At 32.9% G+C, this 72089-nt stretch overlaps 1 protein-coding gene across 1 annotated transcript; it reads right to left on the reverse strand.

Annotated features, from left to right (window-relative positions):
• Positions 1-12839: 12839 nt before the first annotated feature.
• On the reverse strand, positions 12840-41452 carry LOC124887138. Its single transcript, XM_047396332.1, has 5 exons — positions 41418-41452; positions 17669-17777; positions 14030-14141; positions 13602-13825; positions 12840-13274 (listed from the first exon to the last, which is right to left on the reverse strand). The coding sequence occupies exons 1-5, from the start codon at positions 41450-41452 to the stop codon at positions 12840-12842; spliced, it is 915 nt and encodes a 304-aa protein (XP_047252288.1).
• Between the last annotated feature and the right edge of the window lie 30637 nt (positions 41453-72089).

The following is a 72089-nucleotide window of genomic DNA, read 5'->3' on the forward strand; positions in this document are numbered from 1 at the left end:
CATTTTATGAAAAAACGTGTAACGACCTATGGTTTATATTTCTAAGACATCATTGATTCTCTTTTGATATTATGAATAAAAGAGAGACTTGAATTAAGTCTTTACACACACAAAGAGCACATATAACAATCCGGAGTAAGAAAATAAGAATAAAAGTTTAGCATCTCTAAAAGTGAAATATCGTTCAACAATAATACTATGCATGAATCAAAAATATCCAAATAACTCTATTTAGCCACAAAAGTCTGAATTTTCTCATTATTTTGACAAGACAACACGCGAACAAAAGAGGAATAAACATCTTGGGTGGAAAATAAAGCAAGCACTTCATCTCTTATATGAGGATTTTGAAATTCATTAAAATAATTAGCAAGCAAATGATAAATTCTTGACTTAACTAATTACTATTTTTATTAAGGCGAAACAAATAATAATAACTATTTTTCCAACATAAAAGAAACAATTTTACATGCTAAAACAAACATATCCGCCAACAATGAATTTAAATGAGGCATGAGTTCGTCTTTTGAGCACAAATCAAAACTTTATACATAACAATCAAAGAATAAAGTCAAAAAACAAAACAATCAATATTAACTATTCTTTTAAACATAAAGAAAATAACTTTACATTCTAAAAACAAACATATCCACCAACAATGAATTTAATAAAGCATAAGTACATCTTTTAAGCAAATATTAAAACTTTATCTATAATAATCAAAGAATAAAGTCAAAAAAAGGCACGTACAACTATTGCTAGCTCATTTTTATATCATGGATATGAAAATGATTAAAATATAGATACCACAACGTCCTATAGCCTTCAAGGCCATCTACAGCAAACAATCCTAACAAATAAAATTATAACTACGAACTACAAAGAAGAGAAAGATAAAGAAGAAAACAATAATAAAACTAAAAAAAAAAGTGTGTTTATCTTTTTGGGGGCAGCAAAAAGAGACTATAAGCTTCGTCGGAATCAACCACCACCGAAAAATGTCGCCGACAACTTGTAAATATTGATTATCCAACCAACTCTATGAAACAAAAATTTTACTAAATAAAAATAACTATTTTTCTCAAAGGATTTTTTCACCTTTCTAGCCTCTGTTTTTTTTAACTTTTCAACACCTCTTCCTACCAAAGTAGTAGTAGTATTTATAGGACAAAATGGAGTTTTATTTCATTTCCTCCACCAATGTGGGAGAAAAGTATTTATAGGAAAGGATGAAGATTTATTTCTGGTCATCCACCAATGTGGGAGAAAAGCCATTTAGGGGTGTTTTTGGATTTTAAAATTAAAGATAAGGAAAGGTGGAAGATACTGTGGGGGGGGGGGGGTGGGAAAATTGTACAATGTAATACAATTTTTGAATTTCAAATTGGGAAAGGACAAAGTTGGGGGAAAATAGTATAATTTAGTACAATTTGAAATTATTTTTTGGTGGAAATTGGGTAGAAGTTCTGAGAGTTTTTGGGAATTTTGGGATTATTTAAAATATAATCCCAATTGGAATTTAAAATTTAGACATATTCATTTAATTTTGACCAAATGAAAAATCAATAGATGGATTGCATTGCAATTATGGTCAATTTTATTTCAATTATGGCCAAATCTAATAGATTGGCTAAATTAAATCGAAATTCGATACGAATTAATACTTCTTTTAATCCCAAGATTTTTTATTTAATAAAATCAAATACATATTTATCCAAATAAATTATTTTAATAATAAATTAGATTAAAATCAAGATTTTAAGCATTATATTTATTTTTAAAATAATCCTTAATTAAAATCCAATATTCCATAGAATAAATATTTAAGTAATCAAATTATATAATCTCACATAACTGAACACGATAATATATAATCACTACTTAAAATGACAAATTTACGTACAAAAAATATTTTAAATTTTTTTTTATTCGGATGAAATAAATATTTCAATTTTATTAAAAACCGAAGAAACTCAAGATTAAATTTAGTCGTGGAGGCCAAAATTAGGTGTCAACAAGAATAAGTTCCGATCCTTCACTTTCCACCTAGGGCACCCTCTAGTGTTAGTAATTGGTTTTGATAAGGTATGATTAGCACAATTTGAACATTTCTTTGCTAAACTATGGAGTTCATCTATACAAGGCCTACTCGATAATTATGAAGGCCTAAATCAAAACACAACGAGAGGCCCAAGATTTTATTAAAAAGGGAAAATTACATATGTTAACATAATTAAGTACTTAATTACAAAAAATAGCAACACCTTTTCCTAATTACATTCTATAACATATGTAGCATTATTTTAAGTAGTCCCAATTTTTTTCCCGCCTAAATTTTTTACTGTGCTAAAATCCCCCTTTTCACTCCTCCTTCTTTATCTTTCCTTAATTTAAATTTTTTTTTCCTATTTTTTCGCCATTAACCATCACTCTCTCCTCAATTTTATTGCCTTTTACACGATTTTTGCATGATCTGTGATAAGATTTTGCCTCCCATATTTCAGGTAATTATTAATCGCATTTTGCATGTGAGCGTTTTATTCTTTTCTCCTACTTTAATCCATCAAAAATTTAATTTTTAAGGGTTTTGTGTTTTAATGGATGAACACATTGCAAAAACACCTACAAACAGTGGTATAAGAAATATGAAATTAGTGTCTAATGCACGATATTTTAGTCTTGGGTTAACTCATATTTCTTATACCACTGTTCTTATACCACGATGAGGATGCTGAGAAATTTACAATTCTGTATTTCCTGCATTTATTCGTATTGTCTAACATTGACGCTGTTGTTATACCCCATCTTCATTTCAATTTGGTAGATAGTGGTAGATATAAGGATTTTCCATGGGGGTTTTTTATCTTTTGAAGATCTGGCCAGAATTTTGAACAACCAGTTGAAAGCTGGGGGCAAATTTTATTTGATTCAGGGAATGCCACTGGCTATTCAAGTATGGCTATATGAGTGTTGTTCAAATGTCCCTCCAAAGATTGCATTGAAGGTTGAGAATCAGATTCCCTGATTATTAATTTAGAAGACGATTGCACCTCGTCCATGCTATAAGTTTTTTTATGAATGCTATGTTCAAGGACAATGGCAAGGTTTGTTGTGAATAAATATATACGTATTGATATGTATTGTATTGTATACATATATTCTTTTTCATTTACAATTGTTTAACATATTCTTTAACATATTATTTAACATATTCGTAGGTTGTATTTAAGAACATAGAGCCAACTGAAATAAAATTGGCAAAGCTTGAAATACCACAGAAGGATGTAACTGAAGATGAACGTTCAGTTGAATCTTACAATGACTTCCAGGATCCACCACCAAAAAAGATCAACGAACATTCAAAGAAGAAATAGAAGGTGGATTCATCAACCCCAGTAGCGAAGAAACCTTCAGGGAAAAAGCAAGTCAATATTGTTGACGAGCATACCCAAACGAGGTCTCCACCTCCTCATGCTGCAAAGGCTGTTGTAATGAAGACACCATTATTCAAGTCAATTCCAACACGGCAAGCTTCTTCTTCAAAAATGAAGAAAGGAAAGCAAACAGCTAGGGTTATTTTTCCTCAGGTACAGTCAAAGCAGATAGTCATGTAGAGGAAGTAGCCGTGTCAAAGTGTTAGAGTCATGTTGAGAAAGAAGCATTTATTTCTAAGAAAGTTTTTGATGCATTCCGCGAAGAGGTAATTTTTTTTTGTCAAATGTTTATTTTACATTTAAAAATTTATGTTTACTGAATTTGTATAAATACAGTTTCGTCAAGAGTTTAAAGGTGTTCGTGAAGAGTTTACTCGAATTCTTCAATTAGTGAAGAAAAAGTTCAAAAAAATGGTCAAAGCAATTGAACATAGCAAGGTAAAAGTTTTATTATTATATAATATCCACAGTATTAAAAAAATACATATGCAGAGTATGTGAAAAAATACATAAGCAATATATTGCTAAAAATACATATGCAGTTTATACAAAAAAATACATATGCTTTGATTTTCAAAAATACATATGAAATGTAATACAAAATACATATGCAGTGTATCAAGAAATGTATTCTGCTAAATACATATGCAGAGTATGTAAAAAAATACATATGCAGTATATTGCTAAAAATACATATGCAGTTTATACAAAAAATACATATGCTTTGTTTTCAAAAATACATATGAAATGTAATACAAAATACATATGCAGTGTGTCAAAAATGTATTTTTCAACACTATGTATTTTAGTGGGTTGGTATATACATATTAAGTGAAATCAAATAATAATAGTTTATTCAAATTATATTTGTAGCAACAACATAAAGATACAGAGGTTGAAGCACAACAAATGGATTATGCTGGTGTCGAAACATCACCACAACAATTCAGTCCTACTGTTGATCAGAATTTGGATGAGAATCAGGATGGTACAAAGGTAAAAAAAATAACTAAAATATGATTATTCTTTTGAGTGCACAAATGTAATTATTTTTTTTAACAGTTATATGTTATTTTATATATAGACCTATATAAACATATACAACTGGATTTTTGTTTGAAGTTGTTTTAATTTTTTTTTTTTGCTTGTTTGCAAGGGTTGCACTGATTTTCATTCAGATAAAACAAACATTGAAATTGATTCTCAACATTTAATCCCTGGTGAGCTTCTCCAAAGTATAAATTTGGATTATAATCTTTCTGAGAAGATTGTTCATCATGAAGATAGAATATGTATATGAATTGAACTTTAGTTTATGAGATGTAAAAATCATAACAATCCATAAGACAATTATATATTTTCTTTCATTTCTATTGCAGATCACTGATGACAAATTGGATGATACAAATTTGTCTGATTCTTAGTTTGCAATCCCAGATGAGTTGTTACCAAGTCTTAATACATACCAAAGAGAAAGCATCATGAGACTTATGAAGAAGAACAAAGCGATGAACATTTTAATGATAAAAAGTCTGAATCTGTTGTTCAAGATCATGGTCAAGTATGTATTATGAACATATCTGAGGTTATGTGGGTATTTTGGACATAAAAAAATAAACTATTTTCCATTTTTGAAGGAAAACAAAGAAAACGTTGGATCGAGCTCTAAACTAGATATGCACGGAGAGGTTGATCTTGGTATGGAGGAGCAGATTATGACAACTCCTAAAATACAAGAATTAACCACTGATGAACAAAGGGATGAAGTAGTTTGGCCTGATTCATAAGACACAATCCCTGATGACTTTCTTCCTAGTTTGAATGTATACAGTAGTAAAAGCATCATTGTTCATCCCTCTTCTAATCGTGAACTTCAAACTCCTATTCCAAAGTTAAGGATTTCGCGACCATCCAAATTCAATGAGTCACCTTACACGATGAAATTTGGTTCAGCTGTCGGTAAGTATAGTTAGTTATATATTTATTTTACAATGTAACATATTATGCAAATACTTTTTAATAATTACCTTTTTGTATTACGTAACTATATAGAGAGCTCGGAAGGGCACATACGTATATTCCCACAGAAACATCCATTTGCTTATTATCTAAATTATGGGATTGTGGATACGAAGATTGTCAACAAGTTCATGGATTGGATTTCTGAAGACCTTCTCAAAGTTCATGCTAAAAGGTATTTCTATTGAACTGTTTTAAGTTTTTTCTTTTAAAATTACATTATGTTCTCATGATTTAACATATACTGATTAACAAAAAAAACAGAAAGGAAAATGCGGATCATTACAAAAGGGGGAAATCAACCATTCCAATGATGCATTTCGGAATTGAGACTGTTGAAGATAAAAATTGGTTCTACACAATGGGGTTCCCTGATCAGTCATGGACAGACTCGGTTAGTATATTTTTTTTGACAATATTTTTTTTACATTTATAGCAGTAATTAAAATACATATTATGGTACTTGAAAATACATATGCAAGTGCACATATGTATTTTTACTATGCATTTTTTTATTATATAAGAAAGGATGTGTTACACTTTAAATTACATATGTATTTTTATATTACATACACATGCTAAATTTAGCATACAAATAGTTTGAATGATCTAAAATTTGTGTTGCTACTTACTGCAGCATATTGATGTTTGCTTCTACTACTTGAGGAAGAAGTCGAAGTATGACCCCAACAGGTCTTACAAATTCAGCACAGTAGATTGCAACTTTATGAACATAATTAGGTCTGCTCATGATGTTTATTCTACGGATGATGCAAACCTTACAACGAGAGGACAGGTGGCACATCTTAATGAATGCATAAATGAGTTTCGTATGCATGCCCACTACAAGAAATACAGTTTTTTGTGATGACTTTCAGTGGCGACACAAACAGTTGCCACAAAAGCTAGCATTTCTGTGGCGACATATAAGGGTTGCCACAAAAGGTATAAGATTTAGAGGCGACCATCAAAGTCATCACTAATAGTGACATATTTAGTGGCGACTATGCATAGGTTGCCACAAAAGGGATAAGATTTAGGGGCGACCATTAAAGTCGCCCCTAATAGTGACATATTTAGTGGCGACTATAAAGTCGCCACTAATAGTGACATAGGTCGCCACAAAAGGTATAAGATAGTGACATATTTAGTGGCGACTATGCGTAGGTCGCCACAAAAGGTATAAGATTTAGGGGCGACCGTTAAAGTAGCCACTAATAGTTACTATATAGTGGCGACTATGCGTAGGTCGCTACAAAAGGTTTAAGATTTAGGGGCGACCATTAAAGTCGCCACTGTTAAGACTCTCAGCTCGAGATATTTTACAACATTAGTAACAAATAAAAATTATTTAAACGAAATAAATATAGAATAATTAATGATATAAATTAAAAGGCTGAAAAGTTCAAAATGTAAACCAAATCAAAAGCTCAACTTTTCATTTCACATTTTTTCTTAAAAAAATAAATTAAGTTATTTGTAAATATATTTTGGATATATATTTTATATATAGACAATCCACATTCATGATTTAAAAATGTACAAATTATTTTGATAGTTTTTAGTATCATTTTTTAAAATTTATTAATTCAAATACGATATTTTACATAATTTTATTAATATTTATTAATTTTTTTTCTCGTAAATGTTCACACTCACAATTTACAAATATATTGTCTATTATTATTATATTTACTATAATTGTTATTGTTCTTGTTATTATTATCGATAATTTTTATAATAATTTTGACGTAACATTAATTTATTTTAATAGGATGTCTCATTATTATTATGATTATTATATTTATTAAACTAGCAGCCACTTTTATACAATTTTTCTTTCTTGTGTTTAATTTTTGTATAGAAGTATTATGTTATTTATTATTTACCTAAATTTTGATGAATACAATTAATGGGTATCTAGTAAAAAATATTTTCTTTGTCCTTCTTTATTAAAATTATAAAATGGAAAAAAAGGTCAATAACATACAAGAAGAAAATAAAAAGTGTAGTTACAATATGCAGCAACAAACTCATATAATCTTTCCATTTCATCTACATCCAGAATAAAAAAAAGGATGGATAAATAGAGATTTGAGAGAGAAATTGAGAAAGGGAGAGGTACAGAGAGAACAGTGAGAGGGGAGAGATCGGAGATGAAGAGAGAGAGGGGTCGGAGATCGACGAGTCTTCGCCTGAATCTCACCAAATAAAGGGTCATCCGCTGCTGAGAAACACCACCAACCCCTTTCCCTACATTTTTCGATCGAACCATCGCCATAAATGTCCCTTCCCCAAAACCCAATCGAAACCAGCTTCAATGCACTCCAAATCCCTTAAAAAAAATAGCCAATATTCAACAAGAACAGTTACCTCGTTCCTTTTTCGGCGACTATTCATAAAAAATCCATCGACAAATAACACGGGATGGGTTCTGGTCTTTTCAGTTTGTGATTCTTAGTTCCATTTTGGCGAGGCAATGCAAAGGGCATTAGATCGAAGTTGGATTTGTTCGTTTGATTGACGTTTGTTTGAGATTCCGGTGGCGACATCAAACAAGTTGGATTTAAAATAAATTGAGGTCCATTTCTTATCTCTCTCTCAATTAATTTTAATTGTTTGATATTTTGGTGTGTTAAATTCATATTGTGTGGATTTTATTTTCATTGATTTTAAGATAGTATCACGATAGGTTAAAGTTGGTAGGCAAACGATAGGCCGGGTAGGCAAACGTTAATTCTTGCTAATTCAGCTCGCTTATACAGATTCTGTTGCATAAGGCCTGCAACCAGATCAAATTATCTTCACATATGTTGCAATGAAACAAAAGCCTAGCATTCCCTGGACACTGATGGTATCTTGGGTTTGAATGAATTATAATGTATACATTTTTCTGTCTGACCTGCAGAAAGCTATGCCCGTGCTTACATTTCCCGAGCTTAGGAGTTGTGTCCGTTTGTAGTCCTTTATGTGATTTGGGTGTTGTTTAGTTCATTTTTGCATTTGGGGTTTGCTTAGTTTTGGCATATTAAGGCCTAACCACACCATCAAAGTTTTGTTGTTTCTATATTTTTCACTAAGTATTGTTGAAGTTGTGAACTTTATTTGATTTGGGTGTTGTTGAGGTTTACTTAGTTTTAGCATGTTAATGCTTAATCACACCATCAAAGTATTTTTGTTTCTATATTTTCAGCATTAATTTGTGAACTTAATGGGATTTGGATGTTGTTTTAGTGTTGTTTTGTTCATTTTGTCATATGGGTTTTGCTTAGTTTTGGATTTGAACTTTATGTGATTTGTTAGGTGTTGTTTTAATGATATCTAGTTCATTTTGGCATGTCGGATTTTGTTATTTTTGGCTGTGCACTGATTCAGTAACTGACCAGAAAAAAAGATAGCATATTAAGGTCTAATCACACCATTAAAGTCTTCTTATTTCTATATTTTTTCAGCAGGTATTCTTGAAAGTTGTGAACTTTTTGTGATTTGGATGTTGTTTTAATGTTGTTTTGTTCATTTTGGCAGTGGGTTTTACTTAGTTGGCTACATTACTAATTTCATTGAAAAATGGATTTCGCCTTGGTTCTTCATTGAACAATAGCTTACGTAGAGAAGGCTTAGCTACAAGGCTAATTCTTAGCTCTTCACTTCTGCTCTACTGCTACTGGTTTAGTCTGGAATGAGCAAACCAGAACTTCATTTTTGGTTGCGGTTGAAGGGGTGTGGAGGGGCTTCTTATCCTTTGATAAATATATAATTTCCGTTTGCACAGATTGTAAAAGTAAAGCAGATTCATAGCTAGTTTAAGAAATTTTCCATATTTCTGCAATCAATTTGCATAGAATAATAATATATACACAAATTTTGGTAGTCTTGTCAAGTTTATTGCCCTACTGAGTTTTATCTCGTTTCAATGTAAATAACTCAATACCAAAGAAGATGGATCATATGTTAATAAAGTGGCAAAAGAGATTTGTGTAAGTACTCTGTTGAGCAATTTTTATCGTTTTAACATTGCGTTGTTGAATCTATAGTCTAGTGAAGCCGTATGGGACTCTTTCGATTCACTATTATTGTTCCCTAGTTGTTATCTCATTTTCTAGTTCAAAACACAAACTCAAAGTCTAGTGAAGCCTTGTGAGGCCTATTTCCATTCACTAGCATTGTGACGTTGTCTTTCATCTAATTTTCTTATTCAAACACATAAACTCAAAGTCTAGTGAAGCCGTGTGATGCCTATTTCAATTCACTAGAACTTTGTTGTTCATCTTGTTGTTATTGTGTTGGTTGGAATATGTTGATACACACAGTCCTGTATCAATACGGCATTACAATATCCATGTTGTAACGCTCTGTGAAGTGTATTTATATATATTCTGGTTAGATGATAGGTTTTTGATAGGCCTATTTACAAAGGAAACTTTGGCAAAAAATTTTGAAAATTTTGAGAGTTAATAGAATTTTAGGACCACATAATGGATAAAATGAAGTGGAAGTTAAGTAAATGATCTCATGAGTGTATTAGATAATTCTTAAGTAAATTCTTAAGAAAAAATGTGTTAGGAATTGATATGCCTAGCATAAATAAGTTTGGTTGTGTTAGCTAAATTGAGATCTTTCTTTTTTACTGACCAGATCTTTTTGTTAGTTTCATTGTCCTTTCAGCCTATTTTGGGTTAACTAAGAGTAGTTAAAAAAGAAGTTCATTTCCTGGAAAACAGAAAAGGGCAGAATTTTTATTGAGTCAAAGTTACTAAGCTTTCTTAATGTAATTCATCATTTGAGGAATTAAAAGTCTTATCATTTTGGAAGAGCCAGTCTGATAAGTATGTTTTTATCTCCATTTGTAAGATGAGTATTGAGGGAGATTACCACAGGGGGTAAACTAGTTTTTGCATTCTGGAATCTTTAATGTATTCCGTAGTATTTTAATACAAAGATATTGTTGTCATCTCTTTTACAAAACAACATTAAGATTTCTCAAATCATTTCTTGCATTTTAACAAGTTAGAATCGATACTTCGCTTTATTTTTTATTTCAGGGACAGGTAATTTCATGATGGAAATTGTTAGCCATAAGAAGTTTGAAGATATTTTGTGATTTTCTTTCTCATATTTATATCACATTGATTTGTTACCCATTAAAAACTATATAATTCTCTTCCGGAGAAATATATTTTAGTATCATCTTTGTAACTTTAAGTACTGTAGTTGAATTATTGACAACGAAGTAGACAATATATAATTTATAATTTTTTGGGGAAAAAAGTGAGTATTAGTAGCGACTCATAGTTGCCACAAAAAAGTGAGTATTAGTGGCGATCCATAGTTGTCACAAAAAAGTGAGTATTAGTGGCGACCCGTAGTCGCCACAAACAGGGAGTATTAGTGGCGACCCATAGTCGCTGCAAAAAGTCATTTTAAAAAAAAAAAAAAGAATTCAACCTTCTGTGGCGACAAAAGATCGCCACTAAATCATTGTTTTATGGCGTATTTGCTTGCTTTTTTGTGGCAACTTTTGTCGTGACAGAATGTATGTTTTGTGGCGACTAACATATATCATCACAAAATACTTTTAGTTACGGAAGTAATTGCTACGATCCTAATGTCGCTGCTAAATATATTTAGTGGCGACTTTTGGTTCTTTTGCGACAACTTTTGTCGCCACTAAAAACCAGATTTCCTGTAGTGGTTGTTGTGCCATGGCATACAGTGGAAGACATTTATATTCCAGTAAATATAAAGGAAAAACATCATTGAGTGCTAGCAATTTTATCTTTCTCAAAGAGGTGCATATTCCTATATGATTTATATGAATCACTGGTCATTATCTGGCTGTTCTTGATGTCATTGAGAAATTAGTTGTGATTACCTCATTATGTGTCCAACATTGTGATTTCTATGTTAAGAAAGAAATTGATGTTGAAAACCATCCAAGATACAAAGACAAAGACTCCTCAGCTATGTTTGATGTGTTATTTCAAGAGAGTTTGCCTCAACAACTGAGCGGAAGCTTGTAAGTTATTTAATTTACATATAACAAAATTGTATATTTGTAAAATATATATTAAAGCACATATATGTTCTTTTTTATTGTTTTTGTAGGGATTGTGGTATCTATATAGTTACATATACGGACTGTCTTTCTTATGGTCACAAAGTTCTTGTGAATGAGTTCGACCCCAATGCACTCCGTACAAGATATGTTGCACTTTTGTGGGAATATGGGACCAGAAAGCAAGATGCAAATGCTCATAGTGATGTCGAAGCACCTTTGAGGCCTGCAAGGCAAAGTAGAATAACTAGTGTAACTGAAGTTTTTGATGTATGATGGATGATGGATTCATTACTTTATATAGTTTAGACGCTGGTTTATGGATGTAGGTACTGATTATACAAACTAATTTTAATGTTTTGAAGTGGTTCTAATTGTAGGTTATAATAATACTTATTTTAACTGAATGAAATTAATTCAGTTTTGAAGTTTAATCTGAGTCTTTTATGGTGTTCTTCATTTTACTGTGTGATTTAGTTAAAAAATACATATGTATTGTTCATATTATGCTAAAAATACATATATAGGAAATTTTATGCCTAAAAAATACATATGTATTGTTTTTAGCTGACAAAAATACATATGCAATGTTATGCCTAAGCATTCCAAAAATATATCTGAAATTTTTAGTTTAAAAATGCCAATGTTATGTTAGAAATACATATGCAATGTTAGAAAATATATATGCAGTGTTCTTATTTTGCTAAAAAATATGTAAGCATTATAAATAAAATTTAGCCTAAAACTACATATGCAGTGTTAATAGTAAGATTTTCTAAAATACATATTGTTCATAACTAATATGTATTTTGATATGTGTCCATTTAATATGATTATAAATGAAAACTCGAATTAAATATAAATTTGAAACTTTTAATACAGTTCTGTAATTTATGGTGAGATTTTATTTTACAAAAATACATATGCAGTGTTAATATTTTTTATTAAAATACATATGTATTATACATTTAAATGTATTTTTAGCATATAAATACATATGCAGCGCTAAGATTTTCGAATTCAAATATAGATTTACAGAATATGTCATATGTGGCTAAATCAATGGACAATTACGAACTAAATAAGTGTTTGGTTAATCAAAGTTACCAACTTTAAACTAAAAAGTATATTCAATGTTAAAAGTACATATGAACTGCAGATTCAAAATACATATGCAATGTTCAGATCTTGCAACATATACATATGCAGAATTCAGATTTTACTATGTTCACTTGTCAAATGATGATTAAATGTATTAACTAAAAAAAATAGTTCAAGTTTATAAAAAATGAAAATAAAGTTTTAAGCAATAATACGGAAGGAGAAATGTATCATTTTCGATATTTCCTACAAGAACGCCTATTGTGAACCTTAGCCCCACAAACATCACATGAGTTGATGTTCTTCTTTCTAAACATATCCCGACCTGATTTTCCACAATCCTTCTTTGCAGGTCTTCCTAGAGGTCTTTCGTATTTTGGAGGCAGTACAATTTCACCAAGTACGCTCTCTGGAATTAGCCAGTCATCTTTGTGTGGCAACGGGTAGATGGGAATATCATATGTCTTCGAAACAGTTTTTGGTTTAAACAAATCACAACAGTATGGCCCCTTCTCAAAATTCTTCTTCTCCAACACCGCACAAGCATGTGCACATGGTATCTGATCTAGTTGAAATGCATTCATGAGATTTTTTTCCTTGAGGCAAACAATGAAGTATTTTTGTTTGTCGTGTACCGTATACACATATTCTATGGCTGGTACAACCTGATATAAAAATAAAAAGTTTAATGAAATGCTACAAAAAGATGAAATTCATATTACATGATATATTGTAAGCACACTAGCATTTTTGCAGAAAAATATATATGCAGAGTAAAAATACATATGCAGAGTACATTTTTATAGAGCATCCAAATATATATGAAGTGTTAATTATTTTCAATTAAAAAATACATATGCAGAATACATAATTTTTTTACTGAACTTTTTAGTTTATTTTTATATGTTTCCATTCATTTAGAACTTAATGGAAGTTATTCTATTAATTATGTTTTTCAGAAGTATAAATTCCAAAAGTGTCAAAGGTCATACCGTCATATGAGTACACAAAGCCTCGTTCTCTTTGAGTATGTCATTAAACTTTTCAATGAGTGGTGTGAAGGTATATGAAGCCTGTTGCCTATTTTTGCAGTTCCATTTTGCAAATAATAATCGAACCTCCTCAAGAAAGTCATAAATTGGCAGTTCTCTAGCTGATACAAGTACTCCATTTATTGACTCCACAATGTTTGAAATCAAAGTCCAGCCTCGGTAAACTGTTGCATAGGACCTAGCTCACTTTTCGTAACCAGCCAATTCCAAATAAATCTCCACCCTAATATCAATTGCCTCAACTTTTTCCATTAACATGTGGAATTCTGACATTGAATATGATTTGGCCATTGTATAAAAGATCTCTGACAATGCATCATGTGACTTTCTGTAAAGTTTTTTAACATTCCCCCATAGATTCCATATACATGCATAATGTGGAACATCGTTGTACACATCGCTAACAGCCTTTATGATGCTTGGATTCGTATCAGAAACAACACACATGTTTTGTCTTTCCCTGTACGCTTCCTTTAAATTCTGAAAGAACCACGTCTATAATGCATCATTTTCAGAATCAATCACACCCTATGCCAGAGGGAATATATGACCTGTATATATAGAACAGTTATGCGCAGTAAAATAAAAATACATATAGGAACTGCATATGTATTTATTAAATATACAGGTAATTAAAATTGTATATTTTATCAAATAAATAGTATCGATTACATATAATAAAATTTAGACACATATAACTATAAAACATAATCAATTTTACATGTTTTCATTCATGAAACTTTGAAAATATAGGTAATTTTATACATATATGTATATATCTAGTGGAGATATGTATTTTTCAAGTGATACGTGGAAATAAAAATAAATACAACAAGTTATACAATAAAATTATTATAAAATCATACTAACCTACTCCATCCATTGTACATTCTATTACAAATTCTCCAGCATACATTTCTCTCAGATGACTAGCATCAACAACTACGACTGGCCTACAATGATCGAATCCCTTAATGAATGCATTTAGAGTGATAAATACATACAAGAACTCATTCTCGTCTGTCTTTTTCATTCTTATATATGACTCTGGATAGGTAGTATTCAGTACATATAAGTATGATGGCAGTTTTCCATAAGATGCTGATGGCTTACCCCTCAACTCTTCTAACGCTCTTCCTTTCGCCCTTCAACATAAAGTGTATGTCATATCCATACCAAAATCTTTCTTCATGATATTTTTAATTTTTGTTGCACTGTATTTTCTTTTGTGGTTCTTGAATTTTTGTTTAACCATACCACCTATCAACATACTAGTAGCATGCACCTTTGAATAGATCTTGTCTTTCACTGGGCATGTATGTTGAGGTCTGAATGCTCTTATTCTAAACATTCCAGTTTCTCCCATTCCTGATGCACACATTAAAAACTCACAGTTTTTTGATTTTCAAAACAACGTATACCTGCATCCAACATAATTTACTATTTTCAAAATACATATCCAAACTAATATTAAACAAGAACAGAGTGATATACAATGTACGTACGTTTTTCTTACTTGACCTTTTACTTTGCGTTTGAAACTTCTCCCTAATTGAGTAGTCCTTCATGACTGAATTCAACAAAAAATTTCTCAAGTAAACCTGGTCTTCCTCAACATGATTGTGATGTGGATCTGAGATAATTAACTCAACAGTAACCATTTCAAATACATCTAATGCTTGTGTATCTTCACAAACCACCAAAACTTCTTCATTTGTTATATTTATCAGTGTTTGAATGTTGTCACAGTTGGTTATTCTTTCATCAACACATACAGATGAACTTGACACGTTGCTCCCTATAACTTTCTCCAAAATGCTTACATATAAAGGAAGACAATTCATGTCTTGTATCTGCTTTTTCTAAACTATAAACACCTTTAAACCCATATCATTATGTATTTCTATCTGCCCTGCATTAGCTGTAATTTGATATTCCACTAGAATATGTTTCCTCATTAAATCCACACTTAAGTGAGATGCCAATTCATCGTGCAGCTTAATGAATGTTGCTGATGTGCTCAACAGTATAGCATCAGTGACATATTCTTCGTGGTTTTTTCATACGTCCACCGACCAGAGTGCTTCACAAGCACTAATATGCTTCCCATTTCTACTTGATTTACAAAAAAATAAACAAATATAAATACTTTGTCAAATTGTAGCTTATTAAAACAAATATTTTTCATCTTTAACTGCAAACAAATTTACACAGCCAACATCTCCATTCAAAAAATAAATTTAAACAAAATTTGTTCAACGTAAAATACAAACACAAAAAAAGTTTTAAACCAAATACAGAAACTACTGAATCGAACCAAAGAAAAATTTGTATAAAATATATTTTTAGCAAAAACAGTTATACTCTCAAATTCTGACAAGCAAACCAAAATTACATATGCAGTGTTAACATTAAGCAGTTCAAAAATACATATGCAGTGTTAACATTTAAGCATATCAAAAAATACATATAGAGCATACCTAATTTGTATTTTGATATGTGTGAATAGAATTTTATCACATTCAGCAGCTCAATTCAATCATCCATTGATCAAGAATTTTCAAAAAATAATTGAATCAAATTCAACTCGAAATTTGTTTAAATTATTTTCATAATTAGGGAGCTTCACAATTTGATCAATTGTTAAATCGATCAAAATAACAACAACAGGTGCTAAAATAAATAGTCGAACAATGAAATCTAAATAACTGAAACAACTTCTAAACTGAAATTTTGCAACAAAAAAGTTCAGTTCTGAAGATTTTTGTTATATATGTTGAATTTCCTCCTGCTTTGATTATAAATCGAAACTAAATAGGAGCATCAGTAATGGATGAAACAAAAAATCCAACCGAAAAAACTTAATGATTCATATCTTAAACAACAGTAATGGATGAATTTACAACTGGTAGTTGAATTCGAACAATTTGAACTGAAGAATCTATAATAGAATTTGATTCAAAGAAACTAATGCTTCGTTTTGAAACTGATGTTAAATTCGAAGAAGATAATGTAGAATTTCATATGAACAATAGCAATGGTTAAACATAAAAATATGGTTTAATTAGACGAAATTGCTTATAAAAACGAAAAGCAGATTTTGATTTTATTTGTGTTTTTCTCAGATGAACTCGTTAATGGAGAAAACTGAAATTTGAAATTTGATCAATGTTGTTAAGTTAAAACGGAAATCACGTGATTGAAGTTGTTTTAACGGAAAAGGAATCTACAAAATTAATTAATTGGTAATTATACCATATTTATCTCAACCAATTTCAGTTATTTAAGGGAGGTAAAATTAATTTTATATATATTTTTATAGCAACAGTTTTTAAAAATACATAATACAAGTTGCTACAAAATATAATTATGAAACTGTTCCTATAAATTAATAATTAGGGCCTCAAGTATGTCATTTCTGAATTTTATCCTATTAAAAAATCATATTTTGTATAGAATATCACTTGAAGTCTATTTTCTAGCTTTTCATATACAAAATTTAAGATACTGTCTATTATGTTAATTTGTATGATAATTTTCACTTTTTGACTTTGACAAGTATAATAAGTCATAATAATTTATAATCTAAAATAATTTTTAAAAGTATAAAAAATTACTATAAAAAAAAACAATTAATTCTTGAAATCTAAATGTGTCACTTAAATTGAGACGTATGTCTACTCCTTCTGTTCTTAGATAAGTGGTGTTTTATCCTTTTCATTTTGTTTCAAATTAAGTGATATTTTAGAATTTTAAGAAGGAATTATCTTATGTTTTCAGAGTTATCCTTTTTTTAATACATAGAGTTTTACACCAGTAAAGAATTACTTTTTTATTTAAGGCATTTAATTAGGAGTAAGTTAGTAAAGATACTTTTTATTTTTAAAAAAATAAGTAATTTTTACAAAGTTTACTCAAACTAAAAACACCACACACACGCTACCTACACACACACACACACATATATATATATACACACACACATATACACATACATACATACATACATATGCCAGGAAATTTTGGGCAGCAGTGGCTTTAGAAGCTTTACGCTTTAGCCGACCTTGCATATATAAGTTCCTTGTAGGCTTGGCTCGATTAGTCATGTCGATACATCTGCAAAACAACAAATAGCTAGGAATCTCGAAATAAAAAAGAAACAAAGAACTTCTCTTCATCAACCAAAGATAAGAAATGGAAAAGGAATAATAGTAGGGTAAGAATATGCAAAGTCTGAAATATTAGGTCCTGGTGTCACAATAATATGTCTTAGAGTGCCCATTTTGATATGAGTTTTGCTTCCGACATTACCATTGTTTTGCTTGCTATATTTTTATCTTGTTAAATAGAATATTAATTTCAACTAAACATTTTTGCCTTCCTACTTGTGTATTATTATTTCACGATCCTTGATGACTTCTCTATTGAGGAACATTTAGGAATATTAGATATTCAAACTAAATAATTGTCAAGTTAGATGAAATTATTCGTGTTTGAAGCTTATTCACATGTATAGTCCTTGATTTTTCTTTCTCCCTTCCCTCGCTATTTTGTATCTATTGAATGTTGTTGCAGGTCTTGGAGTTGTGGAACCCATTCATCCAGAGCAACATAACTTAGCCACATAGTGTACATGAGGGCATAATTTCTTCATTAGCGAATTCGCGTGTGAAAGAAAATATAGCTTCAGTGAGTCATGACCACCGGATGAAGATTTAATGATGATGTATATTTGTGGATCAAGTTATAAGAATAGACATTCTTTCATCTTTCTCTTTTCAAAAAAATATATTTGCATACACCTTTTTGCTGACAAGATTGTATTTGGGATCAAGCAAGGGGACAATATTATTGGTGCATCACCAATGTAATGAGTTATTTGAAAGGTTATATCATTTACAAACTTTGATCATTATTTCAAACTCTCTTTTCTCTAGTTCGTCATTTCGATCCTGATATTTAAAAAGTTAATTAGACTTCTTATTATTTTAATACATATCAAACTATAAAATTGAATAACTATAATGAATTTAAATTCTTTAATAGGAAAGTTTGTAAAAAAAATGAAGGAAAATATTTTCGGAAAGTGTTTTCCTATTTTTCATGTTCATTTGGTTGAAATTTTAGAAAAATATTTTCTTTAGGAAAACAAATCCTTGGAAATAAGGAAAATGATTTCCTTAATGAAAGTACGGAAAACAAGTGTCAATATTTCCCACCATTCGCAAAATCACCCACCCCATCAAATCCCACACTGAGTTTACCCCCACCTCACCATTAACCTTCTTGCCCTCCGTCTTCCCTACCAAAATATGCTTCACTCTACCCTTAGTCATTCTCATTATTTTTTGTTAGATATATACAAATGTTTTTAGAATAATATTTATTATTGGGATTCTAAATATAATAAAATAAGTAAGAAACAACTTGATTTCCTCGAAAATAGTTTTCAATGAAAAATATTTTCCTCCATATTGAACACAACTGAATGTATACTATAGTAACTACATTAAAAGAACTTAGTAATATAGTTAGAAAATACTCAAAAAAAAAAAGAAGAAGAAAGGGAGTGACACCACTATTTCAAAGGAGGCCTTTCTTCCTCTTTTGAAGTTACAAATTAAAACATTACATAATGTCCATAGCACACCGTTCATCTTAGCACTTAGCAAGGAAGGAGTTGGAGAACCGGAAGGGATCCATACAGACCTATAAAAAATAACACTACATAAATGCGGGAAAATAATTAGGAGTGACAAAAAAATTTCAAAACTAAGAAAAAGTGACACAAGTTTTAGTTATTGAGTTGAGGTGACAATTTTAAGATTAGTGTAAGTGGAAATAATTTTAAAACTCCCAAGTTTGTATTATTTACTCAAAATTAAGTCCTACCTTTCTCTCAACCCTTCTTATGCCACTGCTGGCACCATCACCACCACCACCATTACTACCACCAGCACCACCTACTCCTCCACCATAACTAACACAACAACCACCACCTCCTCCTCCACCTCCTTCAACAATAGTTTAAGTGTTGCCACAACTATGATAGTTGTTGTAGAAACCATCAACCAGAGGCGAACCTACCTTGGCAGTAGAGGGTGCACGTGCTTCTGCTAGCCTCAAGAAAAAATCTGTATATATAGTTTGTATATCTGTATATATATCAGGGTTTTATGTTAAATATATGTTGTGCACTCCCGAAAATAATTAACTTGATTGGCAAGATGGTTGAACACGCCAATTAAAGGCCTTTTTTATTGCGTGATGAGTCGGGTTCGAAGCCCAACAACCATATTTTTTTATTGTTTCTTTTTCAAATACACTATCTGTTTGTTGTATTCTATTTTGAATTTTAAGTGCAAACACATACACACACACACACACACACACATATATATATATATATCAATTGATTAAAAAAATTTCCCACTTAGTAATCATTTATTTTACACTTTTTCTTTTTTCTTTTGTGTATTGTGGACATTGTTAATGTATTTTTCATTTATTCAAAATACAAGCTCCCCTCGAACTTCAAAATGTAGATATTCTCCCCACCTCGTACTGTAAATGTTTATTTCTTTTATCTTTTGATCATTGACTTATTTTTTATTTAAAAAATTAGTAATTTAAAATTTGAGATAAGTTAAAATCAAACATTTTCTGTACAACCATATAGCAAACAAATCTCTTGAATTTCATATTTTCAAAAACTTTTTATTATTATTTAAAAATAAAAGTGCATTGAATTCAAGTATGATGGATAACACACTTTTTTCATATTAAATCTAATTAATGATATTCAATAATATTAAAAGTTTGCTTATAAAATATTAGAATTAATAAGTTTTCAAAGAACTGCATATCGAACTTTGACACTATTAATTACTATGTTAAATATAAAGGTGCAGCCGTCAAGTTCAAATCTTGGGTTCGCCTTTGCCATCAACTATCGTAGTTGCAACATAACAACTATTGTAGGTTCCATATTTTTTGCAGAATTTGTTTCAATGACTTAAAAAAATAAAATGTTTCTTTCCAAAATTCTCCATGTTTATCTTGACGAAATGAGCAGAATATCTATTCTAATGCCAAAAATATTCACGATATCACTTTCATCTTTGGTAAACTTACCAATAGTTATAGTCATAGTGATCCTCCTACTCAACTACTTCAATTATTTTCAAGCACCTCATATATTTTTTGGGGTGTTCGAAGATCATTTTTTTATGATTTCTCTTGATCTCATAATCAAAGCAAAACAGTCTATAAAAAAGGGAACGTCGTGGAAAGGATAAATCAGATGTAAAAGGATATAGCCCTCTTATGGTGGATCCATCTTAGACAACTATTTATGACCAATTGGTCTTCCAAGGAGGTTCTAGTGAAGATGTAGCAACTCTCGTAGTGATTTTTTAGGTTTTCCTATGTTTTGAATATTTCTCCCCTTCTCGTTGTTGTCTTATGGCACTTGTGAGTTGCGGGAGTGGAGGATATGGTCCCCAAAGTGTTCAAAAGAGTTTTATAGTTTTTGATTTTTAAAAGCTTTTAAGTTGTTATAATTGACGTAAGTCAATATTTGATATCCAAGAATTGGTTGAGATTCTTATCAGTTCCATCATGCCCGAATTATATTTTACAAGTGTTTACACTGTTGGGCTGTGTTTGGGAGATCTCAGATGAGTTTTGGGTATTTGTTCAGAGTTTGGAGTTTTATATTATTGAGTTTTATTAGTGTCACCTAAAATTAATGAGTTGTGTTGATATGTTTATGATACCATGAGATCTGTATTGAAATTTCAGAATCAAAGAAAAAATAATCGATGCATTTGAAGCACGTATGGGGGAGATATGACCATTTTAGTACGGATAATAGTTGCTGGTTTTCTAGTGTGGAGGTTCTTCTCCGTGAATGTGATGGACACACCACGAATGTGAAGAAGGACCCTTTTTTGAATGGGCAATGCAAAAATTTATTCTTCAAATGCAGTTAGGGTCCCACGAATGCAAAGAATAAATATTTACCTAGATAATGCTTATCTAAATTTAGTTTTATCAAATAAGTCAGTCATAATTAATAAATTAATCAAATAAATCTAAATATATACTACTTCCGTAACTTTAAATAGCTTAGGCTCTGATACCATTTGTAGGGGGTGCGGATTAGGCGCGGTAAGTTTACTAGATAATAAATACGTATGTATTTATTTTTATATAATGTATTTTGAGAATATTATTGATTGGAATAATTTTCATTTTTATCTTCTTGACTTAAGATGTTTTATTAATTCATATTCTAGATTAGATATTATCGTAATTAAATTATCTAGTGTTTTAGGATCCTCGTTAGTATTATGTAACATTTTGTATTCTAGGTATAAACTATATAGTTGGGTTTCGATTTCTTTTAATGATTTATTCTTTTCGTAAGATGTATCGATTAATTTATGTAATTGTTAAATTCTTTGTAGCAATATTCATTAATTGTTTTTCTTCGTTCTTGTATTTTTTATTTTCATATATTTTATTAATATATTCAATTTTACTGATATTCATATTTTAGGGGTGATTAAATGGTAGTTGATTAAATGCTTTGCTATAATATTCTTTAGTTTTTTCTCTTAGTTTTTTTAAATCTTCTATATTATTTTTAAGATATTTTAAATATTCTATATCTTTTGTTTTAAAGTATTTAATTAAATTTGTTTTTATAAGGTTTTCTGTTAATCTTATTTCTTCTATTTCTTGTTTCCAATATTTTAGATATTCGTAGTTTATCATTTTATTCTAAAGTAAATGTATAATAATCTATTCTATTTGTACTATATTTAATATCTTGTTTGAGGTTATTTATGCTACTAACTATTTCTTCTTGTTCTCTTTTTAATGAATTTTTTAAATTATCTAAACTTTTATCTTTGCTTTTTTCTAGATTTTTTAAGGTTTCGTCTATCCATTTTAATTTTTCTATTAGATTTTCCATTATTTCTCTAATTTGTTTTCTATAATTAATTTCTTTATGTAGGTCTTCTTGGTTTGCTCTAATTTTCTTAATATATCCTGACATTTTTAGTCTGTATAATATCCATCTGAATCTAAATAATATTGTTGTTCATAATATACATGTAAGTTTTCTATACTGTTTAATAATTCTTCCTCTTCATAATCTTGTAATTTTTTCCATATTATTTTCTTTATGTCCATAATTTCTATATCTCTAAGTATATATAAAACAAGTATTTTAATATCTTCTGTCATTTAGGCTTGATCAAATGTTTTTTCATAATATTTTTCTGTTGTTTGTTTTAGTCTAAGTAGTTCTTGCATATTTTCATTACGGAATTCTATATATTTTACAACTTTAGTTTCCATGTATTTATCTAAATTTGTTTTTATTTGTTTTTCTACTAATTGTATGTTTCTCATATCTTTTTTTCAAAATTCTAAATATACATAATTTATCATAGTTAGTGTGTGGGTTTGGTATGTGAGTATTTATAAGAGTAGTTTGGTAGGTGTGGTATATAATTAATTCTAGTCATAAAATATCTATCAAATATTTTTTCCAATATGATTTTTCTTATATCCACTATTTCTATATCCTTAAGTACATATAAAACGAGTATTTTAAATTTATCTACCATTTCGTCAGATAAATAATTATTCATTTTTCATAAAATTGCTATTTTCAAAATATTCCCTTCAATCATGCACATAACAAAATATGATCACTTTAGATTGCTATATACTAGATTATTCTTAAATAACATATTCTTCGGTCACTATTAGCATGGTAATCTGGATACTTTTCCCTTAAACAGTGCCTCTACTTTGGTTACTCCCCTATCACAGTCTTCTTGCCTCATCGGTTTCACCTTTAGGATGGCATAGTTCTTAGGAATTTTTCTCCTTTTCCACTTTGCTAATAAACTTCTTAACATGTTATTTTTCGAATAATTCTACTATAAAGCAACTAACATGAACTTATTTTATCATATCATAATTGTTAAGAATTTATGAATTTAGCTATTCATAATAGTAAATGAATATACCTGTTCTGGTAGTTTTGATAATTCTAAGCTTTGTTCCTCCATAGATTTTTCCATTAAAATATACCTATTTTTTTTAATAAATAAGCAAAATTTTTTGTTGTGGACAAGAGATTTTTTGCTTCAATATATGAAGGCTTGCCCTTATCTGAGCAAGTGCTCATTTATTTATATGAAAATGCGTACACTATTTTTCTTTACATCTGTCAGCTACTTTACAAAAATAAGAAAAACGTTTCTGCAAAGAGTCCTAAAGCTAATGTTTAATCTAATAATGGCACTACTTGCCAAAAATCTAATAATGGCACTACTTGCCATAAAAGACTAAGAAAAGTCAAAAATCTTAGTTACATGATATTTACGTAAAACTATCTAGCTATCTTCCATATTTTTTTTTCTCCTTGAATTACTTTCTTTGTCTTCTTTCTTTATCCGTAGTTATCTTATTTTTATTGCTCTGTATCTGCATTATTGCTTCATATTTTGCATCTTCCAGCTGTCGCTTTTATTTTCTTCTATTCCAGTTGAACTTCTGGGACAATATTATCTTCTCCATTACATTTTGAACATTGATGGTCTGGATATTTATGTCCAATTAACTTGCAATATCTGGTTAATAATTCTTCCGAAATAAATTTTTCTTTAATGGCTCTGGCGATAGGTTTTTTCTCTGGATTGAGTAAAGTCAAGATCCATTGCCTAACGTCTTCCATATCTGCTTCTCGTAGTTCCTTTGAATTTGAGTATACTATTACATTACCTCTTGAATAATAACTCCATGTGGGATTTCTATTGCGATAAGTGTTTGCTAACTCTTGAAGAATTGTGGATAGCTCAATAATTCTCTTATTTGCATAAAAATTTGGTATCTCAATTCTAGGTATTTCTGGTTGTGGAATAATATCTTCTGGTATAATCATATCTCGGGTCATTCCTATTTTTACAACTTGTATAGGTGATTTAACTTCATCATACAATATCTCTGCTGGTGCCGTGTAAAATTTTATAAAAAGTAGGTTACCTTTGGTTATTCTTTTAAAAATGTTAAATGAACCATATATTTCTGGTATATTGGATATTTCATTTCCGTCTTGGGTATATATGGTACTAAGTAATCCATATTCGTAACAGGTTTTAACTAGACCTGGTTTGGTTTTGGGTAAAGCAATTAACTTATTGTATCCGGTTAGCTTCTGGGTTATATAATTCGTATGTGGCTCTTGGATGTTTATAGCTCTGGGGTTGGTGTTTAAGAAGGTTTGTATTTTGTAAATATTTTCTATGTATGTTCAGGTTGTATAGTTGTAGGTCTTTTTGTCTTTGTTTAAACTTTCTCGGTATGTGGTAATTTGTGGGGGTATGAATATAGGATCTTTTGGTGTATTTGGAATAAATGGTTTATCAAATAGCCTGTTTAGGTTCATATTTGTGTTTTTCCTAACTCCTTTGCTTGTACCTGCAGAAGTAGACTAATAAACATTATGGGTTTTATGGAGTGTCCCAACGTCTCCTTCTAGATCTAGAATTTTAATGTCTTCCGATCGACATAGCTCTGCACACTGCTGAGTTAGCTGATTTGTAGCTATAGACTTTAGTTTAACTTCATTAGTCTTTAGCTTTTCTATTTCATTACTCATACTGTCCACTTTCATTGAAAGCGTAGTTAGGGTGTTGAATATCTTTTCTAGAGTATCTTCTTCTATTATATCAGTCTGTGTAGCTTTGTCTTGATATGTAATCTGCAATAACATTTTTGTTAGTACTAATTACTTCAATTATAAATGTGAAATTTAATATATTCAAGACTAGTCTCCGAATCTCTTTTGTTGTAACTGAATTTTGTATTTTCTTTGTTAGCCACCAGCGTACCTGTGTATTATCTGTTCGTACAATAAACTTGTTATATACAATATATGGCTCAAATGCTAATAAACATTTATATAATGAGCATAATTCTTTTCTATTTATTTCCCATTTTATTCTGTTTCATTAAACGTACCTGAGTAGTATCTACAATGGTGTTCTAAATTTTCTTCTTCATATCTATATTTAAGTACTCCTCCATAACTACATTCACTAGCATCTGCTTCTACTATATATGTAAATTTTCTATTTTCATCTGAAAATTGTAATTTTGGTAATTATTTACAAAGTATTTTTATTTTCTGAACTTGTTTTTATCTTCTTCGTTATAATTATATTCTACATCCTTTTTTAATTTTTCTGTAAGGGCTTTAGATTTTTTGCTAAATTTGGTATATATTCTCTTACTTGGTTTACTAATCCTAAAAATGATTGTCATTTTTTTTTGTATCTAATTCTTCTTTTGAATTTATTATTTTTTTGTACTATATGTTGTTGCATTTTTACTCCACTTTTATCTATTTGTATTCCTAAAAATTCTTTCTGATTTTTCATAATTTCAGATTTCTTTTCACTTACTCTTATTCCCGATATTCTATTATATCCGTAAATTATTCTAATAATTTTAATGTTCTTCTTTGGTCTTTGTATATCATAGTATATCATCTATATATACTATACAATTAGACAATTGTTTAAAATAACTATCCATAAAATTTTGATATCTACTTGGTGCATTTTTATATCCAAATGGTAGTACATTCCATTCATAAAATCTTTGTGGTACCGTAAATGCGGTTAATTCCTTAGATTCTTGTTCTAACTTTAAATGATAAAATCCTAATTTATAATCAAATTTACTAAAGTAATTATATCCTTGTATTTATCTTATTTTTAATATCTTATTTGGTATTGGGTAATTATATGTCATGGTTTTTGCATTTAAATTTCTATAATCAATAATCATTCTACTTTTTCCACTTTTTTGTTCACTATGTTTATTTACTATAAATGCTGGGCTATTATGTTTATTAATACTTTTTTGTATGTATTGTTTTTCTAATAATTCTTCTATGTGCATTTTAAATTCTTTTAAATCGTCAAAATTATATGTTAATGGTTTTTGAGTTATTATACTATTTTTATCTATTAATTCAATTTTTATAGTGGTTTTATGTTTTTCCCATCCTTTTAATGGATCTTCACTATATAATTGTTCTAATTTTTTCTTAATTATTTCTATCTTACTTATTGAAAATATAGTTATTTCTTTTTTATTTATTGAAAATACGACCAATTCTATTGTATCTTCAGTATTTTTTATATTTTTTAATTTTTGTGTAATTTTTTCACTTCCTTCTATCCAATCAGTTTTCTTTCTTATTTTATTAGTAACACTTTTTGCTCTTACTTTCTGTTTACATGGTGTTGTAAACCACCAATCCGTTCTACTTATTATATGTGGGTATAATTTATCTAAAAACGGCATTCCTAAAAGTATATCTTTTGATGTTAGCTCATAATTATAGATTTCTTCTATTGTTAATATTTTATCCCATACTTGTGTTTTTACATTCTTAGCTTTATAGGTAATTAAGCTTCCTTCATTATTAAATCCTTTAACTATTATTGGTGTCTTTAATTTATCCCATTTACTTTTTGGCAAACAATTATATCTACATAAATTAGCTTCTGCTCCTGTATCTATCATACGCGTATAATATCTACTGTAATACCCTTCTACTACTATCTTCATTAATACATATATTTTCATATTACGTTAAAGCTCTTCTTAAGAATAATTTCTCTTTATTATATGTTATTGTTAATTGTGTATGCTCTATATTATATGGTTTTACTTGTTCTAGCCATTTTATTCCTAATATTACGTCTGCTTTTTGCATTTCTTCCTTTATTTCAAATTCTATTTTTATTTTTCTAACTCCTATTGTTATTTTTTTTTCTACTATACTTTTAGTGTTTATTAAGCTTCTTTTATAGATCTGGGCATAATTATTGTCAGATTTTATTTCCTCATTTTTTATTAGATATCTTGCTATATAATTTTCTTCTTGTCCTGTATTTAAGAGTATTAAATATTCTTTTTCATTTATTGTTCCTGTTATGTAATATTGGTTTAAATTAGTTGTTGAACTTGTTTCATAACTTGTTCTTTTTTATGAACTTGATGATTCTGGTTTTTCATAAGTTATTCTTTTTGTTATACTTATTCTATCATTTATTCTATCTAAATTTTCTTCTATATCTATGTCTCTATAACTATGATAATTATTATCAATTGTTTTTACAAATTGTTCAAAAGGACTTTCTATTTGTATTTTGTTAATTTTATTTTTTTCCGTTATTTTATGTTTTGTTGTTAATACATATAGATTTTTACATCTTGCTGTAAATATTTTACTTCCTGGGGTTAGTTCTATTCCTGATATTTTCCAATATAATACTAATGATTTATCTATATTTTTATCTGTTATTGCTACTGAATAATTTGCACTTATTATAAATTTAAATTTTTGGTATATTAAATTTCCTTTTATGGCAGTTATTATACTTTTTTCTATAGGTTTTATAATTCTATCAACTGCTAGGTATAATTCTATTGGTGTATCTATTCCTTCTCTGAAACATGTTTTTATTAATATCTCTGTACCTCCTAGGTGTACGTATTTTATTGGGTCTCTAATTTTTATATTGTTTATTTCTTTATTAATTAACCTTTTTGTTACTAGTGGTATACTAGCTTTACCTTTTGCATATCTACAGTCTATTACATATTCTTTTTGGCTTACTACGTAGTATTCTTCTTTTCTTTTACTAAATATGTTTTTTATTGTTGGTATTTTAAATATTTTTTCTACACTTAAATCTAATTCTTTTCCTTTTATTTCATCAAATATGTGACTATCAAATATTATTTTTTGATCTATTCCTTCTTCACTTAAATATTCTTCCTTTGTTATTATTTTTTTATCTTCTTCAGTCATTTAATTCATCTAATTCACTATCTATTTCATTATCTGTTTCATCCTCTGAAATTTCATATATACTGTCTCCACTTTCTAATTCGTAATCTATATAATCTATCTGCATATATTCTGTATTTTCTATTTTTATTTTTGATATTTGTTTATTTTTTGGGTTTTTAGGTAATTTACAATCTCTAGCTAAATGCCCTAATTTTCCGCAATTATAACAAGTACATTCTTTTATAGATTTCTTTTTCTTATATGGTCTTTTATGTTTATAATTTTTTACATAATATCTTTTTCTTGGTTTCTTATATTTATATTTTGATTTTTTGTATTTCTTATATTTCTTATGTGTTTTTCTTTTCTTATAATATCTTTCTTTGCATCCAAATTGAGGTGTTATTTTATCTTTGCAACATGCTAAATTTCTTATTAGTGTTTTTTTCCATTTTTATTTATTCTCTATATTTTTCATATAGGTTTCTATACCATTGTTGTAAAAATTTTATTCTTGCTCCTAAAGTATCTACTATTTTTGTTTCATTCCAATTTTTTATTATTTTTGAACTAAATGGTTCAGGTAATTTATTAAAATATATTTTTCTTATTTCTTTACTTTCTTCTATATTATATGTTCCTTTATAATAATATTCTTTAAATGCGCAAGTATACTCATCTATGTAACACATATTACATATTGCTAATTTTAACATTAAATTCCTATTTGTATCTTTCTCATCATTTTGTTCTTCTTCTGTTATTGTCATGCTGCTAAATTCGTCTTTTATAGCTATTTCATATTTTTTTAATAATTCTATAGGTGTTAATTTAGTTGTAGTTGTTCATGATGTTCCTTCTGTAGGTTTATTAGTTCTTAATATCTTCTTACTATTTTCAGTTAAATTTGAAAATCATAATTTCATTGTTCATATTAGTGTTCTTTCTATATATTCTGGTGCATCTGTTACGTTTATATTATTATCTAATAATTGTTTTGTCATATATTCTATCCATAATTGTATTGTTTTTCTGTATCTATTACACAATCTAAGTCTAAAAAGTTATAATTTTTATTAACTATTTGTTTTGGTATCCATTTGTCATATTCATCTTTTAGATTATATCTTTTAAATTTATTCTTATAATATGTAGGTTTTCTTATTTCTGATGTTCTAGGTATTATATTTTTATCTTTTTTTTTTTATCAAGAGTATTTATTTATGTGTTTCTATTTTCTAAGTTTTTTTCATTAATTACTTCTTGTTTTTCATTGATTTATAAATTTTTTGTATTTGTTAAAATTTCTGTATATGTTTCACTATCTTTCGAATCATAATTATCTGTTTCTTCAACATCTATTGTATTTATTTCTAATTCCCTGGTTTCTATTTCTTTATGCTTATTTCTATTTTTTCTTTAAATTGATTTATCTCATTTAATTATTTTTGTTCTTTATCTTTTGCTTCTTTTTCTTTCTGTCTTTTTTCATGCAAATCTTTTAGCATTTGTAGTTCTCTTTCTAATTCAGCAATCCTACTATTTTAGTTTCTTCTATTTTTCGTATTTCTTCTGTAGTTTGTTGTTTTATTTTTTCTATTTCCTTTTTTCTTTCTATTTCTTCATTTTCTTTTTCTATTCTTACCGTAGCTGTCAATTTATCTTCTAATTTTAATTCTTCTTTTTCTAACATTAAATATAAATGTTCACCTATTTTCTTTTACCTTCTTCCTAGATTAGAAAATACTATTTTTATTTTTAATCCTTCATGATTTTCATATATTTTTTCATCTATTATAAATTCTTCTTTGTTCATTTTTTATTTAATTGTTAATAGGTCATGTTGGTATATATATTCTAGACTATCTATTGTCGATTCTAAATTTGATATTGCTTCTTTTTGTTCATTTATTGAGTTTTTACTAACTCCGGTAATTATGTTATATTGTAGTCTTTCTATCCTTATTTTTAATTCTTTACGTTTCTTAGATATTATTTGCTTTAATTCTTTATATTTTGATAATTTTTGTACTTTATTCATCTAAATAATATTTTGGGGAATATCTAAATTTAGTTTTATCAGATAAGTCAGTCATCATTAATAAATTAATCAAATAAATCCAAATATATACTACTTCTGTAACTTTAAATAGCTTAGGCTCTGATACCATTTGTAGGGGGATGCGGATTAGGCGCGGTAAGTTTACTAGATAATAAATACGTAACATTGATGGTCTGGATATTTATGTCTAATTAACTTGCAATATCTGGTTAATAACTAACCCACACACTAACTATGATAAATTATGTATATTAAATTGTAGGGACAGATCATGAATTTTTAGTATTTTTGAAGCTAGAAAGTTCTAGTTGACACTACTAGAAAAATGTCAATTACTTGGGATTTTTCTGCAAATTATATATGAAAATTCGCAGGTAACCTAGTTTCCTGCGGATTTTCCTACTAAAAAAATTCCGATGAAAAAACCTTCGTAAATAATTATTACCTATGAATTTTAAAATCTCCAAATAAGTTACATGGGGATTTTGAAATCGCATAAAAAGTACCTATGAGTTTTTATGCCAAAAATTAATAAGAAATTCGTGAAAGAAGGAATATTTCTTATGAAAATTTCGCAAGTGAATTCCTATGAAGACGCGTTGTATTTGTCTTTTTAATTTAATTTTTTCATATTCAATTACTTGAATATCTAGCTACTACTTTTAGAAATTTATTTATTTATTATTATTATTATATACAAATACTTGAATTTGCCTACTCTATTTGTTTTTAAATCAACACAGTACAACTACACATCCTACAATGACCAAGCATTAAGACATAAATCACCCCATTATTCCGATGGCCAACTTCAGTTCAAACTCCCGTGCCATTTAGAACACAGTTTGCTCATTATAAAGCATAAAATATTGCTTTCCTTATCTGATGTGGTACAAGTAAATGAGTGTAAGTTTTTTTTTGAAAAAGTTTTGTCTGTTCAGTCATGAAAATTAAAAATATATTCACTTTATTTGATATTTTTTTTAGTTGAAGATAGAGTTGGAATTGTGTTTAGCCCATAATGTTTTCAAAAATATTTTAGACTTCGTATATACTTTTTTATAAAGTGATAGGAAAAATTGAATCTGAAAAAAGTGAAAACAACTTAAAAGGTATTTTTCAAAAAACAAAAATTATGAAAACATAGTCCGAAATACGTATAGTTTTCATGGTCAAACAAATACTTCAAAATAAAATGAAAACGTATTCTGAAATATTATGAATAATATTTAAGGTCAAATGCCTACTAAATAAGGGGACTAAATTTTAACTACAATAAAAGATTTGGTAAATTAATGAATGTCATGTCATTGTTATCAGTAAATAAAAGGGTGAAGATCATTTATATTTATTAATTGTGCTTTAGAAATTTTTTGTAATAATAGAGATTCTACCCCCTTATATGATAAAATGCCCATTTTACTCTCGATTTTTAACCTTCCATCTATATAAACTTTTTAAATATTATATTTGTATGTAATACTTTATTTTCCTAACTTAAGAATCAACTTATCTATAGTTTAAATAATTTTATGTATTATTATAAATTTTATTTAAGCATTAATTAACGTAACAAATAAAATAAGGGGATCCTTCAGAAATAACTACACTTTGCTATAAAACCTCCCTTCCATAGCCACATTTTACATAATTACCGTTTACAATCGTCGTATTCGATTTTCAGCCGCTGTATTCACTTTTACTCAGAGATCTTTATTCATAAAAACATAAATACCCTACATATTTAGTCTTGCCAAAAACACTACCATTATTTTTTTATATTTTTATATTTTTTGTGTTTTCCCGTTTTTTTTATTCTTCTTTATTTTTTTTTTCCTATTTTTTTTTTCTCTTTTCTTTTCTCTTTAATCTCCAATTTCTATACTATAGATATAAATGATGGTGCAAAATAATAAATACAAATATAAGTGCGAACTATAAAATATAAGTACAAATGCGAACTATAAAATATAAATACAAGCACGAACTTTAAAATATAAATACAAATACAGTTGTATCAATGAATATAAAAATATAAATGACGGTGTGACTACAAATACGATAAATAAATGTAGTATTTACGTTATCATCCATGACTTGTGTTTGACTATTCATATTTTTTAAAATTACAAAAAAATATAAAATAGAACAAAAAAATGATAAAGAAAATAAGTATAAAAAAGAAAATAAAAAAAAAACAAAGAAGAGATTTATATTTTATATAATTCACACTTGTATTTTAAAGAACTGTTTTGTATTTGTATTTTATAATTGACTGCATATTATATGGGATTATGTTTATATTATGATTTTATTATATTTGTATATTTTGATTATATTTGGATTATATTTGTATTTGTATTCTATTTTTGTCGATACCTTTTTATTTTTAAAGAATTATTTTGTATTTGTATTTGTAAGTTGATTGTATATTGTATTTAGCCGTGACTATGTACAATTTATCATTTGTATTTGTATACAAACAAGTGAATGCATTAATTGTGTTTTTTTTATTCTAAAATATATAAATATGTAATGTATCATTTGATACAAATGTGCTATTTTATATTTGTATATCAAAATTATCATTCATATTTGTAAATAAGCAAATATCACTTGATGCAAATACAATTACAAACAAATAAAACAAATGATTTTACAAATACAAATACAATATATATTTGTATAGAAATTTGAATTGTATTTATTTGTATCAATAAATACAACTCGTATTAATAAATACAAATAAGTATTCGTCGAAAGAAAATCAATCGTTCCTTGTCAATAATTAAAAAATACAAATGATAGTTCGCAATTTTTTTTTGTATGTTATCGTTCTCATTTGTATTTGTATTTTATAGTTCACACTTGTATTTTTATGTTATAGTTCGCATTTATATTTGTATTTTATAGCCCGCACTTGTATTTATATGTTATAGTGTGCATTTGTATTTGCATTTATAGTTTGCACTTGTATTTGTGTTTGCTAGTTTGCACAAATGAAAAGAATAAAAAAAAGAAAAAATATCAAAAAAGGAGAGTAATAAAAAATAGAGAAAAAAAAGAAAAAAAAAGGAGAAGAAATGAAAAGGAAAAAAATAAAAATAAAAAAATGAAAAAAATCGAAAAAGAAAAAAGAAAGAGAAAACAAAAAATGTAAAAAAAAAAAAAAGAAATTGAAAAAGAAAACAAAAAGGAGAATAATAGAAAATAGAAAAAGAGAGAAAATATATGAAAGAGACTATGAATTGTAATTAAGAATAATTAATAGGCAAGTGGGAGCTATGGATTGTAATTAATTGAAACTTAGGCTAAATAAGGTAATTAGGAATCTATGTTTGCTAAGATATGTAGTTATCCCATAAAATAATCCTTTCATGAAGTTATTCCAAAATCTAACACTATTTTATATAATTTTTATTTTAATATTACATGCATTAGATAATATACGATGTATGTATGTGCATATATGTATTTGTAATCATATTTTACTTTATCTCTTGTTTCTTGTTGTTTATATGGGTAAACGAGTTTTGATTGTCATTAATTAAATATTTTATTTTTAAAACCTAATTATTAAGTGAACTACTAATATTTCTTAAGACTATACTAATAGTAAGAAAGAATCCATAAATAAATTTCCTAAAATTAATACTTAGTTAAATTTACGAGCCCAAAATTTCAAGTAATATTTTCAAGTAATATTTTTAGTTTTTAACTAAAATATCCTCAATTAATTTCCTAATTAGTAAAATTTCCATATAAATTCCTAAGAAAAGATTCCATCAAAATTCACAATAAAATATTTCCAATTAATTGCCCAAGTAATAAAATTCACAGGTCAATCCCCAAGAAATAATTTCCAATTAAATTCGCAATATCACAATTCTCAAATAATTTTTCAAGTAAGAAAATCATCAGCCAAATCCCTAGATAACTATCCCTAACTAAATTCACAAATAGTTTACCTGGGGAGTTCTCTGCAAATTAATAAAGAAATTTATTTTAGTCATTTACCTGTGAATTTACCCATGAAAATTTTTTATTGCGGATTATTTCCTACATAATTTTCTAGGTAATTTTTTGCGCAAAATGGCACCAAGTACCTGCAGATTTTCTTGAGGAAAAATATTTTTCAGGTAAAAGACTAAAATTTAGGAATTTGATATTTTCACATGAAAATTTCCAGGAAATTTCGGCGAACAAAATCTCCAAGTAAAATTCATAGGTAATTCACATTTTTCTGGTAGTGTGAGGTGATTATCAAGGTTTTTTTCTCATATAATGACTGAATACCTTTGTTTTACTCATTTTTCAAGTATATACATTTTTTCATGATTTCAATTCATAACGTTTAGTTTTGAAATTCGGAGTTATGAAATCAAAAAAATTTCATTTTAGGATTAATTTGTGATAGATTTTCATTGATACTTAGGATTTAAGGTCCTTGTGTTATGCATAAACTGATTTTGATAAAAATTTATTGAAATTTCAAATTTTAAATGACGTTTGATAATGGAGATTTGAGGTTTTCCAAGTAAAGCTAAAATTTAATTATTCGATGATTTCAAACTCGATTTCAACTTTATTTTTGATGGAATTTTGCATTTGATACCCTTCGACTACGGGTGAAGTGATATTCTGCAAAAAAATTAGTTTTAACTCTGTGGGCACGAGATTGATTTTCAAACTGAGTTTGGGGACCCTGAACCAAAGTATATCATTTGAGTATAATTGGACCCATATTTATGTATAGATCCCACATTTGTTTAGATTTAACACATTTGCTGGTGATTTGCGACAGAAGATACTCTATTTGATTTTTTAGGCTGTGGTTTGACTTTGCAGATCATCTTTGAGGCAATTGAGGTTAATCTTGACTCTTTTTTGAGGTGTTTATGTGTTATATGTTATTTTCCTATATATTTTAAATAGGTTGGATTTAGGGGTCCCGCATAGATGAAATGGTGAGCATCTATGTTGTACCGGTGTTTATTATTGTGTTAAAAGTAGTAAATGAAACATCTTGATTGTTCCTTCTACTAGTTGATATGTTTATGATAAATTGTGTCGATAATTGACTTGTTGATCATGAATAAACTGATAGCGAGTATCTATAATAGGATTTGAATCATGCTTAGTGAAATTTGATGGAATAATTGGGGTTTAGTAACTACATAAGGTATAAGAGATTGTGGCTATAATGAGAATGTTAAAAATAGAAATTCAAGCGTAATTGCTATGTAATATGAGCAAAATTGAAATGTTGAATATTCTTGTCGATGAGTATATTTTCCTTTCGAGCATTTGAGTCTAATTGTGTCATAATTAGGAAAAGAATGGAGACTTATTGTGTAAAGCATACTATGGGTTGAGTGAATTTCAATATTTATATTATTTTTGTTGATTATCATTATTGTGATGGCCACGTGGGGGCTTGTGTGATGTATTATTAAATTAGGTGATTAACATTATATTAATGCCCCCATGGTGCCTTGTATGGAACTTTTAATTGACTTGAAAAATCGTATCATTGTGATGCCCGAATGAAGGCTTGTGTTGATCTTATTATTAATTAGAGAGTTTATTATTATTGTGATGCCTAAGTGGGGGCTTGTATTAACCTCATTGGTGTCTTATTTGGTACTTTTACTATTGTGGTTCCCATGTTGAGGGCTTGTCGGGGTATTTTCAATACCTTACATTGATTATATATTGTATTTTTATGAGAGAACTTGTATCATGATTTACTGAGATTTGGGAAGGTTGGGTTCATTTATACTATTGTTAAGCTGATTATTATGCATTGCTAGGTTTTTTCAAGAACATATATACTCATTAATTTCTCTATTTTGTGGAACTGATACTACTATGGAATTTGGATTCTTTGTAAAAGAAAATAAATTATTTTATAAAATGACTTGACCTAGGAAAGTGCTGGCAAGATCGATTATTTGAGGTTATGATTAGTTTGTAGAGTGTGAACTCTTCATAGATCCTCTCTTAGAGCTTAGGATCGAAAGATGCATACAACGAGATAGGATTGCATCATACTCATCTTATGCATCATCATTATCGTACTTATCTAATGCATCATCCCTATCGTACTCATGCACTTTTCTCATCTCAACCTTGATGACTGGTTGGTATAGTGAGAAGGTATAATTCTAGTTTGGTAAAGGTCTTTCCTGATATGAGTTGGGCTATTATTGTTGATCATAAACTTGAATATATTTGACATACTTAAACTAGTTTGATTACCTTGTTAATTGTTACTATAACTAGATAGGCGGGGACTTTTATCAGTGCAAATTTATTTGGTTGACATGGATGGTTGATGTAATGGTCCTCACCGTTACTATGGATTAGGATAAATTATTAATGATGTTTGCTGAGAACACGTGTTTCATACTCACCGTTAGTTTTTTTTGGTACCTATGTACAAGTACTGAGTGGGTAGCTTGAGCATTGATTATAATTCTCGGTGTTTGCTTTTTGAGATTGATGTACAGTTTGTTGTATCTCAGAGAATACCTTGGTCTCTCCTTATTTTATCTTATGCTTATGTGCATACGAGATACTTCAAACTATTTCATTAAACTTGGTATTAGAGGCTTGTACTAGTGACAACCAGAACTAGGATATTGCATTGATATTGTACCTCTTTTTTTATGTCATTTGGAGATTATTTCTCTCATACTTCTTTTGCTTTTGATTTACTTCTATAATTTGGTTTGGGTAGGGATACACTTACTTGTATCGGAAGGTGTGACAGGTTCCATCACGATCCTGATTTTGGATCATGACAAGTTGGTATCAGAGCCCTAGTTTTATTGATCTCACAAGTATAAGCTAAGTATATTAAAGTCATGCAGATTGGTGTAAAGATGTTAGTTATCTATCTTTGAGAGGATACATGACTTTAGGAGAAATCCATATCTTTATTTTGTGTCATGCTTTCATAGTCTAACGCAACTCAAAAGTCTCTTATTGATTTTCTCACAGATGGTAAGAACGCATTCTTTTTTGGCTAGAGACTCGAAGTTCTTGGCTTTAGTTAGTGACAGAGGGGAAGGTCAGACTAGAGAAGGTTAGGCCAATGTTACCTTCTTAGGTTCAAGAGTTACTCATTGATAATGAGTTTGTTGGGATCAAGGGGTTGATCCCAACAAAGATACCATCTATTTTTATATCTATATTTATGCTTGAGTATTTCTTGGTAGGGGTGTTAGGTGATGTCTCCCAAAACTATACCTCAACTGGAAGTATAATGTGGTTGATTGCAAATATAATAACCCAACAAGGCTGAGGCCAATCCCACAGAGAAAATATGAATAGTTGCTTGCCTTGATGTAATACACGAGCAGTACAGGAATGTAAATGAGAGGGGGGTGTTATCAATTACAAATAGTGATCAATTCTTGAGTGCTATTGAGTTAAAATCAATATGAGATGAACGCTAGGTCTGTGTTCCCCCTGGCTTCTCAACTTTGAAAATTTCTAGTGGTCAACCTAATTATTCTGTTGTTCTGCATGCAAAGCCTACAAGATAGGTATTATCCACTTCTTAGCAGATAAATTTCACCCTTTGACTTGGTTATCATCTCAGGGTGTCGCCTTGTTGCCCCTTGATAAGACCTCAGGTATACTTGTCAGGGTAGGATTAAGTGATAAGATGAGATGCTTGGTAATCGTACCCCAAATCACTGTCTTAAATCATCTTTTTCCTAATCGCAAGCTTCTTGGTTATTGAATGGATACAAATACAGGCAATCTCAAGCGTCTGCAGTTGCTATGAGTTTAATTATTGTGAAGAAGAATTACGATACATGAAAAAACTTTAGAACAACTAAGTCTCAAACTTCCTCTACGTAACTAATTTGTCAGGGTTCCCATAACCATAGCTGAAGAGATTAACCACTCATGTTTGTGCAAGAAACCATGGTTATCAATGAAGAACACATAAAATCAGTTTCACAAGAATAAGATGAATACAATCCAAAGTCTTTAACTGAATAAAATCCTTAAATCTCAAGAACAATTGTAAAAGTAGGTAATAATGTGTAATTACGCGTAAAAGAACGTCACAACGCGTAACCTAATAAAATATAAACCCTAGGGTATTTATAGTATCTCAAAATAACATAAAAGTCCTATTAAAATGGGAAAGGTAAAGTTTAGTCAGCAGTCGTTATGACTCGGTCTTCACTCGTATCCTCAGCTTACAAGTCGTACCCTGACTTGTCCTATCTGTTCCAATGTCTGATCTTCCCAAGTCTTTAAATCTTTTTTCAGCATACGACTTCTGCTTATGAGTTGTACCTTAGTGTACGACTCATGTCCTTCATCCGTATCCAGCTAGGACTTTAGTCTTTTCAGGTCTTGAACACTGGTTTGTATACGACATCCCTATACGAGTCATACTCAGACTTTCGACTCATATAGATTTGACACTTCAACTCCTGGATAGTAGCTCAGTTTCTGTTATATTCATAACTTCCGCATACGACTCGTACCCTGGCTTATGACTGGGTACTTGAGTCGTATCTTCCTCATACTCGGCCCCTCAGTTTAGATTTTGGTTCTGTTATTCATACGATTCAATATATGAGTCGTATCAATTAGTTACGACTTAGAGACTGACTCTTATATAGATCAGAGTTTGTCCTTTTCAGGTCTTTTTCTTCTCTTTTGTTCAAATACTGTTGTAGACTTGTTTTACCTGCAATTCACACCAAAGTGCATCATATCCAACAAAATACCCTAAGTTCACGCATAAATTCGCGGTTTCAAGCATCAAAAGTGTCATATTTCCACATTACATCAACTCCCTCAACTTAAACTTTTGCATGTATTGAGGCAATCAAAACCAAATTACTAATTTTTAGCACAAAGCCGATGCTTAAACAGGAAGATCTCAAGCAAACCCATGGTAGTGATTTTGAATTAAAGTTCAATCTTATTGTTCCCCTCTTAATTTTTCAACTTTTCAACTCAAACTTGCACATAGCAATTTAGCACATGTAGAAACACGAAGGAATCCAATGATGGCATTACATTAGCAATAGACACTTGGGAATAGACATGCTTTACATTCATCAAATAATCTAGCAACCTAGCAATATAACCCATGTGCACTCACAGTCAAAGAAATCTCATTCACTCTTCATGGATAGACTACTTTATTCAGGGATATAACAAACGACTCTTTCACTCACAATGAAGTATCACTGGTGTGCACAGAATACCATAGGCTTGCCCTTATGCTCTTTTCCTAAGTTTTCAGACAGTCACAGTAGGATAACTATATGACTTTATTTGGCTTGTAATGTAGGCTTGGGGCTGGTATGATACGTATGGATATCTAAAGTGACTAAACCTCCTATACACTACGCTCTTCTTGTGGTCCACTACTTTTGACTTCTTTTATTTCCACCCTTATGTCTCCCTTCTTCTTAGAAACTCTATCCTCCTTCTTCTTTCTCTTTTTCTCTCTTCTTTCTTCCTTAGTATCCTCAACATACACATCTATCGGGACAACCTAAATATTTGGCACCTCAATTGTGGGAATTACAGTCTCTATAATAGTCTTCAAAATCACCGACCCCACAGATAGTTCAACAACCATCTTCTTAATCTCAGTAATCTCAGATCGAACATCAGGAATATTGGACGTCCTCCCACTACCTAACTGTCTAGTAATCCTTGACTTAAAAGTATCTAGGCGCTTTTGTACTTGCCTATCTTTTACCTTAAGTTATCAATTGATACAATCTCTTACTTTGCCCTTCATATGACCTACCTTTGCAGTAAGAGTAGCCAACTGAGTCATGACTTCAGTCCAAGCAGCCTGAAAGATCAACATCACCCCAGGAGGAATACCCCGTGGCCTAGGAGGCACAAAATAAACTAGCAGTGGGGCACTGGAAGTACCAATTGTATCTATGGGTGCAGCCTCAGTCTGTGCACCTGCCTCAGTGGTCTCAACTGGAGTAGGGGCATCTATCCGGTCATCTTACGAGAACAATCCCGCTATAGCATCTATAGCCTATTTCATAGGTTGGTACTGAGGGTTGGATGTATCTCGAATCAAGCCAGTATCAAAAGTCTGTTGGGTCTCGATCATCTCATCAACTCCTAGTAATTCCACTTCTCCCACAACTAAGCAAATCTGTGTGATCATGTAGGGGTAGGATAGCAGTGCCTTTTGGCCCTCAACTTCCCTATCTCTCATCTCTCGGGCTAGGAACTCACCAACATTGAATGCATACCTAGCTATGAAACCTGGTTTCATAGCCGCCTGAACCAAGATCAGCACATCATCACCTCTCATGGGAGATAGCCGGTGATGGGTTAGTGTTCACCATGCCTTACCCTCAGAATTAAGGGATGCTTCTTTATCTACTGAGAATCGCCAATACCTACGGCAACCCAAATTGCATGCTCACCATGTGTAGCTATCCTCTTAGCTATCCATCTAAACATCGCCATTTTATTATTTGTACCCAATGTCTAATTCGTGATCTTTTTTTATCTCAGCCATTATATAGTCCATCTCTCCGATATTGGCCAGGGCCTGATATTCTGGTCCATATAGAAATCTCCTAATAGTCGGGAGAGAAATATCAACATACATACCTTGGATCATGAGGGAGGCAGTAGGGTCACCTCTCTTCCACAAAATACCCTATGGATACTGCTCATCAGCTATCCCTTATATGTGATACATAACTCATAAAATAGGACCTCACTGTATCTACTCGGTGCTCTTATCATCCATCCAAAATCGTATTACCTGAAGCGCTCCTCAAATACAGGTAATTCAACCATCCCGGTAGAAGTCATTATCCTCTCTAGGTAAAGTACTCTATTTATCTTACCACCCAAAAGGTGAGATAGTCCCATGTTAAATATTTTCTGCATACTGGGGGTACCCTCATAGTTCAATGATGGGCACCGAAGTAGTGGTCAGTATGAGTGGGGAGGGAGGGAGGGTTCCTATCTGTCTATAGGGGTCTCATCTACCTCAGGTCCCTGATCATAATCTACACTCTACTCAGCTAAACTAGAATCAGCTTCATCATCATCATTATCAACTAGCACTGGTGTGTGTCGAGGAGAGATAATTCCATTCTTTCTTCTCGGCCCCCTTTGTGGTGGTGATTCAGATTCTTGTGGCACTACTTTCTTCCCCTTAGACTTAACAGGTGACTTTCCTTTGTTCGCAACTTTCTTGGATGTAGTTCCATCATACTCTTCTCCACTGCTCTTCGATATTATTTTAGACTTGAAGAAATTGGTTTCCTCACTCTCAATAGGTGCTTGTTTGTTCCCCTTCTAAGCAACTATTTTGCTCAAAGAAGTGTTCCTTGGAGGCATTTTCATACAAGTACAATAATATTAGTAACTAAGAAAATAAAATAAAATAAAATAAAAAGTAAAAATTAAAGTGCAATGTGCTTGGTTTCAATTGGGTACGAATGGTAGGTACTGGTCATACCCATTGGGTATGAATCGTATACCTGAGTCGTATCCTAGACAATGCATGACCTTTGTTCATTGGCCAACTTATGACTCCTCCTTACCAGTCGTACCGGCTGTGTACGACTCGTGACCAATAATCGTAAGCTAGTTAGAAAATTTTATTCTATTATCATTCTTCCCAGGTAGGTACGATAAGTGTGTACGGGTCGTATGGTCTGGATACGACTGATATTGTTGAGTCGTATCTATTCCCAAACCTTGAATATGTTAGATTTCTATGTTTTCAGTGGGTACGAGTCCCGTTACGACTCCTATATCGGTGGGTACAAGTTGTAAGAAGCCTTATATCCACTACAACACAGAAGTCCAACTTCAAAGTTTGACTCCGGTGAAATTCTCAAATTACCCACTACTATATTTCTAGCTATATCAAACATTTTAACATATATAGACATAAAAATCCATTCCTAAACCCTAGTTCTACTCCCATTTTCAATTTTCAACACAAATATTACAAATATTATACCAAAAATCCATGAAATGTAGAAATTCTACTTAATCCAAGTTAATAATATCACGTCTACCTCATTTCAACTTGCATAGTAAGGAGAATGAGATTGGAAACTTACTTGATGAGTTGAAGAAATGAGTTTCTATTTTTTGATCTTAGTACTCCTCAATTTTGAGTTTAAATCACAAAATATGCACAAATTGAGGTAGTTGGTAAGTTAATTGAGTTGAAAACAAGTTGATTTTGCAATTTTCAGTTTGAAATTTGTGTAAAATATATGCCGAGTATGCTTTGAAGGTCTCAAGTACCCGATCATGTTTTCTTTTCCCTTTTTTATCAAAGAGTTGGGCTGGGTCAAACTTGAGATCTTCCCTAGTAAGCTGGGGTTTGAGTAGTCTACATGACTCATACTGTAATGCCCCGGTAGTACACCCTAGATGCCACATGGTGCTTACGATCACAAGTGACCACAAGCTAACCTATGAGCTAATACCTACTGTGAGCACTAAATAATAATAACAAAATACATATACGGAATATCTGAATACGCCATAAGGTTTTAAGTACTAAAAACATTTATGAATCATAAATTCAGAAAAGAACTGTCTAAAACTGATAAAATAATGACAAACTGACTGAAAATCTGAAGTATCTAAAAGCCTCTGACACTGTCTGAATAAGAGTTAATGGGACAGGCCCCAACTAACTCCAACTAACTACTGAACTGAAAGCATGAAAAATAAACAGTCTGTCCTCAAAATTTAAGGACTTACCACGACTGCTGCTACTGATGTGCTGGGATATCTAAGTGCGGTCGAAAACCTGAGCATCCGAACCTATGATATGCAACATCATAGCACAAAAAATGAGTATGTGGTCAGTACTTTGAATGTACTGGTATGCTAAATGAGGTAGGCTAATATGCATGGTTTTATGTACATAAGTAATAACTGACTGAATGAATAGCATGACGTACTGAATAGAATGCATTAAATCTGTAAATACTGAGAATATATGACAAAGCACTAAACATGTTTTGAATATAATCTGTAAATTGAAATATTGAATACTGATAAATGAATAACTGATATCTGTATGTTATGGTCAAGCAAAACAGAAACTAAATTACTGTGCTGATCACTGGTCTGAGACTGTGGGAGCTATCATTAAACCGACATGCCCCAATGAGAAATTTGGGGTCCAACCTATGACCCCAGTTGAAAGAGTCTCAGTACCGTGCCATGGGTACTAACACCGGCTATGTGGATCCACTAATGTATTGCCCCGAAGGACTAAGGGTGTCAAGCCTAAACTATCGGTTGACCCCATGGGAGGTAGTCAAGCCTGAACTGACGGGTGAATCCTCAAACCCTATGCTAGCTACGTAGTTGTGGAGTAAAGGGACTGCTAATAATGACTATTAATCTGATGGGGAAGCCGCCATCCCTGCACTCACTCGGTGCTAAATCCTACTTCCAACTATACTGACTCAGAATACTGAATTGTTCTAAGTTTAATTGATCATGATAATTGACTGAACTAATACTACACATAACAAGTCTAAAACTATTCTGAAGATACTGAGACTAAGTAAACAACTAAGTTTTTGGGTATTCACAATCCCCAGGAGTCGATAGCAATAATAGCAAAATAGTATTAAAACTTCGGGGACATAATATAAAAGCATTTATTCAAAATTCATTCTTGTAGGCAGTTCATCAAACACTTGATATGCATAGTGTAAGCTAAGCATGAGAATAGTTTAAATCTTGTAGTAATAGCATGATTTCAACATCAACATCACTAATTATGGTTTAAATCAGTAAATAACATTATTCAAACGTATGGAGTTTAATAACAACAATAATTTCATGTAAACATAGTATAGAATCAAGATTCATGAGAATTCATGGTTAAAAATCATAATAACTTGTAAAAGATCATAACTTTGAATTTAAAAATTAGATTCGTGTGCTCTATGGGTTAAAGGGACCCATGGATGAACACTTAAGATACCTTGATTGAAGAATTGTTGAAAGTTCTTGAATTGGAAACCTTGAATTTGAATTATCTTGGAAAAAAATTGTGAATTTTGGAGTTTCTTGGAGTTGAATGTTGAAGCCTAGGGTTTTATTGAAGAGTAAATTGATGAAAAATCAATATAATATGCTTAGGATAGGTTAAATCCTTTGTTTACACGATTTGGGGTCTACGGGAAAAGACCAAACTAACCTTGGGAATTAATAATCGGAGCTGGACTGAAAATCTTGATTTTGACCTTCAGTGCGATGTGGTGCTTATCGCGTTGCGCCACTGGAAAAGGACAATCCCCATTTTTCCTAACGGAGTGACGCGGTGCTATCTCGTTGCACCACTGGAAATGGATAATCCCGATTTGGAACCTTGGTGCAACAAGGCTCTATCGCGGTGCCCCACTGAATATAAATTTGAACCTTGGCATCATACGGTGCCAATCATGATGAGACACTGAAAAAGGACGAATGTGATTTTGGTCATCATAACTTCTCACCCGAGTATCGAATTTGGGAGAAATTGGTGTCATTGGAAATCTAATTCAATTTTCTATCATTTGGTGGGTCTTGAGCTGGAAAATTCTCAGTGCAATAAAAGATAAGCTCATTTGAAGTTGACTATTGCAACATCTTTCTCGAAAACTCAATCAATAAGAAATAATTTAATTCGTCTAATAGCTGAGAGTTATTTGAGGCCTCAATATACATCAAACTCACTCAAAACTACCAAAGAACTATAATGTACCTTGAAGGATCTTGAAATATGGTCCTAACATTGGTTTTCATTTTTGGGGTATTACAATATCTCCCCCTTGGGAACATTCGTCCTTGAATAAGATTGGTTAAGCTCAAAGCATTGAGGACTTGAGATTACATGCTGAATATACTTGAAGAAATCATGATTACATGACTAAGTCTGAAACATGACACATGATAGAACAGGTTCTATAAATGCAAGAATGATATGAGAATGATATGTAGCTGAAACTGAGCAGGGAAAGGATAAATTCAAAGAAGATTGCTACCTTAATCTGAATCTGAGTTTGCGGAGAAAAGATAAGGGTACTTAGTCCACATATCTTCTTCTTCTTCCTAAGTGGATTCCTCAACGGACTGATTCTGTCAAAGAACCTTGACTAGGGGAACTTCTTTTTTCCTAAGTCTACGAGTTTGTCGATCAAGGATCTCGATTGTAATTTCTTTGTAAGAAAGGTTGTTCTGAACATCTACGCTTTCTAAGGGAACAACTACATCTGGGTTACCAACACACTTCTTTAACAAAGAGATATGGAATACTGGGTGCACTGATGCTAAGTTTGCAGGCAACTTAAATTCATAAGCCATCTTTCCGAGACGGCTCAAACTGTATAAGGGCCAACATATTGGGGACTAAGCTTCCCCTTCTTACCAAACCTCTTTACCCCCTTCATTGGAGAGATTTTTAGATATACAAAATCACTAATCTCAAACTCAAGATAATTTATCCTCATGCCTGTATAAGATTTCTGTCGGCTTTGGGTTGCCTTAAGCCTTTCTCAGATTAACTGAACTTTCTACAAAGCATTAAACACTAAATCAAACCCTATCAAAGTAGTTTCACCAATTTCAAACCAACCAATCGGAGATCTATATCTCCTTCCACATAGAACCTCAAGTAGAGTCATCTGAATACTGGAATGATAACTGTTATAATACAAAAATTCAATCAAAGGCAAGTGGTCATCCTAACTGCCCTTAAAGTCAACCACACACGCTCTCAACATATCCTCAAGGGTTTGAATGGTCCCCTCTACTTGACCATCTGTCTGAGGGTGAAAGGTTGTACTGAGGTAAACTTGGGTACCAAGACCCTTCTGGAAAGCTTTCCAAAATTAAGAGGTAAAATGAGTACCTCTATCTGAAATGATAGATAATGAAACACCGTGCAACCTAACCAACTCTCTAATATAGGGCTTTGCATAGTCCTTGGCTGAATAAGGAGTATGGACCGGTATGAAATGGGTTGATTTGGTCATCTTATCCATAATGACCCAAATGGAATCATGTTGTTGATGAGTACGAGGCAAACCTGCCATAAAATCCATGTTCGCTACTTCTCATTTCCAAGTAGGAATACTGAACTCCTGCATGGACCCACTTGGCTTCTGATCAATCTTAACCTGCTGATAAGTGGAGCACTTAGCTACAAACTCTACAATATCCCTCTCCATCACACTCCACCAATATATTTCCTACAGATCACGATACATCTTCGTGGCCCCTGGATGAAGCGAGTAATCTACACCATGTGCTTCTGTAAGAATTCGTTATCTCAACTTATCAACACACAACACACACAGTCTACCCTGGAAATGCAACACACTATCTCTCTTTGGGAGAAAACTTCTACTTTCTGATCTCTGATTGACTCCTTCAACTTCACCAGACTAGGATCCCTATCCTGCTTTTCTTTCACTTTTGGAATCAAAGAAGATTCCAAACTATTCTGAACCCAAAAGCTACCCTCAGCTGAATTAACTAAACGAACACCTAACCTCGTTGGCTGATGAATTCTTGAACTAACTTCTTCTTGTCATCTTCAACATGAGTAATTCTACCCATAGACAATCTACTTAGGGTATCTGCCACTACATTGGCCTTGCCCAGGTGATACAAAACACTCATATCATAATCTTTTAATAATTCTAACCACCTTCTCTGGCGGAGGTTCAAATCCTTATGCAAAAACACATACTTCAAGCTTTTATGATCTGTGAACACATCAACATAAGCCTTATACAAATGGTATCTCCAAATCTGTAAGGCAAATACAACAGCTACTGACTCAAGATCATGGGTAGGGTAATTCTTTTCATGGGGCATAAGCTGTCTAAAGGCATAGGACACAACCTTACCCTTCTACATCAAAACATACCCAAAACCAACTCTGGAAGCATCACACTACACAACAAACCCATCTAACTATCAGGTAGCGTCAAAATTAGAGCTGTGGTGAGTCGAGTATTCAACTCCTAAAAAATCTTCTCACAAGAGTCTGACCACTGAAACTTAACTTTATTCTGAGTCATCTAGATATGGGGGATACAATAAACAAGAACTCTTCAACAAACCGTCGGTAATAGCCAGCTAGACCCAAGAAACTCCTGATATCTGTCGGAGAGATAGGTCTAGGCTAATTTCTTACTTCTTTGGTCTTTTGAGGATCAACTCTAATGTCATCACCGGAAATAATATGTCCAAGAAAAGCTACTGATCTTAGTTAAAATTCCCACTTACTAAATTTAGCAAAGAACTGATGGGCTCTAGGAGTCTGCAATACTATTCTGAGGTGGTCTGCATGATCATTTTTGTTATGGAAATAGACAAGAATGTCATCAATGAAGACTATGAAGAACATGTCTAAGTAATGCTTGAACACTGAATTCATCAAGTCCATGAAGGCTGCTAGAGAATTTGTGAGGCCCAAGGACATGACTAGAAACTTAAAGTGACTATACCGAGTTCTGAAAGCTATTTTTGAAATTAACATTCTCTGACTCTGAGATGATGATAGCCAGATCAGAGATCTATCTTAGAAAAATAATTGGTACCCTGAAGTTGGCCAAATAAGTCATTAATTCTGGGGAGTGGATTTTTTTTTCTTGATTGTGACTTTGTTCAACTGACAGTAGTCAATTCACATTCTAAAAGAACCGTCTATCTTATGCACGAACAGAACTGGTGCTCCCCATGGGGAAAAGCTGGGCCTGATGAAAACCTTATCTAGGAGATCTTTTAATTTTTCTTTTAACTCTTTAAGTTTAGCTGGAGACATTCTTTATGGTGGAATAGAGATAGGCTGGGTATCTGGAAGAAGCTCAATTCCGAAGTCAATTTTCCTTTTGGGAGGAACTCAGAGAAGATCTTCAGGGAACACATTTGGAAAATCCCTTACTACTGAAACTGACTCAAGATTTGGAGCCTCAAAATTAGAGTCCTTGACTTGGACAAGATGATAAATACACCCCTTGGATATTATTTTCCTCATTCCAAGGTATGAAACAAGGTGACCCCTAAGCATTGTAGTACTACCCCTCTATTCAAGGACTGGTTTATTTAGAAACTAAAAATGAAATACTCTATTTCTACAATCAACTAAAGCATACCATGATTGTTGCCAATCCATATCGAGAATGACATCAAAATCCATCATCTCTAACTCCACGAGATCAACTAAAGTAAATTTCTGAGACATTGTAATCGGGCAGTTCCTGTATACCCGCAGGCTATGATAGACTTACCGACAGGGGTAGACACTGAGAAAGGCTCTACTAAGATTTTGGGACTGACTCTGAAGTTGACGTCTATACAAGGGGTTACAAAAGAAAAAGAAGCTTCGAGTTTTAGTAAAGCATAAACATGGAAATAAAAGACTTGTAACATACCAGTTACCACATTAGGAGAACTTTCTTAATTTTGATATAACTGAAAAGCATAGATCCTATTCTGATGCTGACCACTAGTATCACTGAAGGCGGCACCCTACTGAGTTAGGTGGCCGGCTAGAACTAATGACTAATGGGACTGGCCCTGTTGGCTCAAATCCCTTTTTTTCTGAGCAACTACTCGACACTCTCGGATCCAATGGCCTGGCTTGCCATACCTAAAGCATACATCACTTCCATCTCTATACTCACCCTGATGGTTTTCACCATATTTCTAGCAAAGAGGATTTGTATGACCACTGTTTACACTTCCTTGGAACTTAGATCCTAGTGCACTATCCCTATTATCATTTCTAACCCTTGGCACAAGGGCACTAGCTGAAGATGAGGCAGGAGCTAAAGATTTTTGATGGAAATAAGGACGGTTACCACCTTCTGAATTTGGCTAAGTAAAATTAAAGCTACCTGTTCTAGCCCTCTTGTTCTCTCTCTCCTTTACTTTAAGCTTCTACCCCTCAATTTGTTGAGCGTGGACCATAAGCCTAGATATGTCCATCTCTTTAATTAACATCCAGTCCTAAACTCTTTGACCACACTGTCAGATACCCCAGACACAAACTTGCTCATCCTAGACCTTCTATCAGCCACCAAATGAGGAGCATACCTAACTAGCTTAGTAAACTTAAGGGAATACTCCTACACACTCATGTTACCCTACCTCAAGTTGATAAACTCTAAAACTTTGGATTTCCTCATCTCCAGCAGAAAGAATCTATCTAAGAAGGTTGTAGCAAACTCCCCCCACTCTACAGGCCCTGCTTCTGTACCTCTGTCCTTTTTCTACTGCCTAAATCAGGTATGGTCTACATCCTCCAACTGGTAAGCAACTAATTCATCACTCTCACTAGAACTCAACCCCATAATATTTGTTACCTTCTGGACCATGTCTAAGAATTCCTGTAGATCCTCTTCAGATTTGGATCCTTAAAATAGAGAACAATTCATTCGGGTAAAGTCTTGAATCCTAGATGCGGTAGTATTGGCCACTGGGTTGGATAGAATAATGGCTGGCTAAACATTCGAAGCCGCTATAGAGTGATCTAGAGTAATGAATGCAACTCTGAACTCTGTATGTGAAACATGCTCGTTCAATGGATTTTTCTAAACGGGTAGAGGTGCTTATTAGTTCATATTTCTTCTTCCGCTTATCTTTCTGGGAGGCATGTTCTGTAAATAGAAGAGAGAATAGATTAGACAGAGACTTTAACATGAGCTCATGCTCAGTTACACGACATGAATACTGAAATAAGGGAAACTTTTCTTAAAATACCTCGTAGCCTCTTGTCCATAAGTGTGGTGCACTTTATACCTATGACAAGACTCTAGTTGACATGGCTTTAAGACTTTCTAGGATACTTTAAAACCTTAGGCTCTGATACCTAGTTTGTAATGCCTTGGGAGTACACCCTGGATGCCATACGGTATTTATGGTCACAAGTAACCACAAGCTAACCCATGAGCTAGTACCTACTGTGAGCACTGAATAATAATAAGAAAAAACATATGTGGAATATCTGAATATGCCATAAGGTTTTAAGTACTAAAATATTTTTGAATCATAAATCCGGAAACAACCACCGAAAAATAACTTTCTGAAACTTATATGATTATGACAACTGACTGACTGTCTAAAAGCCTCTAATACTGTCTGAATAAGAGTTGATGGGATAGGCCCCAACTAACTCCAACTAACTACTGAACTGAAAGCATGAAAAATAAACATAGTCTGCCCTTAAAATATGAGAACTCACCATGACTACTTCTACTGATGTTCTGGGATATCTAAGTGTGGTCGGGAACCTAAGCGTCTAAACCTATGATATAAGATAGCATAGCATAAGAAATGAGTATGGGGTCAGTACATTGAATGTACTGGTATGTTAAATAAGGTAGGTTGATATGCATGGTTTCATGTACAGGAGTAATAATTGACTGAATGGATAGCCTGATGTACTGAAAAAATGCATGAAATCTATAAATATTGAGAATGCATGACCAAGAATAAAATATATTCTGAATATAATTTGAAAATTAAAATACTAAATATTGATACATGAATAACTGATATCTGTATGTTATGGTCAATCAAAATTTAAACTAAATTACTGAGCTGATCACTGGATTGAGACTGTGGAAACTATCATCTAATCGACATGCCCCAATAAGTAATTTGGGGTCCAACTTGTGACCTCAGTTGGAAGGGTGTCAATACAATGTCACGAGTACTAACATTGGCTATGTGGATCCACTAATGTACTATCTCAAAGGACTAAGGGTATCAATCTTAAAATGATGGGTGACCCCGAGGAGGTAGTCAAGCCTAAACTGACGGGTGACTCCTCAAATCCTACGCTGGCTATGTAGTTCTGGAGTATAAGGACTACTACTAATGACTCTACCTACCTGATGGGAAAGCGTCCATCCTTTCACTCACTCGGTCCTAAATTCTACTCCCAACTGAACTGACTTAGAATATAGAACTATTCTATGTTTAACTAATCGTGATAACTGTCTGAACTGATACTGCTCATAACAAGTCTGAAACTATTCTAAAGATACTGAGGCTAAGTAAATAACTAAGTTTTTGGGTATTCACAACCCCCAAGACTCGATAGCAATAATAGCAATATAGTACTAAAACTTTGGGGACATAATATGAAAGCATTCATTCAAAATTCATTCTTATAGGCATTTCATCAAACACTTGATATGCATAGTGAAAGCTTAGCATGGAAATAATTTAAAGCTTGTAGTAATAGCATGATTTCAACATCAACATCACTACTTATGGTTTAAATCAATAAATAACATTATTCAAACGTGTGGGGTTTAATAACAATAACAATTTCATGTAAACATTATATAGAATCAAGATTCATGGGAATTCATGGTTAAAAATCATAATAACTTGTAAAAGATCATAACTTTGAATTTAAAAATTAAATTCTTTGGCTCCATGGGTGAAAGGGACCCATAGATAAACACTTAACATACCTTGATTGAAGAATTCTCGAAAGTTCTTGAATTGGAAGCCTTGAATTTGAATTATCTTAGAAAAAGAATGCTGAATTTTGGAGTTTTGTGGAGTTGCATATTGAAGCCTAGGGTTTTCTTGGAGAGTAAATTGATGAAAAATCTATATAATATGCTTAGGATAGGTTAAGTCCTTTGTTGACATGATTTGGGATCTATGGGAAAAGACCAAACTAACCTTGGGAATTAAAACTCGGAACTAAACTGAAAATCTAGATCTTGACCTTCGGCGTGATGCGGTGCTTATCGCATTGCGCCACTACAAAAGGACAATACTCATTTTTTCCAACGGTGTGATGCGGTGCTATCGCGTTGTGCCACTGGAAATGGTTAATCCCGATTTAGCACCTTGGCACGATGCGACACTATCGCGGTGCCCCACCGAACGTGAATTTGAACCTTGGGTCCACACGGTGCCAATTGCGATGACACATTAGAAAAGGACAAATGTGATTTTGGTCATAACTGCAACACGGCCTAATCGCGATGGGCTACTGCCTTTCATTAAAAGTGTCATAACTTCTCACCCGAGTATCGAATTTTGATGAAATTGGTGTCGTTGGAAAGATAATTCATTTTCCTATCATTTGGTGGGTATTAATCTTGAAAATTCTCAGTATAATAAAAGATAATCTCATTTGAAGTTGACTATTGCAATATCCTTCTCGAAAACTCAATTGGTAAGGAATAATTTGATTTGTCTAATAGCTGGGAGTTATTTAAGGTCTTAATATACATCAAAATCACTCATAAACTACCAAAGAACTATAATGTACCTTGTAGGAGCATGAAAAATGGTCTTAACATTGGTTTGGACTATCGGGGGATTACATGTACCCAGGCTTACGGGTTATTTTTTTGACTCGTATGGCCTTGGGATCTTACCTGGGTTCTGGAAGGGGTACGACTCTTGGTCATGAATCATACCCAAAGGGTAAGAATGGTATTAGGAGTTGTATTCATTCCAGTAACTACTCTCTAATTTTGCTTGTTCTCCCAGGCTAATAGGACTCTTACTCATGAGTCGTATCATATAGATACGACTCGAAAAGAGTCCGTATGAGACCTTTTAAAATTTTCTAGATTTTGTATACATTCTTTAGCCCTGTACATTGAAAAAAATACATTCCCCTATAATTGCAATAAGCTAAACAACATGGGTTGTCTCCCACACAATGCTTGATTTAACGCTGTAGCACGATGTGGCTAAGTTGGATACTTAGACTTCACCAACTATCCTCATGGGTTGCCTACCATACAATTATTAATTTAACATCGCAGCACGATGTAATTTCCTTGATTACTCAAACTTCATAAAGGTCAATGTCAGCTAATTCTTTCACCTCTTCTATGTTTCCCATGTAGTGCTTTACTCATTGTCTGTTTACCTTGAATGGGCTTAAACCATCCGTTTTCAGTTCTAAAGCACCATAGGGATAAAATCTTGTTATAATGAATAGACCATGCCACCTAGACTTTATCTTAATAGGAAACAAATGAAGTCTAAAATTGTAAAGTAGCACTTGGCCATCTTTTTTAAATACCCTTTTCTCAATCTTTCGGTCATGATGTAACATCATCTTCTCCTTGTAAAGTGCTGAACTTTCATATGCCTAAAGTTGGAATTCATCCAACTCATTGATTTTATTCAACCTTGACTTGGCTGTATCATTTCATTCTAGATTCAGCTTCTTCAACACCCATACGCCTTATGCTCAAGCTCAATTGGCAAATGGTAAGCTTTACCATTCACAAGCCGATAAGGTGAAGCACCTATGGGGGTTTTGTAAGTAGTACGATGAGCTATAATGCATCATCTAATTTTCTTGCCCAATCAGTTCTATTGACATTTACAGTCTTCTCCAATATGGACTTAGTTTCTCTATTGGACACTTCAAGTTGTCCACTAGTCTGTGGATGATAAGGTGTTGCCACCTTATGATTCACTCCATATTTGTCAAGTAGACTCTTGAATATATTATTGCAAAAATGTGACCCTCCGTCACTTATAATACCATATGGAATACCGAGTCAAGAGAAGATATTCTTCATAAAAAATATGGTAACACTCCTTGCTTCATTATTAGGAAACACATTTGCCTTCACCCACTTTAAAACATAGTTAACAACTACAAGTATGTACTTCATGCCACACAAACTCATAAAAGTTCCCATGAAATCTATGCCCCATACATCGAACACTTCTAATTCTAAGATAGTGTTCTTAGGTAATTCATGTATTATAGAAATAGTACCTTGTTGTTGACACTGATCACAGTGGCAGTATAGTTATGTGCATCTTTGTATATGGTTAGCCAATAGTAGCAGCATTATAGGATCTTATGAGTGGTGCGAGTCCCTCTATGATGACTCCCAATTGGAGATGAGTGACAAGCTTCAAGTATGCTTATCATCTCCACTTCAGGTATGCACCTATAAATGATTTCATCTACACAAATTTTAAAAAGATAAGGTTCATCCCAAAAAAATTTTCTTACCTCGTGCATGAACTTCTTTCTTTTCTGATATGAAAGATCTTCTGGGACTACATCACTTGCTAAGTAATTTACACAATCTGTGAACCATATAATTAAATCTTGGGAAGCTGCCAATATCTGTTTGTCTAGAAAACTGTCATCAATCTCCAATCCCTTAGCAACCTTCTGCATAGCTTCCTCATCTAGTCTATACAAGTGATCCACAACTTGATTTTCTGTGTCTTTTCTACTTTTCACCTCTAAATCAAATTCTTACAATGACATCACCCTACAAATAAGCCTCGGCTTTGCATCCTTCTTAACCATTAAGTACCGTAATTCCATATGGTCTGTGTCCACAATCACCTTTGTCCCAATCAAGTAAGATCTAAACTTTTCAAAGGCAAGAACCATTGCCAATAACTCTTGCTCTATCATGGTATAGTTCTTTTGAGCAGGGTTTAGTGGCTTACTATCATAGAAAATGGGACTAAGGATCTTTTCTTTTCTTTGTCCAAGTAAGGCCAATCCACTAGCATCACACATAATTTCGAAAGGTAAAACCCAATCAGGAGACATAATAATTGGAGTAGATACCAACTTTTCTTTTATGCTTTCAAAAGTCTTCTTACATGCATCATCAAAATCAAATTTTACCTCCTTCTCGTGAAGCTTGCAAAGTGGACTAGCAATCTTTGAGAAGTCCTTGATAAAATGCCTATAAAAATGTGCATGCTCTAGAAAACTCTGAATTTCCTTTACATATATTAGGTAAGGAAATTTTTCAATCACTTCAATCTTTGCTTGATCAACCTCTATGCCTCTCTTTAAAATTTTGTGCCTAAGGACAATTCCTTATTTGACCATGAAATGGCACTTCTCCCAATTAAGTACCAAGTTGTACTCCTCACACCATTTTAGAGCCTTTGCCAAGTGAATACGGCAGTCATCAAAAGAATCACCAAAAACTAAAAAATTATGCATAACAACTTCAATAGTGTCTTCGACCATATAAGAGAAAATAGATATCATACATTTTTGAAATATGGTTGGAGTATTCCATAGACCAAATGACATTTGTTTGAATGCAAAGGTCCCATAAGGACACGTAAAGGTAGTCTTATCTTGGTCCTTAGGCACAATAGTATCTAATTATATCCTGAGTATCCATCAAGAAATTAATACCATTATCTGGCTGGTAATCGGTCCGACATCTGATCCATGAACAACATAGGAAAATGGTCCTTCTGAGTCCATGCATTTAACTTCCTATAATCTATGCACATTCTCTATCCAGTGATTGATCTCATTGGCACTAGCTTATTCTTCTCATTAGTCATGATAGTTATTCCATCCTTTTTGGTACTCATTAAACTAGACTAACCCATTTGCTATCAGCAATAGGAAACACTACACGAGCATCCAACCACTTGATGATCTCCTTCTTAACCACCTCCCGTATAGAAAGGTTGAGTCGACACTGATGTTCAAAAGATGGAACATAATCTGACTCAAGCTAAAATTTGTGAGTACACAAACCAGGCATTCATCTACAATATCAGTAATGGACCATCTACAAGCCATCTTGAAAATTTACAACACTAAAAGTAATGCTTCTGCCTCTGACTGGCTTAGATCAACTGAAATAATAAACTGGAAAAGTATTGTTGGCCCCCCAAAATGTATATTGCAAGTGAGATGGAAGGGCCTTTAATTCTACCACCGGTGGTTCCTCAATAGATGGGTGAGCAGATAGAGTAGTTCAATTCTTTAACTATAGATCAAACTTCTTTGGTGCATCATTATAACCATCACCGTTCAATTCACCCACTAACTCTTCATACTCCTCGATACGTTCAGAGTCAAAATTTATAATCATAGCCATAAGAACTTTAACACCCAACCTCTCTTCAATAGGAACAATTGTATCAGAACTATCATCCCACAGAGGAACTGTATCAACATCATGGAATGAACCTGTCTCCTCATTATCTACATTAATCACAGACACCACCCTCAATTTATAAGGATGCTTCATATATTTTCATACATTGAATGTCATCTGTTCATCATTGAGTCACAGCATCAGATGTACTTTCACCAGATCAATCATCGTCCTATGCCAAAAATGGTCTTTCCAATATAATGGGAACTTGAATGTCCACTTCATAGTCTAATATAAAAAAATTAGTAGGGACATATGAAATAAGACACTTTTACAAAAACATCATAAAGGATACCAACAGGCTTCTTTAATGTCCTGTCCGCCATTACTAGTCTCATGGTAGTGGGTTTGGGAGCTCCCAACCCTAACTGTTTGAATACAGGAAAGGACATGAGGTTGATGCTATCCCACAAATCACATAATGCTTGATTAAAGTTGAAAGATCTAATAGTGCAAGGTATTGTGAAAGGTTTCTTCTTTTTTTCTACCAAAGATCTAGTGACTACAACACTGCAATGACAAATATTGTCAACAGGTTCATAACTGACTGACATTTTCTTGGTGATCAAATCCTCCATGAATTTTTCATATCCTGGCATCTACTCTAAGCCTCTATAAGTGGTATGTTGATAATTAACTCTTTTAACATAGACAAAAAATTTTGATACTTACCTTTTTCTTATTTTTTTCTCAATCTTTGCGAATAGGGAGGAAGTGATCTTGGAATGGGTTTTAGCATAGGCTCTTTAGAATTTTCTTTCCTTTATTTATCTTGTTATGCTCCTAACATCAACCGACTCCTCCTCACTCTTCTTCTTATCAGCTATGGATATAGTTGGATCTATAGTAATCTTACCACTCTAAGAGGTAACGGCATGGCATTGACTATCATTTATGGGAATTACCACTGTATTTCTTGGAAGAGTGCCAAGTTATCTTTGATTCACTGTGGCTGACATATGACCAAACTCCTGTTCTAACTACTTGATTGTTGTAGCATGTGACTCAACTTTCTAGTTCAATCCTGACAGATCAGCTTTGATATCCTTCAAGTAGTTTTCTTGATTTTCTTTCCCTTTGACCAGCTTGGCCAAAAGTTTCTCCATTCTGGACTCTGTATCTTAATTACCTGGTGAAATATATCTATCACTCTTCTTCTTATAGTCCTCCTTACCCCGCCAATCACCATTTCTAACTATACTCTTCTCTCTGTATGTATCATTATAATAGTTTTGTATATATCATATCAATCTACGATCAAGGTACTTTGCCTCTTTCTTAGATTCGATCTTGAATGGTTTGGAGGTAGACCTCTATGTCACTACTTTATTTACCTTCTTAACATTCATTGACATAAATTGTTTTGTAAGCAACCCAATATCTGCATAAAGTTGTGCAACCTCTTGTGCTACCCTGTAATTTTCTAATCCATACGTATTTGTTGCTCCAATAGCATATGTACCACCACCATGTTCCAAATCTCGAATATGCCATCCTCTGTTAGTAATCACAATGTCATCTAGCATTTCCTGTGCAACTTTCCAGCGAAGACACTTAACTGCTCCTTCTAAAATTGTATATATTATAGCTCTTAAGCTATCATTCAATGATCGATAGAAGATCTCAGACAAGTTAGATCCTTTGATTTTGTGATTCAGTACCATGATAAACTTCTTCTTGAATCAAATCCATGCCTCATACATAGAATCTTCAGGTAGCTATTTGAAATTGTAAACTTTATCCTTCAATTGTAACATCTGTGCAGGAAAGAAGAATCCACTTAGAAATTGTGTCTTCAACTAATGCCAAGTAGTGAAAAGTCCTCCAGGAAGTTCCCCTAACTATAAATATGCTTCTCCAATCAAAGAAAATGAGAACAACCTTAATCTTAATGCTTCTTAATTAACCCAAAGAATATTATAATTTGTACAGATCCCGAGAAAATTTGTAAGACGCATGTTTACGTCATCTTTTGCCGCTCCTGAAAACACACCCTTCAGATTCAGCAATTGGATTATAACACTAGTGATATCAAACTCTACATTAGGGGCTAAAGGAGGGGGAAAATGGCTCCAGACTCCATACGTTCAACATAACCCAGATCATCATCAACTTCCTCATATGGGTCTAAGTGCTGATATGCTAGAATAAATAGAGCCCTGCCTATCTGAACTCGATGATCAACAACCAATCTCGGTAATACCATTCCTCCTTACTGAGATACTACCGCCTCTGTAGCAAGTCTGGCTTCTTCTGCTTTTCTACATTCTTACTCCAATAGTTGTTATGTCTGTAAGTCTATAATATTTTATGGATCTAATAGAGCACGTGAGAGGGCTACATTTAGGTCCATATGTGGGGGTCTTGAACCCCATCATGAACTTGTCCTGACATCCTTCTAGGTGTTTAATGGATTCTTTCAAGCTTTGGATCAAATAGGAGTAAGGGATTGCCTCTACTCCTCATACTTAGCATACACCGACGCATGCCAAAGAAAAAACAAAAAATTAAAAACCTGCGAACTTCACCAATTTAATTTACTACTCAACCATCATCCCCGACAACAATGCCAAAATTTGATGTCGTTATAATAACCCAACAACATTGGGGTCAATCCAACAGGGAAAATATGAATAGTTTCTTGACTTAATGTAATCCACAAGTAGTACAGGAAAGTAAATGGGGGCTTTTTGTTATCAATTGCAATTAGAGACCAATTCTTGAGTGTTGTTGAGTTGAAATCAATATGAGATGAATGCTAGGTCTGTGTTACCCCAGGCTTCTCAACTTCAAAAATTTCTTATGGTCAACCCAAGTATTTTGCTATTATACATGCAAAGACTACAAGATAGGTATTATCCACTGCTTAGCAGATAAATTTCACCCTTTGACTTGGTTATCGTCTTAGGGTATTTCCATATTGTCCCTTGATAAGACCTTAGTTACACTTGTCGGGGTAGGATCAAGTGATAAGATGAGATACTTGGTTATCGTACCCTAAATCACTATCTTAAATCATATTTTTCCTAATTGCAAGCTTCTTGGTTATCAAATGGATATGAATAAAGGCAATCTCAAACGTCTGCAACTGCTATGAGTTTAATTATTGCGAAGAAGAATTAAGATACATGCAGAAACTATAGAACAATTGAGTCTCACACTTTCTCTACATAGCTAATCTTCCAGGATTCCCACAACCATTTCTGAGGAGATTAGCTACTCATGTTTGTGCAAGAAACCATGGTTATCAATGAATAACACATAAAATCAGCAGCACAATAATAAGATGAATAAACTCCAAAGTTTTTAATTGAATAAAACCCTCAAATCTCAAGAACAATTGTAAAAGTAGGTAATAATGTGTAATAATGCATAAAAGAACATCACAACGCATAACCTAATAAAATATAAAACCTAGGCTATTTATAGTATCTCAAAATAACATCAAAATCCTAGTAAATTTAAGTCAGAATTCGATACGACTCAATCTTCATTTGTATCCCTAGCTTACGATTCGTACCCTAACTTGTTGTATCCATTCCAGTGTATAATATTCCATAGGCTTCAACTCTATGTTCAGCATATGACTTCTGCTTATGAGTCATACCTTAGTGTACGACTCATGTCCTTCATCCGTATCTACCTGGGACCTCAGTCTTTTCAGGTCTTGAACACTAGTTTGTATACAACATCCCTACACGAGTCGTACTCATACTTTTAACTCGTATAGCTGTGATACTTCAACTCCTGGATACAGGTTTTTTTATGCTCACGACTTCTGCATACGACTCGTACCCTAGCTTACGATTGGGGTACTTGAGTCGTATCTCATACGACTCGTACCCTAGCTTACGATTGGGGTACTTGAGTCGTATCTTTCTCATACTCGATTCCTCATTTTGTCTTTTGGTTCTATTATTTATATGATTCAGTATACGAGTCATATCAATTGGTTACGACTCAGAGACTGACTTTATACTAATCAGAGTTTGTCATTTTCATGTCTTTTTCTTCTCTTTTTGTTCAAATACTGTTGTAGACCTATTTTACCTACAATTCACACCAAAGTGTATCATATCCAACAAAATACCCTAAGTTGACACATAAATTTATGTTTTTAAGCATCAAAAGTGTCGTGCTTCCACGCCATATCATTGGGTTTCTTAGAGGGGATGGCTCAGACTTTCATTCAGCGTACTAATTTGGGGCCTTAGACTCCAGATACTTAATTGGCTACTAATATAGGTTTTGTTAGTGAGGATGTGATATTGCTACCTATCTAGTGACTCTACCCATTATGTCTATGGAGAAGTAGAGTAGGTTTGTGGATTTTATAATGGTGTATCTCCCTTAATTCAATGGGAATCTAAAGGTCATTCTTATGAGTTCTTAATTGGTTTCATAAGAGGTTCCACAATTAGGCCTAGAAGACCCTAGTGGAGTGAATTTCAGTACTTTTTAGTTGTCTAGACCACCCAAATAGTTGTGAAGGACTATTGTTGAAAGTAGATCAGATGGATCACCTCCTCTTTTATTAGATTATTTTACTCAAGAGTTTTTAGAGGAGTTTGTCTAGTGGCGCGAGGGGCATGTGACTAAGAGGCCCCCTATACTTGATAACGATAGCAATATTTATAGTAAAGGCCAAACTTTTCATGGTTATTCTAAGAGATAGTCAGGTTGTAATAGCTATTTAGGATCCCCAGATTCAATTTAGTGGATTCCTACTCATTCAGGTTGCTTCATATGTGGTCATCTCAGGCACTATAGGAGGGATTACCACAATGGAGACAAAGAGATACATCATCAGTAGCTCGGTAAAATTAGCTTGGTGATATGCTTCTTAAGATGGATTCGAGGCAGGAGCTTTTAGTACAGTGGCCACAGGTACGGTTTTAGTGGATGTTTGATCTGTCTCAATTGCATTTGGCTATGGTTCTACATTCTTCTATGTGCTTACTTATTCTGCATTGGATCATAATATGATTCGTGAGTTTTTTGTCATGTCTATCCATATTGCTACCTCAATAGTGTATCCTTTAGTGGTGGCTTGGGTGTGTCAATCTTGTGTTGTGACTTATTTAGAGCATGTCACTGGGTAGATTTGGTTATTATGCATATTATAGATTTAGGTGTCATCTTCTAGATGTTACATTATGGATATTGGTGGATTATATTAATGATAGATATTAGTGTGTTTGAATTATGATAGTGTATTCCAGAGATTTACTTAAGGATCATGATAACAGTTAAGGACAAATGGGCCAAAACGATATTGGGATGATGAGTTTAAGACTAAAGAGGTTTGTAAAGAATATTATTTGGTGGAATCATCTACAAGTGTTACCAGAAATGTATGCACATGCACTATTTATCTTACAGGGTCAAACTAGTTCATTGTTGGTTTGGATTAGAAAATTAATGATGTAATCAACCATGTAGGATGACGAGGGCTACTAAAAAATTAGGCTAGAAGACCTTGAGATGGATTGGACTTGTGATATGACAAACTTGGAATGATTGTAATTAAAGGATTTTAGTTATGTACCAAAGGATTTTTCAGGTGTTTTGGACTTGTGATTTCCTACCACCTTGGTGATTATCTTGACTTGTATAGAAAGACTTATGGTGTTTTGAAAAACTTCTCTGGTAGTCGTGAAGGATTTCAACTTACAAGGGTATCTACTTCTGATTTGGAAGGTTATGGGTTCATCTTCAAGGATCAGAACTTACGTTTAGAGTGGCGTGGTTACTTGGGTCTAGTTTCGATGATGTTGGTATTACTTCATATTTTGAATGGGTTGTTATTAGTCGGTAAAGAAAGTTGTTTACATGGTTTGAGGTTAAAATTTTGGGGTTTTATGGGAAGGCTACATTGTGATAGTGGATTATGCTATAGTATGAATTGAAAAAAAAATTAAAAATGTCAGTTTTAGAGGACTTGAAGGGGCTAGTGCATAGAAAAGTACATGGGTTGTAGTAATACTACTTTATAAGTTATATTTTACTCAGAGAGTGAAATTTCCCATCGGTCAGCCATATCTAATGACTGATCAACAATTATTACAAGTTAATCTCCCCCTTATTGAATACAAATCCCAGCGAAGAACCTAAATACCTAGCATGGATAAAACATTTGTAGATTCATTGGTCATACCTAATTCCAATTGAGACAATATCTCGCGTAAGGATCACCAAGGTTGAAGGTGTACCACATATTAAATAAATGAAAGTAGAAGTAGATACAATAAACAGAATGGAGAATCTTCAATATGTAGTTGTTTGTAAATTTACCTATGAATGGGCTGATATTGATGAATTAAGAAGGATTATACCAAAACAAAGCGACATAAAAGGTGAATATCAAATCGGTTTACTCTGAAATAGGCATTTTCTAATTCTTTTGATTCAACAAGCAGATTTCATACATCTCATTTTAAAGGGAACTTTCTGTATACTATGTAAGGATTGCTACTTATATCTGATGAGCTCTTATCTTTGATCCTTGATTCAAGATGAGTGAGAAAACCACAAACTCTCTAGGATAGATATCATTCCAAATATTTTACCCACGTACTTTGATAAAGAGTGCCTTTTCTCGTTAGCTACATCAGTAGGTAAACCCATCCAACTTTATCTAGTTACCATTAATATAACTAGAATAAATTTTTCATGAGTTAAAGTACTAGTGGATTTGAAAGAAGACTTCCCTAAGACAGTGATAATGGATATTGACAAGAAGTCACAAGAGACTGTAGGCAAGAAGTGGTTCAAGTCAAATATGACTATGTTCCTAAATATTGCACAAAATGCAAAATGCAAGGTCATAACAACAATGAATGCCAATGCAAAATTAAAGTAAATGTCACGACCCAAACCCGGGCTGGCCGTGACGGGTATCTCAAGTTCACCATGGGCCAGAGCCCACCCCCTTAGCCTTATCTCAAGAGAATAATAAAAATAAACAGTGGAAGCCAACCAAAATTTTGAAAAGATAGATAAGTCAAGTGAAGATTCTAAGAATCAAAATGAAAAATCAACCCAATACTTGTCCACAAAAGCCTCTAAACCAAGAATACTAGACGAAGTCGAAATATGCCCCCGACTATGATAAAATAAATCCACAATTCCAAAAATATGAAAAAAAACTTAATGATAGCACATGGTCTTCCAAAGGATGGAGACTCAGCACTTCCCAATGATGCAGCGGATATACTACACCACCTAACGCTGCACAATAGTGTTACGCCCAAGCGCACATGCAACTATATGTAGTCTCACCAAGTAATACAGTGGCCTTATAAAAAGACAAATATCCATCCCTCAGATACTTTTGTTGACAACTATCCAATCTTAGTTCACTAATAAGATTAATCAAGTGCTCCGTAACCAAAAATTTGTAAGTTATAAGTAACTGTCAACAAAACAATACGATACAGTAAAGGTTTGAACAATCACAGGGAAATTCTAGGATTAAGTCTCTGTGAACAATCATACTACGTTGTGAAACTTCATTGGTTAGGTTAGTTATCTTGATTATTGGTTTATGGGTTCTATACTACGACTATGATCTTCCGAACCTCTAATCAATTATCCAACTTAGCCCCCACAATTACATCGTTGAGCGTAGATGTGAACAAAGTTAAATGCTTTAGTATTCATCCCGTTCTTGAACCAAATAGGACACTTAATTATATTCCTATCCTAAGTGAAAATCATAACATCATTCTATGAAGATTACGATCCTATTCTATTCATCCCACGTTCGTCTCTCACATTCATCCTTTTGAGTTCATAGTAGAGTTATAACATGTCTTCTAAGGTTCATGACTCCTTAAAATAGTAATTAAAAAGATAAATAAACAACCAATAATGATAAAAAAAACCATAAAGAAATCAATTCCAAACAATAATACTCATATTCTTGGCCTTAAACCCGAAAAAGGGTGATTAGTCGCTCATAGACGTAACAAGAATCACAATAGTTAAATCCATGTTAAAATACATAAATAAACTAAATTAAAGAGATACAAAAAAACTAATTAAAGTGTTATACAACCTCCCTTCAAGTCCCAAGGTCGCCCAATGGGTTTACACAAATGTTTAAGTGTTCTATTTATAGGACACAAGCTGTTGATTTCAACTTAAAGGTGTGCCATGCCAATATAGCAACATATAGGCAGTGTGGAATGCTAAAAATGTGGTGGTGATACAGCCAAATTACAACTCTCATTAGAAAGTGTAAGCAGTCGCTGTCAAATATAGAACCCAACTGGGTTGGGTGTAGAATCCCACAGGGAATACTATGATCACTAAGTATTGCGATTATTATTAGACTGTTGGTCGAAGGTTCCAAGATAAGGGGGGTTTGGTTTAAGTGCTCAATAATATTATCAATGTAATGATGAGATGATATGTGTAATTATATTTGATCACAGAGAATGACAAGTTAGGGTTATGTCCACCTTGTAGCTTCTACTTCTCTATTAACTATGAGTAATACGGATTTTATACATGCATGCACGTATAGAGAGACGTATTCTAATTCTAAATCCAAGTGTTTCTCAACCATCAAGGATTTATTCACCTTAGTTCTCTCGAACCCAAGTGTACAACCAATTGTACGAACTCTCCAAGAAGTTAATCCTGCTAGGGCATTAACGTGTAAAATACAGGTTGGAAACCCTATTTTCTCGTCACACTCTCTTTTCCAAACAATAAATTTTCTATCGAACAAGTTATTGCTATAATGGCACATTCCCTATGTTTGTAACCACGAGAATTCAATCAAAATGAAGAGAGTAATGATATAAGTGGCATGACACATCATAAATTCAAAAACCCATAGCAATAGAGAGTATACTACAAGGTTTCCATAACCCTAACAAATAAATTTAGCTACTCATGAATAAAACAGAAATCAAACTAGAAATATTCATCATACCAAAACGTAGAATGATCTTGGTGATAAAGATGTCTAGCGAAAATAAGAGAGAAAACGCGTTTCTCTCTCTCTCAAGCTAAGCCGTTTTTCCCTTGTTTCTCCAAAAATAGAATGTGAATAATGTCAATTATGTGAATAATGTGAATAATCTGAATAATCATCTCAATAATCCCTAAAAATTCAGCAATCATGCTTTTAATAACATCCTTCTCTAATAAATTGCTACTGCATCCTTAACTATTTAAAAATATTGAGTTTGCCCGAGAAAAAGTTTCCATGCGTCAGATTCAGTCCAAGAGCTGCTTTTCTTTTTATGTGAAGTTTTCCTTTGCTGTCCACAGGTCCCCAAAGTGCTGAAATCTTCCTCATTAGTGCCTGAAAAGCATGCTAATCACATAGGTCAGCTCACTTAACTAAAAATAGACTAAAAGTCCAAGAATTATATATTTTATCCTCAAAACTTAGCTAAAACATGGGTAGTTATGGTGCTTAGACGTATAAATACGCCCAACATCACCACCCCACACTTAAAGCTTTGTTTGTCCTCGAATAAAATAGTACATCCATGCGAATACCTAACTACTCTTCACAAGAGCAACACAAAATTTTCAACAAGACATACACGACAATTATTAACAAAGAGTAGATTTCTTGATCATTACTAGAAACAGCTCACCCTCCAACATAGACTCATTAAGTTGGTTAATTCGTATACACAAGTTAAGCCAAAAAAATCATATAAGACTACCCAACAATCATCAACCATGTGCGCTCACACAAAATGTTACCCATAATCACTCATAGTTTTACATTTTTCAGAAATATGGGTCTAAGAACTTGCTTGCTCTCACTCTCACAAAGAATTCTTAGATTACAACTGATGACCATATGCTTGCCCTTAGTGCAATGCTCCACTAAAAACAGAATGCTAAGGTTAGGATCAAATAGGTCTTTACGGGTTGTAAAGTAGGCTAAAGGGACGGGTAGGAGTATTTTGGCCAGAAGTGGTGACTATGCTCCCTAAGCACTTTAATACACTACATTAGGCCATTTACACTAACTTTTAACAACCACTATACCTTCCTTTCATCTACCAACCACTCTACCTTCCTTCACCCATGTTGTTACTCAATTAAAAACACTATGATGGAAATATAAAATTCTTTTTTTTATTTTTTTATTTTTTTTCTTATTTTTTATTAAGCATCCCTATAATAGCCACCCTCGATCACAATATTTTCATGTATTAATAACTAAACTTTGGGGCATCACTTTCACCATTTTCCTCTTATTTTGCCACACTTTTTACTCAACTTGATTCTACAATTTAAAGCGCTTAGGAGATTTTGGATCAAATTATGGTCTTTTTAAAAAAAATGGATTAGGCTACATATGGGGTTGCCAAAGAAAATAGCTAAAGGCTCAAAGGGTGTTCACTAGGACAATGTACAAAGGTAGGTAAAAAGAAGATAAACAAAAAATCAGGTCTGCCAAAGAAATGCCTAAATCATCTCCTAAACTCACAATATTTATTTCGCTTCACACACACACTAGGTAAGTTCTAGCATCAGCCGCAACAAAGAATATACAATAACCTTACACACACATTGCACATGGTCAGCTTAATTGGGAGCATTATAGATTCTTGACCCAACAGATAAACGAATTAAACCACAAACAATTATCACAGCATGAGTCACAACTTAGAGCCTAAATGTTTTAATAGTAGTGATTCAGTACAAACTCTTGTTATAGTGCCATGCAGTCTATGAGAATAATTTCATGCAAAATCTGACTAATTACAACTAACTAACTATGACTAAATCAAAACGACTATAGAATAAATGCGGGCAAGCAGTACGCAGCACAACACCCCACACTAAGAAGGAACATACTGCCCTCAGTGTAAATAAATAAGCAAAAACCTGGTTAGTCGGACTCCTCCTCTACATCTGGGGTCATACCCCCTGCGTCAGAATCATCATCAGAGTCTTCATCATCAGAGTTGTCCTCCACATCAGAGTCTAGCAGCTGGTGATCATCGTCTGTCGACACATTATCATCTAAAGGTTCTTTAAAATGTACCCCCACTCCACACATGGCCCGAGCATGCTCATTAAGCGGGTAGTCGAAGTCCAACTGCTGAAGCTCTGCATCAGTCAGCACACGACCCCTATTCATCATAGTGAACCTAGTCATGCCATACAGATGGCGGAAAAAACTCTCATCTCGAGCATGTCTCTTAGCAGTAGTCAGGTTGATGCCTTGACCAGTTTCTAGATCTTTGATTTTCGTGAGATCTACCTTCTTCGGGTTATGTGGCAACTTATGGTCTACTGGCTCCTCCTCAATTTGCTCTTTCCTTAAAATTGCAGTCAAAAAATTATCGAAACTGAAATGGGACCTTTTGTGCACCCTTGCTTTTCGCATCGACGTTCGTATAACTGCAGCAATGTTGATAGGAACATTCGTCATTAGAGCATATACCAAGCAGACATGATCACGTGTGACCTTAGTGTATTGTGTCCCAGGAATCAAGCAGGAATTGACTATTCTTAACCATATGCGAGCTTCTCTGTTCAAACAAGCATATGGGTAAGTATTGTGATGACCATTATCTTTATGACGAGTCTACCGGGTCATGGACCTTGATCCACACAATGTATATCTGATGGCTCTGTAGGGAGGTCTGTTGTAGAGCTCTTTGAGTGGTGATTGATCCACACTTGGAGTACCCAGGAAAGAGTTGAAGAAATCAGCGTTCAATTGCAAGACTTGCCCCCGAATCTTTACTACATTTCCCATAGTCCTTGGGGACCAGTTGACATAAAACTCTCGAGTCAAATAAAAATTACATTTGCCCATGTCTCGGAAGATAAAGTCAAGATTTAGTGCCATAATCTTTGCCAAAATGCGAGGACAGTTCTTTGCTAAACTTTCCTTCTGCATCAACTCCACATGGACATATTTATTCACTTTATTGTTTCTATACCATTCCTTCCCTTCCTCCTCCAGAACCCACTTGATCCCAAAATTGTGTCGAGGCACTTGAAGAGATGAGGAATCAGCCGAGATAAGGAATCAGCCTGGTCCTTTCTTAACCTTTTATGACCTTTTTGTGAGGTAGATGCTTTCTCCTTTCCCTGTCGTCCTTTTGGAGCCATGTTACTTGGTGATGAATCGGGAAGGTGAGCCTGCAAGATTAGATGAGAAAAGAGAAAGCTTGGAGAGGTGATGTTGCTTAGGCGGCGCCTAGGTTTAAGACAATGTGAGTGGTGTTTAAGGGTAGAGGATATATTTAAAAGATGAGAAATGGGTCGGGTTGGTTCATTCATACTCGGGTTATTAGGCAAACTTTACATTGATAGGCGGCGCCTATAGCATTGCCTAAGCATAAGTAGGCGGCGCCTATAGTATTGCCTATGTTGGCATAGGCGGCGCCTAGCCTATCGCCTATGTAAGGCAGTGAGCATAGGCAATGGCATAGGTGGCGCCTATCCTATCGCCCATGTTGGCATAGGCGGCGCCTAGCCTATTGCCTATGTTGGCATAGGTGGCGCGTAGCCTATCGCCTATGTGAGGCAGTGAGCATAGGCAATGGCATAGGCGGAACCTAGCCTATCGCCCATGTTGGCATAGGCGGTGCCTAGCCTATTGCGTATGTTGGCATAGGCGGCACCTAACCTATCGTTGAGCCTTACACATTTGACCATTCCCACTTACCTGTATTGTTCCATCATTCCTAGACTTACCACCATTGAAATGACTCACTTTCAAATCAAAATTTGGGACTAATTTCCTCCTTTGTACTTCATGCACCTACACTTAATCAAAAACAACAAAAATGATTAGAAGGATGGGTTTCCTCCCACCAAGCGCCTTAGTTTTGGTCGTGGCTCGACTCTTCTTTTTGAATTTTTATTTATCAAAAACAAAATCCTAGTAAAATAATGGGTTGCCTCCCATGTAGCATTTGATTTATTGTCGTGGCACGACATAGTTATTTTGATTACTCAGACTTCATCAAGATATATAGTGACTATACCTTTTATCGAGTCGGTTGGACCGATATATAGCTTCACTCTTTGGCCATTAACCTTAAAGACACTACCATCATTGTTTTCTAACTCCACTACTCTAGATGAGTAAACTTGGCTGATTCTGAATGGACCAGACCATTTAGACTTCAACTTACCTGGAAACAACTTCAGTCTGGAGTTGAAAAGGAGTACCAAATCGCCTTTCTGAAAGTTTCATTGGATAATCCTCCGATCATGGTACTTGTTCATCCTTTCCTTGTAAAGATCTGCTCTTTCATATAGCTCAACAGTAAGCTGCTTCTCTAAAGATAGTTCTTTCTCATCCTCATAATAAACATCAACTATAGAGAACATATTCATATCCTTGGGCTGCTTCATTGATTTGCATACATCAAAATGTACCACTTCGTCATTCATTCGAAATAAAAGCTCATTTGCTCGCAAATCAATAAGCACACTTCCTGTTGCGAGGAAAGGTCGACCCAAGATTATGGGCACCTCAAAATCCACCTCACAATCCAAAATAACAAAGTCTGCAGGAAAAATGAAGGTAGAAACCTTCACTACTACATCATATAAGATACCAATAGGTCATTTTACTGACCTATCTACCATTACAAGCCGCATGTTGGTTGGTGTAGGATCCCCCAACCCCAACTGTCTATAAATGGCTAGTGGCATCAAATTAATGCTAGCCCCCAAATCACATAAAGCCTTAGCAAAATCTAAAGATCCCACTGTGCAAGGAATAGTAAAAGCACCCGGATCTGCCTTCTTCTGTACTAAAGACCTCGTGGCAATTGCACTGCAATGATGAAAATTATCTGCCAGTTCATAGCTCGCTGCCCTTTTCTTTATCAAAAGGTCCTTCATGAATTTGGTTTACCCTGGCATTTGCTCCAGTGCCTCCACCAAAGGCACATTAATAGTCAGCTGCTTCAGCATGGTCATGAATTTACTGAACCTGGTGTCATCAGCCTTCTTCTTCAGTCTCTGAGGAAAAGGTGGTGGTCGATTTGGAAGAGTTTTCTCCACCACTTCCTTTTTATTGTGCTTTCCATTATCAATCTTTTCAGACTGCTGACATCTAGGTATAGTATCATGAACGTTCTCATTCTGATTTTCAACTTCTACAGAATTATCACAATCTGCTTCAACAATATTCTCTTCTATATTATCAACCACAGGCTTGCCCTTGGATGGATTTTCCAGCACCTTACCACTCCTAGTGGTAATAGCCAAACATGATCCATCTTTCCTTGGATTTTACACAGTGTCACTAGGTAAAGTGCCAGCTTTTCTTTGATTGAATGCCGCCGATAGTTGACTCATTTGTTGTTCCAGCTGTTTTATTGAAATGGAATGCGAGTCAACCAATTGATTCATTGAGGACAAATCATGTTTTACCTCAGCTAGTCCCGTGTTGGTTGCCTCCACTTCTTTCAACAGCTTAGCCATCATGTCCTCCATGGACATCTTCCCAGAGCTAGGTGCAATAGCTTCACGATTTCCAGGAGGGACATACAAACTGCTCCTGTCATTCTTATTCTTCCAACTCCCTTGGTCTCGATCCTTGTATCCGGATTTTTCATAATAGTTCCTACCTTGGTTTCCTTGGACATTGCCTTGGAAACCCCCCTGATTATTTAAGTAATTTGCTTTCTCCTCAGAATCAGAGTCATCTCTTCCTTATGATACAACAGCTTTGACCTTTTTTGTCTTCGTTGATAATAAATGCTTGGTAAGAAGGTCCATCTGCGTTTTTATGTGAGCCATATCTTGGTCACGTTCCTCTTCTCTTCGTCTCTAGTCTGCTGTCATGCCAATAGACACAGTAGAGCTTGCTATCTCAGAATCCATGGTATGCCAAGCTCTACTCTGCTTTGTCATACGATCCAGCATATCACATGCCTCAATAAAAGTAAGGTCCATGAATGACCCATCCGCAGCATTATCTACCACTGGCTTAGTCACCGATTTCAAAGCCCTATATAATATTTCCATTAAGTGGACATTGGTCATCTGATAATTTGGGCACCGCATAAGCTTCTTCTTGAACCTCTCCCATGTCTCGTGGAGAGCTTTAGTTGGAAGCTGTCTGAAATTGCTTATCTCATCTCTTAATTGTGCTCTCTTGGATGGCGGAAAGAATCTTTCTAGGAAAGCTTCTTTCAGTTGCCTCCAATTGGTAATAGAGTCAGGAGTTAGCTCGTTTAACCATAGAGTTGCCTCTCCAGATAGAGACAATGGAAATAAGCACAGCTGGATCGCGTTCTGTCCAACCCCTGGATTGTCAAACGATTTGCATGTTGAGATAAAATTAATCAGATGCATATTCGGATCATCGCCTGCAAGTCCACCAAATAACCCTTTGAGTTGCAATAGCTGGATCATGGTGCTAGTGATATTAAACTTGGCTCCAGGTGCCAAAGGCGGAGGAATAATAGCCCCTGTGGCACTAGCCCCATCCAGGTCGTCATCATCATCATCAAAAGCAACTTGCACAGCTCGGCGTT

Source organism: Capsicum annuum, chromosome 9 (assembly GCF_002878395.1).
Source record: "Capsicum annuum cultivar UCD-10X-F1 chromosome 9, UCD10Xv1.1, whole genome shotgun sequence".
Classification (NCBI taxonomy): Eukaryota; Viridiplantae; Streptophyta; class Magnoliopsida; order Solanales; family Solanaceae; genus Capsicum; species Capsicum annuum.

Bases quoted from the DNA above. Each gene is read 5' to 3' on its own strand.
- LOC124887138 (XM_047396332.1), bottom strand. From the start codon at position 41,452: ATGGTTGAATTACCTGTATTTGAGGAGCGCTTCAG. The intron at 17,778-41,417 runs GTAATACGATTT...GTTGTTTTGCAG, and splicing joins GTATTTGAGGAGCGCTTCAG to ATGTATCGACATGACTAATC. The intron at 14,142-17,668 runs GTATGTATGTAT...TGGTTCTTTCAG, and splicing joins CCCAAAATTTCCTGGCATAT to AATTTAAAGGAAGCGTACAG.